This window comes from Battus philenor, unplaced genomic scaffold, assembly GCF_028537555.1.
Source record: "Battus philenor isolate CCGP_79_NKW_IND1 unplaced genomic scaffold, ilBatPhil1.0.hap1 SCAF_16, whole genome shotgun sequence".
Lineage (NCBI taxonomy): Eukaryota > Metazoa > Arthropoda > Insecta > Lepidoptera > Papilionidae > Battus > Battus philenor.
The window spans coordinates 7,539,276-7,600,170 of record NW_027181678.1 but is presented as its reverse complement, the minus strand read 5'-3'; the positions used below and the strand labels follow the sequence as shown (position 1 = coordinate 7,600,170).

At 33.7% G+C, this 60,895-nt stretch overlaps 13 protein-coding genes and 1 pseudogene across 13 annotated transcripts; 9 read left to right on the top strand and 5 right to left on the bottom strand.

Moving 5' to 3' along the window:
- Positions 1-1,742: 1,742 nt before the first annotated feature.
- On the bottom strand, positions 1,743-2,290 carry LOC137919357 (cyclin-dependent kinase inhibitor 1C-like). The gene is made up of 2 exons (XM_068762410.1): positions 2,248-2,290; positions 1,743-2,158 (listed from the first exon to the last, which is right to left on the bottom strand). Exons 1-2 carry the CDS (start codon positions 2,263-2,265, stop codon positions 1,760-1,762), a joined length of 417 nt encoding a protein of 138 aa, XP_068618511.1. The 5' UTR covers positions 2,266-2,290; the 3' UTR covers positions 1,743-1,759.
- A 2,806-nt stretch (positions 2,291-5,096) lies between these two features.
- On the top strand, positions 5,097-5,584 carry LOC137919358 (cuticle protein 16.5-like). Its single transcript, XM_068762411.1, has 2 exons — positions 5,097-5,164; positions 5,266-5,584. Exons 1-2 carry the CDS (start codon positions 5,147-5,149, stop codon positions 5,548-5,550), a joined length of 303 nt encoding a protein of 100 aa, XP_068618512.1. The 5' UTR covers positions 5,097-5,146; the 3' UTR covers positions 5,551-5,584.
- A 5,593-nt stretch (positions 5,585-11,177) lies between these two features.
- LOC137919360 (larval/pupal cuticle protein H1C-like) lies at positions 11,178-15,578 on the top strand. The gene is made up of 3 exons (XM_068762413.1): positions 11,178-11,232; positions 14,900-15,079; positions 15,378-15,578. Exons 1-3 carry the CDS (start codon positions 11,221-11,223, stop codon positions 15,471-15,473), a joined length of 288 nt encoding a protein of 95 aa, XP_068618514.1. The 5' UTR covers positions 11,178-11,220; the 3' UTR covers positions 15,474-15,578.
- A 4,140-nt stretch (positions 15,579-19,718) lies between these two features.
- LOC137919513 (uncharacterized) lies at positions 19,719-21,521 on the top strand. Its single transcript, XM_068762606.1, has 2 exons — positions 19,719-20,985; positions 21,103-21,521. Exons 1-2 carry the CDS (start codon positions 19,734-19,736, stop codon positions 21,513-21,515), a joined length of 1,665 nt encoding a protein of 554 aa, XP_068618707.1. The 5' UTR covers positions 19,719-19,733; the 3' UTR covers positions 21,516-21,521.
- Positions 21,522-22,872: 1,351 nt separating this feature from the next.
- LOC137919351 (larval/pupal cuticle protein H1C-like) lies at positions 22,873-24,067 on the bottom strand. The gene has a single exon (XM_068762402.1). The coding sequence runs from the start codon at positions 24,037-24,039 to the stop codon at positions 22,921-22,923; it is 1,119 nt and encodes a 372-aa protein (XP_068618503.1). The 5' UTR covers positions 24,040-24,067; the 3' UTR covers positions 22,873-22,920.
- A 1,440-nt stretch (positions 24,068-25,507) lies between these two features.
- Positions 25,508-26,167, top strand: LOC137919354 (pupal cuticle protein C1B-like). The gene has a single exon (XM_068762406.1). It carries the CDS (start codon positions 25,561-25,563, stop codon positions 26,092-26,094), a length of 534 nt encoding a protein of 177 aa, XP_068618507.1. The 5' UTR covers positions 25,508-25,560; the 3' UTR covers positions 26,095-26,167.
- A 2,489-nt stretch (positions 26,168-28,656) lies between these two features.
- Positions 28,657-29,298, top strand: LOC137919353 (pupal cuticle protein C1B-like). The gene has a single exon (XM_068762404.1). The coding sequence runs from the start codon at positions 28,692-28,694 to the stop codon at positions 29,223-29,225; it is 534 nt and encodes a 177-aa protein (XP_068618505.1). The 5' UTR covers positions 28,657-28,691; the 3' UTR covers positions 29,226-29,298.
- A 4,208-nt stretch (positions 29,299-33,506) lies between these two features.
- Positions 33,507-34,229, bottom strand: LOC137919363 (pupal cuticle protein G1A-like). The gene has a single exon (XM_068762415.1). The coding sequence runs from the start codon at positions 34,197-34,199 to the stop codon at positions 33,534-33,536; it is 666 nt and encodes a 221-aa protein (XP_068618516.1). The 5' UTR covers positions 34,200-34,229; the 3' UTR covers positions 33,507-33,533.
- A 3,459-nt stretch (positions 34,230-37,688) lies between these two features.
- On the top strand, positions 37,689-38,251 carry LOC137919355 (uncharacterized). The gene has a single exon (XM_068762407.1). It carries the CDS (start codon positions 37,712-37,714, stop codon positions 38,201-38,203), a length of 492 nt encoding a protein of 163 aa, XP_068618508.1. The 5' UTR covers positions 37,689-37,711; the 3' UTR covers positions 38,204-38,251.
- A 3,086-nt stretch (positions 38,252-41,337) lies between these two features.
- LOC137919356 (uncharacterized) lies at positions 41,338-41,837 on the top strand. The gene has a single exon (XM_068762408.1). The coding sequence runs from the start codon at positions 41,352-41,354 to the stop codon at positions 41,790-41,792; it is 441 nt and encodes a 146-aa protein (XP_068618509.1). The 5' UTR covers positions 41,338-41,351; the 3' UTR covers positions 41,793-41,837.
- Positions 41,838-43,872: 2,035 nt separating this feature from the next.
- LOC137919512 (uncharacterized) lies at positions 43,873-44,367 on the top strand. The gene has a single exon (XM_068762605.1). The coding sequence runs from the start codon at positions 43,903-43,905 to the stop codon at positions 44,365-44,367; it is 465 nt and encodes a 154-aa protein (XP_068618706.1). The 5' UTR covers positions 43,873-43,902.
- Positions 44,368-47,020: 2,653 nt separating this feature from the next.
- LOC137919511 (uncharacterized) lies at positions 47,021-47,425 on the top strand. The gene has a single exon (XM_068762604.1). It carries the CDS (start codon positions 47,021-47,023, stop codon positions 47,423-47,425), a length of 405 nt encoding a protein of 134 aa, XP_068618705.1.
- A 2,111-nt stretch (positions 47,426-49,536) lies between these two features.
- Positions 49,537-50,109, bottom strand: LOC137919510 (uncharacterized; annotated as a pseudogene).
- Positions 50,110-53,448: 3,339 nt separating this feature from the next.
- Positions 53,449-54,140, bottom strand: LOC137919458 (uncharacterized). Its single transcript, XM_068762544.1, has one exon. It carries the CDS (start codon positions 54,138-54,140, stop codon positions 53,565-53,567), a length of 576 nt encoding a protein of 191 aa, XP_068618645.1. The 3' UTR covers positions 53,449-53,564.
- Between the last annotated feature and the right edge of the window lie 6,755 nt (positions 54,141-60,895).

The window sequence follows — 60,895 nt, the reverse complement described above, 5'->3', positions numbered from 1 at the left end:
CTGAACTCATAAAAGTAAATCATCAATATTACCATTTTTATGATTTACTTCTTACGAATTTTATGTTTATGTATTGGTATATTATTATCGTCGTTTCAGCTCCTAGTCGCCCACTACCAACAACACTGTTAAGGTACGCAGAGGACGCCGCTGCCTTTACTCTGAAAATTAGTGTGTGATCGCTATGAGTAATTCTATACAATTAATGTACAAAATGTGAACATATAATTTATAAATTGTATTATATTCCGGTAATCGTACCCGCGATCTATCTTCGTATGTCTCAATCCTCTACCGCTGGGCTTTCACTGCTCGCTATTGCTAGATTTAGTACTAAACAAATTTATCAAACAAAAATAGGTAACTGAAACCAGATAACTAGAGTACGTTTGAAAAGTTTTCTTTAAAATTCCTGTAGACCATCATGATTTCTTCTAGGCACTAGTATTTACAATTTGTTTCTTATGACTCTTAAAAAATATCGAACATAGCTATCAAATATTGCTCTGCTAAAATGTTCTGCAGCACTTAGAGATGCTATAATTTATATAATTAAATGTGTACCATACGCGTAGTCAGTGCAGCTAATAAAGGAATTTACGCAATTTTTTTTAACTCCATATCAACTTTAATTAATACTATTCCAAAACAATGAGATTTTTCTTGCAATCGTCTTCTTTTTGTTTAAAGAAATAGTTCATAAACAATATAGATGGAGTAATATCAAAAATTTTATTTGTTTCTTAGATAAATTGCACAGATGGCTTTTTGACAAGTGGCCTATTTTTTAAAGTTTAAACTATTACAACTGGAGAAATAAAATGTATACGCACCTTTATAATACCACACCTAATAATAACCTGATACACATAAAAATAGTTTGAGTTAAGATAATCAATGATAACTTATTTAAGTAATAAAATATTATTCCAAATTCAAATAAAAAAGTGTGTTTATTTATTATAAGATATCATTTATAGTGACGTCAATAAAAAAAGAGTCTACTATCCGTTTGAATGTGAAATGCCACAGACCTGAGAAGATCAAGCAAAATTAACTCAGAATTATTTATATAAAATTATTAGTAGTTTAAGTTTACTTTTGGCTATCCTTTCATTTATATAAAAAAATAGTTATCCGCTAGTTTTGCGAACTTAATGAATGCCCCCTGAATCCGCATGCGGGTGTAATTTCTTAAAATTCTTTTTTCCTTATTAGCTAACTTCCACTTGTCATGAGAAATATTCTTACCATATTTCCAATAAGTCCGAGTTACTTAAGATTTAAAGCTTCGCTGCGAGATCAAATAAATGAGAAAACAAAGAAATGATAAGATCCGCAAACGTAGCTGGAAGAAATTTTTGTCTGAAGTTACAATGGGTGGACCACATCGCTCATGTAACCGGCAGTCATAGGAACCGAAACATTCTCGAGTGGCGGCCACGAGCGTGGTGTGGTTGATTGTGCCCCCCCTCCCCCCATTAGATGGACCGTCGGCTTAGTTAAGGTTGCAGGATGCGGATAGCCCAGGGCCGGTTATCGTGGCGATCTTTGCAAAAGGCACGTAATGATGATAAAGCCTTACGATTCCGGTAACTTCGGGATAAGATATAGATGGAAATTTCTTCTCTATGTATAAATAAATAAACTTATTTTTAACAGTATATATTTTAATAGTTTGTATAAAATGTTTCATAACATACTTAAAATTAATCATTAAGTCTTTTTAAGGAAGGCCAATATTGTGATCGCTTCAATTCTATCGCACGAACGCTGGAGCGACGCCATAGGCTGCGCGGACTAGAGGTGCGGCGGCGGCATATGGGTAGGGAGCGGCATACGCAGCTGGAACTCCATATGGGCTGATGGCTGGGAGGGCGTATGGTGCAGCGTAAGGTGCTGGTACAACTGAAGCGTAGGGTGCAGCCAGAGGTGCAGCGACTGGTGCAGCAAGGGGAGCAGCTAAGGGCGCAGCTAACGGAGCAGCGATGTAGGGGCTGACAGCCCTGTTGACTACGCTTATTTGTGATGCATATGGAGGTATGTTCTGAGGCACTGCAGCTGCGTAGCCTATGTGTGCCGGCGCCACCAATGGAGCGGCTAAAGCCGGTGCGCTTGATTCAACTCCATAGACAAAAGCAGCAGCGATAAGAACGATCTATAACAAAATTAGATTATAAAATTGAATAAGTGAACAATAGGAATAATAGTAAAAATATGGAGTAATAATTTTAAAAGTATCCTTACAGATTTGAAAGCGATCATTTTGCTTGATTTGGAGGTGAACCTTCCTTATTGAAACAAAGAGGTGATGTGTAACTGGTAAGAAAAAGTGCGACTTTATATACAGTGAACATTATGATTCAAATTACGTATACAAAATGCGCATTTGATGAATTGTCGGCTAGTCGATTTGGATTCTCAAAGGCGCGCGCGAAGAAATGGAACCACATTGGAAAAGTTTTTTTTTTTATTGAGCAATGTAACTTGAATCCGATGTGGCCAATAATGCGATCAGTTACTTATTTAAAGATCCGTATTTGAAATTCATAAAAACTCGTAGAAAAAAAAAAGTTTTTTTATTATTGAAAATTCTAATAATAAAAATTTAATACCCTTGTTAATAAAAGAAATGTAAAAATATTGTATAATTAAATTCTCTTCTCTTTTTCCAACCCTTAGTTTTAAATACATAATTATAGCTGATTTAGAAGGAAATTATGTATGTTCCTTTAGATCTGGCCTATTAAACCTCGTTGATTTGTTATTTTTAAATATAATATCTTAATATTCCTATATGTGTTTATAAGTTATTATATAATAAGTACAGTATTTACCATGAATGCCTAGCATCGTTGTCGTTATTTCAGCCCATAGACGCCCACAGCAACGCAAAGGCCCAAAGATATCTACGGGGAATATACCATAATCGCCGCGCTAAGCAGGCGGGTTGGAGATCCCTGTGTGGTATTGTAGTACACATAGGGCGCTGCTGCCCATCCTCTGGAAACTAATGAGTAGAAGCAATCCTGTATAATTATTGCATAAAATGTGAATTATATAAGGTTGCATTCCAATAATAGAACCATTGACTTACGATCGCAAGATCTTAGTCATCTTCAGTCTTTTACCACTGCGCTACAACTGCTCTATTATTAAATGCATCTAATCATTATTATTTGTACACGTTAATTAAACGTACATATTTCATTACAATAAACACTGTTAAATAATAAAGTTTATTATAATTATCTAGCAATTGCTTGTACATTTTTCCCAGTACCTTATTATAACTAAATATCTTTATTTATTATACTCCGACCGAAACCGCAGTGCATGCGCCGCCTTTCTATAGAATGATACAGCGGTTTCGGTCATACTTTTTTATTCTACTGATTATAATAATATGATTGTGTCAGTCATTATCATCGTCATTTCACCCGAAGAAAGGACGCTATGACATTGGCCTTCAATATAGTTTTCAAAGAAGACCGGTTGGAATTTTAAACGAAAAATGTAAATTTGACGAAATTTAAAGAATTATTTCGTTTAACTAAGCTTAACTTTTCTAAAACCCTTGAATATAAATTGATACATAAAAAAAATTATTATGCAATGATAAGTACCGACCGCACATATACAGATATATATATGTATAACATAGTAATAGACTAATCTCCTATAAATCTTTAACCTTTTAAGTAAACAGCAGTATTAAACAACGACCTTGCTGAGGTCGTCGGAAGGCGCTAAATGCAGGTCGCTTTCAATAGCTCCTATGGCAAATCTATGGAGGAGGCCTATTTACAACAGTTGACGTCCTACGGCTAAAACAATGATGATGACTAAGAAGAATTAAGCAATAATTAAAAAAAAACTTGTAACGATACCGTTACCATTTTCATTTATGATTAAATGAGTAATTGTTAACATTCATTATATATTATACGGTAACTGTGTGTATTATTTACACTGATGGATTTTCAGTGCTTATAATATTTTAGACTTTCACAGGTATTTTAGTCTCAATCGCAGAGGTACTATTTTTACATTTGTAATATTCTGGCGAAACAAATTTCGCCTCAGACGGGTTTGATCGTTGTCACATATATATTTTTCAGTTTCTTTGTCAAAAAAAATATGTCACCATTTGTAAAGTGAGGAATTCACAGTTATTATATTGTAAAAGAAGTGTCTTGGTATCTTTAGTTTCTTTAAAATCTTTTGGTAATCATACATTCTTCCGAATTCTGGTTGGAAGCTCCGCGCATGCTATCCGCTTATTATTATTATTCCAGTAATTTTTATATTTGATAGTATATGAACGACGGCGACGGCGATTTTGGATTTTATAAACCGATTCTCAAAGAATCAGTCCCATAATTTTTATATAAATAATGTGGAATAATTGGGGGGAGCCTATGTTGAGTGGTGAACACTTTACCGTTGAAATGGTGATGATAAAATGTGAAATATTCACTAAACGAGAATTTTTTGATATTTTGTGTTAAAATTGTTTTAGATAATAATTTGTTAATGTTGCTGCACCAATTGCATGCCTTCACATTTACGTTGGTTACGAGTTTGCATTTAAAAATCGTTTGAGATTTTGTCTTGCAATTCTTTATATTCAAGTATTTAGAAAACGATCTTGAAATATGCAATTGTGCTAAAACTGGTCGCCTCGTTTCTGTATGGAATCTTAAAACATTTTTGCTGGTTCATCAAATCGAGAAACAACTATTGCCAAGTTGAATAAATCGGATTTCTCTGTACATCCCTGACCTGGTTCAAAGTAAAAGAAATTATAGATAATGTTCGTCGACTATATTATTTTACTATATGTTGATAGAGAACAATAGGTATGAGGAAGTATTTTTGCTTTCGGCGGTTACATAAGGTACGGTGAAATTAACGTGCGTAGAGTCCAAATTAGAATGCATCGCTCGTCGAAGTAGTCTGGGTCAAAAATCGTGAAGCGAGCAGCGGTGTCCTGCGCATTAACGTTCGAGTATATTCAGCGTTCGTGCTGTTGCCCAACGGCATCACGACTTGGTATATAATGTCACGACGTCCTGAAGACGACACAGTCCACCTGATTCTTTAATCTACTCACTTGTGAGCAGTCACACAACACTCAAGCATAATGATCGCCAAATTCGTTGTAAGTTTTTTTTCGTATATAATATTTTAAAATCTCGAAAATAGTAATCTTTATGTTTTTTTATATAATTCGTGTTCTTAATTTTGATATTGCTTTTGTAGGTTATTCTCGCTGTGGCCGTGGCCGTCAACGCTGGAGTATTACCTCTTGCTGCCGCACCCGCTGCGGTGGTCGCTCCCGCCGCTTACGCCGTAGCTCCCTATGCCAGTTCTTACTCCGCACACGCCATCAACCATGCAGTCGCCACTCCAGTGGTCGCCCCAGCCCCAGTAGTCGCAGCAGCTCCATACGTCGCGGCCCCAGCCCGAGTAGTAGCCGCTGCGGCTCCCTACTTCGCTGCTCCTGCCCCTTACGCCAAATACCTCTCCGCTCCTCTTTTGTTATAAACGAATTTGGTGACAACATTGCCTAGTGACTTGCTTAAATATTATGTTTTATGATTAAAGATCTTTATATCCACTTTATTTGTTTTTACACTCCTAATTGTATTAAAGTGGTAATGGCCACCGGAGACTTCACAAGGACAGCCGACCTTGTGAAGACTGTCGAAAGACCCTGGATGCAAGTCGCTTCAAACTGGTCCGATTGAAATTTTTTTTTCAAGAGGTCCATCTAAAATAAATATCTAACAAAAAATTATTTTGATTTCCGTCTTATTATATAATCATATCATAATAAATGTTATTCTAATTAAGATATCCAGAAAATCTCTTATCATTTCCGTTGCCTTTCATTCATGTTGAATAAACTTTCGAATACCTCTTTGAAAGTAACTGTATCTACGGATGAAATAGTCTCTTTATTAAGGGTCTCTATGTAAAGGTTGTTGCCCTTTGATTTGGACATAGAAAATAAATCGTACCTCGTATTAAGTTACAAGACACGTTTTTCAATAAAAGGTTGGATTGTAAGTTAGGTTTGGTACGCTACAAATTTAACATGAAGGTAGATGTTTCTGCTATCGCAGTGTTTCCTTTATAGGTTATTTTTAGCAGGCGGATTCTATTTCCGCAAAAATCTATAATAACTGCAAAGTTTGACAGTGCCAATTTCCACAGAATGTGTGTGAAAATTTCTTCTTAGTGTAGCCTGATATCCATTATGATTTCTAATCAATGTAACCGAAAGATAATTGTGGAAAGTCTTAGTAGAGTTTTTCTTTTACAATATCGTATAAAGAGCTCCATAATCAGCAATTTAAGGTAATTCTATTGATTAAATCTAATTTTGTCACCTCAAAATTAGTACTCTTCAACAGAGGATGTGAACACCGAACACCGAACAACGCTATATTTTAATACTATTACGAAATATTATTATATAGAATTAATAAAGGAAATATTGCTAAGCAGAGGAAACAATAATTATTTTATATATATATATATATATATATATATATATATATATATATATATATATATATAATATGTATATACTACAAGAACTTTATTAAAAACTGTTTTACCATTGAATAGGCAGTTTTTTTTTTCTTTAGTGGTTTGGCAAGTTGAAGTAGTAGTGGGTATGCCATATAACGCAAGGAAGAGATGACCGCTGGGGGCTATAGGTTTTGGAGTCCAGACCACGGAGCAGCGTAGAAAGATGCCCACCTACATGGTGAACAGACGACCTTGTTAAGAGATGATCATGTAGTTGAAGTTGATAATAATATAATTTGCAATTAAATCACCAATTGTATTTCCTTTTTTTTAATTTTATAATGTCGTTTTTATGACCCTTACTGTCTTAATGTACTATAAAAATTTTTAAAACAGTAATAAATAGATAATCAACCATGAAACTATTAATAAATATTAAAATCATTGTATATTTCATATGTGCAAACGCTAAATAAATAGTACATTGCTAATTTTGAAGCAAAATATTTTAGCAATTGACATACAACACAATTAAAATATCGTTATTCACTTTTCAAAAGAGATCTATCCGAAGAAGGTGATTTAAAGGTAAGCTGCTACTATTGCAAAAAAGAATTTCTTCCTTAGGCTTAAAATTAAAAAAATTGAAAAATGATAAGGGCGAAAACAAAAATAAATTTCTTAAAAAATTTATAGACAAAATAGTCGGAACATAGGACACATACATTTTCAATAAATAGTTCATTATTATTATCATAATTATAAAAAGGGGGTAGAGATTTGACATTGCCTAGTATAACCCTAATTGTTGCTTTTATGTCGATATGAAACGATAACGAGTCAGCTGACCGCAAAACAGTGTCATTGGTAACGCCCTGTCCTGCATTACCACGTGTCTAGTTTGTCATAGACAAATACTAAAGTAGACAAGAAAATATATGTGAAAGTTAAAACCTAAATTTAATTATAAATTAATTCTAATAAAATCATTTTAAATGCTTTGTACAGATGGGCTGCTTTGTAATAATAGTATATTTTTTCGATCTCTTTTCAGACGAATGCATTGTCTATCTATACAAGAAAAAAATTTGATAAATCATACTACAACAACATAAAACTGTTAATAGCTGATATGTAATAATATACTACTATTAAAAAAATAGTGATTAACAAGGCGTGTTTACATAATACTTACATTCTATTACCAATGATTATATATAATAACTGCCATTTATAAGACGCATACCATTGGTATAAATGTATTAATAGGTAAATTAAAAGTAAAAACAATTCTATTAATGTCAAAATCTTTTTTTAAAAATACCATTACCAAGCCCTAAGTTTTAAGTTGTATATATATATATATATATATATATATATATATAAATGTGTATGTAGGTTTTGACATACATAAATATGTTTTAATAAATACTATATGAAAACGTAATCCTGAAGAAGATAAATGAAAATCTCAAAAATGATAATATAATAATAAATAAAATAATAAATATATAATTTTTATATTATTTGCCAACTTTATAATTAATTGTATTAAATACGTGTTATATTAACTGGCAGTGTAAGTTAAAACAAGAGACTTGTGAGTCTCTACCAACTAATTGCTCTTGGCTTTACAGAAATCGCTTCGTATGTGGAACATTATAGGCGAACAATTTTCATGTAAGGATAAATAAAATTGAGTTGACATATACAACGAGTAAATGGACTCAGACTAATGAACAGACATGATATTTTATATTTAATATCTATTATTTACCGCATAATGTTGATCTTATAATTTTAATTTTGATTTTATAACCAATTTACCTGTTTATCATAGACCGTATTTCATTTTTATTGAAATACTAATTATGAAATTCGGATATTTGCATTCGTTATGTACCACAGGAAACTAAGATATATTAATTATGAGTAATTTCTGTATCCAAAACCAATATGTCTTCAATACATAATTCTATTGATTTAACTTTCTTTAGAATTGATTCCTTTGATTACTTTGTTCTGTTGGCTCTTCTTTGCCATCAGTATCCTTAAACTTCTTCTATTCTACCATGTCCTGTGATTTTTTATCACATATCGTTACTTTGCTTCATTTATAACTTTTTTCCTTTGAGGAGATTGTAACAATTGGTAACCCACTGTTCACTTAGGTCAGGAGAGTTCTAAGAAGCAAATTATTTTCGACTAATCTCTAATAAGATGAGGGCAGAGCAGTGTAAAAGCATTTTGTTAAGTACAGAAGTACCGAATAGAGAGAGAGAGAGAGAAAGAGAGAGAGGGAGATATATAAATATATATCTCCCTCTTTACAGCACTTAGACGCCCACTGCAAGGTAAAGGCCTTAAGATATAGATATCTTAAGATATAGATATCTTAAGGGAGATATCTGAAGATAGATCTTCAGATATCTCCCATATACCGTACTTGCCAAGCTTGGTAGCCGGGTTGGTGATCAAAATGAATTATTATGGTAAGCAGAAGATGCTGCTGCCCCTCCCCTGAAAACTTGTTTGTAGGCAGCGGCAATCCTAAATATTTTATGAATAAAGAGTTAAATTATATAACATTGTAACCTGGGATTCGAACGACCTTATCGAGTGACCTTACGATCGCAAGTCTCAGATCTATTTTGGGAAAGAACGAATATATATATAAATATATGTTAAGCTACATCAGTGCCTATTAACAACAAGACATTGAACTTATTAGCCCTGAATACTTAGATATTTTTGTACAAATACAAAATAGATTCTATAATTCATTGTGTACTACATAACGTGATTTCGTAAGTAATAGAAAAATAATATTCTTGGTTAATTTTGTATAATCTGTGTCCGATTCAATACCTCGTACTACTTCTATGTAGGTCATCCAAAAATTGTATTCCTTTTTTTTTAACTTATTTTGTCAGCGCTTAAAAATATCAAGTATTGGAAGCGGCGTATAAGAAACAGCGTATAATTCGAATTAAAAATGAGATCAACCAAACCACCAAGTGTGCAGTGTACTGAATGTTGAAAAATACAAGGCATTGTTGTTAAACATTTAACAACACAAATTTTATTAAAACAATTATTTTGAAATACACTATTGGTATTTGACACTGTAACATATAAAGACAATAATTTTTTTTTGCGTTTAAGTGTTACATACAAATCGGTCCTAAGATGTACTTAATTACAATCATTATTAATCTTATTTGTCGCTTTGACGTTATAAAGTGGAAGGTTAGCCAGTAATGTATTGTTAAGAGTAATGTTGTGTTACCTTATTTGGTAATTGAAAAAACCTCAATGAGAGACAAAAAATAATCCTAACGTAAACAATAGACTGTATAAGTATAAACTGGCGATAATTTTGCAATGTTTTATACAGAGTGCGACAGTTTCGAAAGCGGTACGACCACTTATGAAATCCCTAGATTTTGAATGTTCTAATCTATTTGAGCACGTTTCGCAATTGTGCTCCGCCCTTTAATCTAGTTTTGAAGTAACAAGGAAATTTTACAGCACATGTAGCTGATTATATTGAGAAATATCTAACAAAGAAACGCCATTTCAATTACTTTAATTAAAAACAAAATAATTCAACTATCATAACAGCACATAATTTTTAGTAAAAAAATAATAACTAAATTTTTATCTTTTTTAGCCTTTTATTTTCTTTCTTCACTGCAGTTACCGTTTACTAATATAATATGTTTCTAAGCTCTATTCTTAAGCAAAAATTAATTAAAAGGAAGTCGTATAAATGATGACCAAGTGCCTGTGTTGTGCCATTTTATTAAAATCAAACTTAACTAATTAATATAGTTAACTAGTTAATTAATTAGTTTAAAATTTGATCCTGTTTGGATAACTTGTAACCAATCGCTTCAACTACAATAGTTTGAAATAGATTATCAGAGAATGAAATATTATGGAATGTAATATAAACAAACTTCATCTAAGTTCATTTTTTTTATTTATGGTTGTTTTGATAATGTGTGTTTGTGTATACATAAAGATATTTTAGCTCAGAATGGTTTTTACGATATTCCACCGGCAAGTGTTTCAGAGTTGTTAAAAAATGCGTAACTATAGCTTTTATAAAACTATGAGTTTTAACCCAAACTTGTCAAAATATTTTTGGCATTTTACGAATTTACTCAGAATGGATTGGGTGGACCACGCGAAATGAGCGGTAGATAGTTGTTCTATTATATAAAACATAATTGCCGTCAAAAATTCAAAATTTATTTTTTTATATCTGTAATGTAATTTCTGATCTTTGTAGTCTGCGTATGGATTACACCAGCGTATTCTTTTGACTGGAAATGAATAATGCTTATGTGACAGAAATAATGGCAACATTTCCTTGTAAAAAAAATATTTGACAATAAAACCAAATTTTTAAGACCTTTTATGCGTTTTGGCATTTGCGTCTACGTATTGCTTGTGAAAATATCGCAATGATCAAATCGTTTATTTTGCAAACGCTACCTAGCTAATAGCTGTTATAGATGACCTAGGCCCAAGCAAGGGGTAGGGTTAGACTGATTTGGTCGAACCATGTGACCAAGTACTATAAAAGCTTTACTCAGCTGTCCCTTAGAACATTCGCTCCCACATCACCCTTTCACAACTTCAACAATCAAAACCCATCACCCCTTAAAAATGTACAAACTGGTAAGACATTTTCAATTAGCTTTATAACTATTTTTTATTTATTACGTTCACATATATTCTAAAAAAAGTCATATTAATTTTAAGGGTCTTTTTTAATATAAAATAGTTCAAGATTCAGGTGAACCTGTATTGGAATTCGAATTTCAAGTGTAAGAAATTTCAACTTGAAAGTTTAAAATTCTTAAACTTGAAGTGAAATCTGTTCTGATAAAGGTTTAACCATAGCTGTAAAAAACATTCACCGTAATTGTTGTATATATTTTTTTGATAAGAGCGTTTGGATAAAATATTTTATGATTGCATATGTTATTATTAACATGATTCCTAAAATATTTTTAATGATTACAATTTATCGTCTAAATTTCGAACATTTTCTACTTAGAAAAATGTTAGATTCCACGTTAAAGTTTCGTGATGCTTTCAATACTGTGTACATTACTGATTTCGCGTTAAACATTTTATGAAATAAATATATCACACCAATGATATATCGACCAGCAACCTCCGATTGGCAGACCATGTAGTTTTTAAGCTAATAATCTACTCCCAAGATACACTGAGCTTTATAAAACTATAATGTATTTTATTAATAACCACATAGTTCTTTAGTGTATGGGCGTGACTAATAAATTTACTTGCAATCTAATTTTTTGCTATCTAAACAAAAAGTAAATGATAACGACCTAACAAGGTCATTTTGGCGACGAAACTTGGTATGTGATCAGCAATTTTCTAAATTTAAACTTTAAATAATTCAATCCGGCTAGCCTAGTATAAAAAATGTAAAGCGGTTGAGAGCGTAAACTATATCGGTTTTTATACACGATTTTGAGACTACTCCTTTATTTATGCCAGTGTTTCCCAACTTGAAGTACTTGCGTCACAGAGAGGCAATTTTGATTGTTAAGGGGGGCAATAAAAATGGACTCCTCACGAGTTTAACCCTATCGCTTTGATATAAAAATTATAAATGTTTCATAAGGGGACATAAAATTAAAGTAGGGCATAGTACAAAAAATATTGCACTTAGTTGTTATTATCCGTAAAAAAAGGTATAAAATGTGATAAGAGAATGGTTACAAAAACAGAATTATGTGGAGATAGAAAACTTACTACGTTCTCTGGAATAAATTAATAAGCCATAACATCACATAACACGGAATAACATACATGACACTTTTCACTAAGTACTGACAAAAAATGCTACTTAAAATTTATGTTTCCTTATTTCTCTAGATGTATTAACTTATTTTTGTTAATACCAGCTATTTTGACAGTACTATCAAAATCAAATTATTCAAGAGGCGTGGCCTAATGACTTGTAGTACAGATGCAAACCTAGTACAAGCGTCAGCTCCCACAAATTTAGGTTGTAATTGGTACTAAAACTCCTGTAAATTTTAGTATTAAGAATCCTTGTTTGTGGAGAGAAATAAACATTTTATCTTTCTATCTTTTGCTTCAAACTAATTTATTTCAATTAATTTTATGATAACTTTTCATTGAAAGTTTCAAAAATATATTGATGTTAAGATGTATATTTTTTACATGAAATAATTTTACTATGTGCTAATATCACTAGTTTGCCCCCTCTTGATTCGATACTGTATTAAATTAATTCAATTACCATTAATATTTTTTAAAACAAGGCCCAGGGTGACATTATACTTTGTTCCAATACTGTTAACATTTACTTAAATGTTATTTAATAAAGCCATTGTTATTTATTACACTTCCTCGCTTTAACCGGGCTGACATTCAGAATATAATAATTCTTGTAATATATACTCATTTCAAGTTCTCTAGTTTTGAGGTTAAGGTTTAATTATGTTTTATTCACGATAAAATTACATAAGTGATAACCAACTTATTGAAAATCGTTTGATCCAGTTAATACAAAATTGACAATTACTATTTGGCTAAATTTTGTTAACAATAATGTATTTTTTTATTTTTCTAGCTTATAGATATTTATTACAGATAAAATTGATATTTTCAATCCTAAGGTTTTTATATTCTACACACTGCTACAATAAGCTTTATGTGGATTAATGAAATGAAATTAACGGTAACCTATTTTTAACTGAAAAAAAAATGTATACGATTTAAAATTTATTTATATAAGCACTGTTATTATATTACACATTACACGTGCTTGTTTATTATAAAACATGTCACAAAGAAACAGAACATAAGTAAATTAATTCAAACGTAATATTGTAATCAATCAACATAGAAAAATATTTTTGCACTTTTATGTAGCTAATCACCTATTACTACACAACTGACTTCAATACTTCTTATCAACTATGTTCTAATAAGCTCTAAGGTTATATCTAACTTTTGAAAATGAGTTGAAAGAAAAAAAAACCTTATATTATGAAAAGAAGAGCTATATTCGTTTGTCCAGACTATAAATCCTACGTGGCCGATATAATTGTTAAAGACAACTAAGTTAGAAAGGAATTGATGTATGTGAGTCTAGATCAAATGAGTCCCACGCGAAAACTATTTATTATCCTTAAAGGCCATACTGCCGATAGTTTGGAATTTATTTACCCGTAAAACAACCTCTTACTGTAGCTATAAAACTTAAATGCCTTAGCACTTATTGGCGTAGGTTTTATGAAGGTATTTTATAACGCTTGTATTAAGTGTACATGTTTTTTTTTCTTTTCATTATTGCTGATTTAAAAGGAAATTATTTATGTTCCTTTGCATCTGGCCTATTAAACCACGTTAATTTATTTTTAAATGTTGCTTTGTTTTATATGTTATTTTTAAATATAGTATCTGTCTACTTAAATTTATGTTTATAAGTTATTATAAGCACATGATCGTTTTTACCATGAATGTGTAGTATCGTTGAGAACGTTTTAGCCCATGGACACTCACTGCAAGGCATAAGCCTCTCCCAAAGATGTCAATGGGGCAATATAATATAATCGCCACGCTTGGGAGGAGGGTAGGTGAACGCAGCGTCGTACTATGGTACGTACAGGATGCTGCCGCCTATCCTCTGGAAACTTAGTTGTAAGCAGTACCAATCCTGTATGATTAATGCATAAAGTGTGAGTTATATGCAAAATAATGTATCCCGAGAATCGAGCCTGCGACCTACGATCACAAGTCTCAGTTCTCTACTGATGAACTACTAACGCTCACTGTATATTTAGCATATATTCATATCATTCGTTACTTAAATTTTTGTTAATTTCTAATGAGGCACCTGCTACTAATTACCTCTTCGCCACCGTGGGTATTCAACCCAGGTAGAGAACGTCTAAAGGTATTAAGCCCGCAATAACACAAATTGTAAAAAGGATAAATAAAGTACTGTAAAATAATTTACATGTCACATTGTTTCCTTGAAGTCATTGTTTATGTCAATCGGTACTTAAATTGATAAGTGTAACCTATAACTAGTGAGTGGAGTTTATCTCGTCGATTGCTTGCTCTATTTTTATTTATATCGCAAGTTCAGTAAGAAGTTTTATCTCCATTTATAAAAAAAAATCTAAACAGTTTGAAGCTTTTATAAACATTATTTATTTTTTCGAAAATTAAATGAGAATCTTTCCAGATTATATCTGAGATATCCGATTATATAATTATAATTATACGCGCAATTAGTTTTTGAAATAATGAACAAGGTGTATATTTTTAGGTTGTATTCGCTGCCTTCTTGGCCGTCGCCGCTGCCGCCCCTGGTCTCTATGGAGCCCCCATTGCTGCGGCACCAATTGCCTCATCCTGGGGCCATGGCCTTGTAGGTGCTCCTCTGATTAGCACCGGAGTGGTAAAGGCCGCTGTCCCTGTTGCCACATCTTACGCTAACACTGTCAGGGTGAGTATGAGTTAAATTTTTTACACTTTTTTTAAATGCCTTACATTATAACAACCCGCACCGTAGCTTCAGAGAGAACTGGTAGAGGTCTAGACTAAGTGTAAAGGTACCATAGATACGGTGAATCTATAAATGCAAACAGGAAAATTGCATGTCTCTGTCTTATTATAAATAAAATCAAATACCTAAGAAATTTTACACGTATCGTTGTATATTTCGAACTAGCCAATAGTAATAAATTCAAATTTTCTGTGGATTTATGTCATGGAATTATTTTTAAAACAAGATTACATTTTAGATTGCTACACCAGCTGTTGCTGTCGCTGCTCATGCACCAATTGTAGCTGCACATGCTCCCATCATCGCATCGCCCGCCCTTGCGCATGGATGGTAAGCTCCCAGCTCGGTTCCCATAATCAAGAACCAGCCGTTAATAATGCAACAGTCAACATCTACTTGTAAATCTTATTTAATTTATTAGTATTATATTAGTATTGGTATGACAGATTGGAGCGAATTGAGCTCGCATCTGTGTTGGAAAACACACAAGTTCGGTTTCGTAATAAAAAAGCAATAAATACAAATTAGTTTTTTTTTCTTTAATAAAAACCTTATATTATAATAACCAAAAGGTTCCAGCCTTTTTCAACAAGTAGCCGATTCAAATTATTTTTCACTGAGATATTCGTTAAACCGGAAGGTCTGCATATCTAATGTAGCGTTTTAACCTTTGTTGCTAAAACGTACAAGCATTTTGTTTGCCTATGCAACCTTTCCTTAATAGTACTTTAACTTCATTTCACTAATAGAAAGAAAAATAATGACAAAATAATTCTAAACTAAATAGTAAAATTAGGTTTTGATTTATTTTGCAATTTATTATGATTTATTTATTTGAAAAAAAGTAACAAGCTATTATTAACTTGATGCAATTTTTTAAATATAACCATTTTAATATCATCAAAATCCACCATCTACGAATACTACAGTTAAAACGATATTATTTCAACTTTATATGTATTATTTACGAAAATACTTTTTCCACGAAGGTTTTATATGGCAACTATTTAGATGGAATTATTGATATAAGTAAAATATTTGCTTTTGTTGCACTCATAAGAAACAATGAATGAATGGATGAATGTAATGAAATGTAATAAAATGTAACATTTTGTTCGAAAATGAATAATACATGGTGATTGAGAGAATTAATTAGAACGAGCGATTTATGTTTAAGCTGTTCGAAACGTTATAAACAAAATTGCATAATTAATTATTTAGCCTAACCATAAATACAGTTATAATTAAATAACAACAATAGTATTTTGTTGTCTGCCTTGAAATTTTGGACCTGCTCTTTTTATGATGGTTCATTGTGGGTTTTTTGCTAGTATATTGTAATATTTTTTTTATATTAAAATGAAGTGCGGTGATAAAGAGAACCGAATCGCTGTGATTGCTTTAAGTAGGTATGGTGAAAAATCCACTTTTTAAAATTATTCATACGCTTGATATTAGTTAATTGTTTGTGTAACGGGCTTTTGATGGATAAAACGAAACCTCTTCTGTTTGTGACTGAAAAAACTCTGGCCGTCCGTACGTTGTGTTCGCACTAATGAGGCGATCAAAGCAGTAAACGAAAGAGTTTGAAAAAATTCTGTCCGAAAGCAAAAGATTTTATCGCGAGAGATGCTTAAGCGATACTAAAAGGGACGTAATAGAAAAATCTTGTTTACTGATGAGCAAATTTTTACAATTGAGCGATATTTTAACAATGTCGACTGGATTACAATTTATGGTCCGTTTTAATTAGTAACGATTACTTTGAATAACATGATAACTAGGAGTCCCTAAAACAATCCATATAATTGGCAGTGAAGAATTTTACCTAGGAAAGAGTGCCTGCTGCTATTAATAGCTGGCCATAATTGCAGAAGCAATGCAGTCCTCTAAAAGTGTCTTAAAAGTCCTACTCCTTCTTTTTATAATGCAGACCATTTTGAATGAGCTTCATATATGTTTTATAGTTTTCTATTAATGTTTTAAAATAACACACAGTCGCAGTAATAAATGTAACGTACAAAAAAAATGTTATTCTTTGTAACAATATTTATGACAAAACTAAGCTAGCATAAGACTTGATCAACATATATATGTGTTCAAATAATAATTCCGGGTCGAAACAGATCCTATAGAATTATAAAAATAAATTAGTAAAATCGCAGTCTAAATCTATAATTTTATGGGATGAATTAATTTTACTTCGCTAACAAAACGCAAATTTTCTTATCCTATATAAACAAAATTTCACGATGCAACACGCAATACTTAATGAAACACGCAATAGCTTAATGATCGTAATATAATAAATTCAGCAAAATAAATATACACTTTTTATATACTTGAACAAAATTTAAAATAGTTTGCATGATGTACAAATTATATACAGTAAAAATTATGGAGAAAGCAATAATTCTGCGAAATCGTACATTTCATCCTTAATATTTCTTGCCCACATCCTTATTTTTTTTGTCTGTTGTAGTGTGATACGAGGTGTTTATTTTAGTTAATATACAATTCCTTTATTAGAAATTTGATAAAGTGTGAAGCTTAACAACACAAAGGATAAAACTAGACTATTAAAACAAAACAATCTTAATACAGAACACATAAAACCTGTTTAAATCTACCTGGTACAGCAAGAACCAACAATAAATAATGTGCGCGCCTTTATCTGAAATATTCAATTTGTTTTACATGATCAAAAATAATTATAAAAACAAGTCCCGGAATAACTACATAATAATCAAGTACTAGTTCTTAAATTTCATATGCAAGGAACAACTGATATTCCATCAGCTGCATTGTTGCTGCCTTGATGGATTACAATGCCTGTTTATCGGAATATAACCATTTGCAGTCCTTGATAATTTATCACGGAATTATCGACTATCTCTTATTTCATTATCTGTCAGTAATATAATGAGGCGGTAAACAAACTAGTATTGTATATAAAGCAAGAGTCCATAAAAGGACAGACTTATTCCGCATACTTCATGCTACTTATTAATGTCGCCGTTACATATATGTACAGAGCTGGAGTTTTGTGACTATGATGATTACAAACGAAATTACGTATGAAAAGTTTTCATAAACAAAATATTAAATAAATCTTCATAAGTATTTTAGCTACAAGACGTCTAATACTGGATATGGGTCCCCTTCTTGAGACTTTTAAATAGTTGAAGGTATAATTAATCCAATTTAATTACAATGTTAAATAAAATAAAAAAATATATATAGTTAATTTATTTGAAATATTATACGATTGTGTGATTGAATATATTTAAGAAGTTTTCTTATTCTGTAACAGATTAAAAAATCTTTCTTATATTGGATTGATGAGAGCAGATCCTTAATTATTGGACTTGATTTTAAAATTATTATTAAAAGTACTGTGTATCAACAACTCTATATAGATCAATCAATACCTACACCGCCCATATGTCCAGGAGCGTTGTAAGAAAGCGGCATCAAGGCCGCTCTGTTTAAACTTTAACATTTTGTTTAATAGAGCACTTACAAAAAATTGTATGCTAAATTGTTGACCACGCTGCTATGTTTACTTGCTCTAAAAACTCGAATAAATAATGCCCTTTTATTTTACCATTGTTTAAACAAATTATATAAACGAACTAAATACAAATAATAACACATATAATATATAAATTACATAAAAAACTAGTGCTAAAAATCTATCGTACAATAACAAACAATTTTTTTAACATTTCCTTCACATGCTTCCTTTGTAAATAATGTAAAGTTTTATATTATTTGTAATGTATAAATTAATATAAATAAGACTTAAATAAAAAAATTAAGCATTAAAAACTGTGATTGATATCTTAAAGCTACAAGCAAGTAAACAATTTTGTTTATAATATATTTCTGTATTAATATATAATATCATATTAATATTTGGTTAAAATTCAGTTCATAGTAGAAACGCGCCGAAGAGGTAAAGTTTAAGTTCTGCCTGGTTTAGTAAGTGTTTTTACCAAATTGTATATCTTTATAATAAATTTTTCTGTCATTTATTAACTTAAAAAACAAAAATCGTTTCATTTAGTTAAGTCAAGGAATACGGGAGGCAACTTTTCAAAAGTACGATTAGGAGTTAGGGCACAATTTAGCTTGAAGAACAGATTGAGTTTGTTTTCATTTCTATTACGCATAAAAAACTCAATGATATTCATCATTACCTAAAATTTGTATTACACAGGTGTAAACCTATGTCGATATTAGGATATTACTTAGCCATTACTCGTTAAATATTAAAAAACAGAAAACAACTTTGTTTAAGAATAGAAAAACATTATTTAAAAAAACGTTTTACTTCTTACATTACTTACTACTTACTTACATTTTTTTCATATTCATGGATTCTCTTATAAAAAATTAAAGTAAATACTAGTTACAAAATCACTAAACTTTAAGAAAATTATTTTATTTTTACAAATGTCCGATAAACACGTTGTACTTGACTTTTAATACAGTTGATTGAAGTTTAGTATAAAACTCATTGGTAAACGAGATAGTTGCATCAGTTAATTTTTTCGCATCGTTGGTCGCATCTGAATTAACACAGACCACGATGAATTTGTTGGTGGTATTGTTTTCGCTAGTAGCGCTAGCGGCAAGCAAGCCCTCGGGACTTCATACTCCAGGAGTATTAACATTGGCTGCGCCATCTTCATCTGGATACATATCGCAATCTCGAATTGATGTCCAATCGTCACCATTATTAGCCACAGCTGAATATACTCCAGTTTCTCGAACACTCCTCACTGGACCATCGTTCGTGGCAGGTCCGGCCGCAGTGGCTGCATCTAGTGGCTACACACAAGAATCCAGAGTAGATATTAAAACATCGCCGGCAATAGTAAAGACAGTTGCTTCTTCGCCAGTTTTTACTGCAGCACCTGTAGCCTACGGCGCTTCAATTGCCGCTCCAGCAGCTGTTGCTGCCCCGTCGGCGTACCAAGCAAGAATTGACATCAAATCTGCCCCTGCACTCGTAAGCCGAATTGATACTGCTCCAGTTGCTTACAGAGCATCATTCGCAGGCCCAGCTGCTATTGCTGTACCTTCTGCTATTTCAGCACCTGCAGCGACTTCATACCAATCACGTGTGGATATTAAATCAGCTCCTGCTGTCGTAAGTCGAATTGAATCTGCTCCATTAGCCTACAGGGGTACATATGCTGCACCAGCTGCAATTGCTGCACCAGCTGCTATTGCGACACCAGTTGCATCTTCATATCAGTCCCGCGTTGACATAAAATCATCACCCGCTGTTGTAAAAAGTTATGGAGCCAGTCCTTTAGCCTATAACGCTGCAGGTTTAATTGCGCCATCTGCACCTGTTGCAACAAGAATCGCCACTCCCGCGGCTCTGTCAGTACCTGCAACGTCATATCAATCGAGAGTTGAGGTAAAATCATCTCCAGCTGTCGTAAGCAAAGTAGAAACTTATAGTGCCCCTATCGCCAGCCAGGCTGCTATCGCTGTACCTGCTGCAATTGCAGAGCAAGCGAAATCTTATCAAACCCGTGTAGAATACAGATCTTCCCCAGCTCTTGTCAGTTCTGTCGTATCATCACCCATTGCGTATAAAACAGCAATTGCCGCTCCAGCTGCGATTGCTGCTCCAGTTGCTATTGCAACACCTGCTGCCATCGCATCACCAGCTTCATCTTACCAAACTCGCGTAGAATATAAATCTTCTCCAGCTATAGTCAGTTCCATCGCTGCAGCTCCTGTTGCTTACAAGGCAGCACTCGCTGCTCCCGCTGCGATTGCAACGCCTGCTGCTGTAGTGGCTCCTGCAGCATCGTATGAATCTCGCGTAGAATACAAATCATCACCTGCACTCGTTAATGGTTTTTCATCAGTTCCTATTACGTCTAATGCTGCTATAGCTACTCCTGCTGTAGTAGCTGCTCCGGCGTCTATTTCACGAGAATCCCGTGTGGACATCAAGTCATCTCCGGCAGTTATTAATACAGTAGCAGCTGCGCCAATTGCATATGGTGCTCGACTAGACGGTTTAACATCCGGAATAATTGCACAACAGGTAGTTAGCAATGAGAACATTGTACCCAGTGCAGTTGTAAGACAAGCTTATGCTCCTGCTATAGACACGTCATGTCTTGAGACATCTGAAGCAGCAGTTGCTAGAGCAGCACACTTCCAAGCACTTGCTGAAGGACATCTTATAAAGAAACGTTCCGCTCCAATTTTAGCAACTTCGCCCATCATATCTACCTATTTAGCCTCACCCTTCGTCTCCAGTTATTCTGCAGCTCCACTAACGTCTGTTGTAACACCATATGCTGCACCTTTTTTAACCAACATACCTTCTTGGCTCAAGTGAGTTGAGATTTACCAATGCGACATACGACAATGTAAACATCTGTTAAAACCTAAAAATTTAATTAAATACATTACATGAATATAAGTTTTGTTTTTCACTTCCCTTAAACCTTACACTAAGAGTGATATAGTCATAACAACAAGAGCTAACTAAGAAATGTCATTTAGGTTATTACTCTGTCAGTTATAGTTTTTAAAATAAAGTGACTTAAAGCAGCAGCTTGTTTAGAAAGAATACTACTGTTTAATACCGTTTATAGTATTTCTTTAAGTTTAGTTAAACTAATCGTACATAAACGATTTTCACAGAATTGCGTATATATTGTGATGCGCTTTAGAACATACGCAAAACTAGGATGCTGTTAAGCTCTAGTGATGCTCTTTTATGTAATACCGAGTCCCTGAATCGCAAGTTTTCGATGCTTGTATTCAAAAGTTATAAGCAACGTTTGTTAATAACAGTAATTAATTTTGGGATATATCTCTACCACACAAGTACATTCTTTTTGCAAGTATTAATGTGTGTTAGATTCTCGAAACAGACAATTTGAATAATAAAAAAGACTTAGTATATATAAAAAAAGCAAGCAGTGGTCGCGAGTTCGATTCCTGAAATACAATCTTATATAGTTCACACTTTGAGCATTAAATAACAATAGAATAGGAAGCAGCGTTCTCTGTGCATCATAATATAACACTGCGATCGCCAACCTGCTTGCCAAACGTAGCAATTATGGTATATACCCCACAGATATATTTTAGGGATGCCTTTGCCTTGCAATAAACATCTATGGGCTGAAACGATTACTATAGAGCAAGAACTACTTATTTTAAGAGAGCTTTGTCGTGAGACTTATGTCGTGTAAGTCGTATTTAACGCGAAATAAGCATGTCACACTAATAAGCGAACTCTTGTTAAAAAAAAGAATTTACACGCAATAAGCGCGATGGGGCTTGTAAAGTCATCCATTGCGACTAAATTTTAATTTTTTTATCTTATTTTATATTATTTATTAATAATTTTATATTAAGACCCTCCCCCGCGTCCTGTGTATTTTGCGTTTGCTCATGGTCCAAGATTTTAATGTTGATGAATTCTTCAACAAAACATTAACATACATTTGGTACTTATGTTGTATGGTTTGTTGTCGGGTTATTTAACATTAAAATATTTACGGATATAAGAGAAATACCCGTAACCCCGTACTCATTATTGTTTCATCTAATTCAAATTGTAAGTAACTTGATTCTTTGAAAGTATAATTAGTCGTTATTTTTATAAAAAGCAAGTTGCGAAAATAAAAAAATATAAAGTTTGTTTTATTAATTTATTTAATTCATTACATTATTTTCAGTCATTCGTCGTATCTGAACCGAGGACGTTGTCCTCGTCTTCTTGATGAAGCTCACCATGGGTGTACACCGTAGGCACTTGAGATGACAGGAGCCGAGTATGTTGCAATGCGGGCTACCGGTGCAGTGTAAGCAATTGGAGCTGCAGCATATGTAGATACCACTGGCGCGGCGGCGTAGGTGCTGACGATTGCTGGAGAAGACTTGATGTCGACGCGAGATTGGTAAGATGAAGCTGCTGGTGCTACAGGAAGAGCTGCTACAAAAGGCGCTGACCGTTTCTTAATGAGGTGGGCTGCAGGAGCATGTAAACTGGACTTAACAATTGTTGACGAAACAACAGCAGGTCCGTAGCCAACGGAAATCGGGGCTCTATACGCTGCTGCAGCAATCGGAGCACCATAAACAGAAGTTGCAATTGGAGCAGTAAAAGCGACCGGAGCTGCGGCAACAGTACTGACCAAAGCCGGACTAGATTTGACATCAATACGAGACTGGTAGGATCTTGCTGCTGGGGCTGCAATAACGGCAGGAGCTGCGATCGCCGCAGGGCGGGAAATAACAGCGGAACTAACGACTGGAGCTGCAGAGTATGTGCTCACTAACGCGGGAGATGCTGCAGATGTGACTACTGCAGTGGGGGCGGCGTAGGCAGCTGGCGCGGCGATTGCAGCTGGAGCGGCGATGGGTGTGGCAGCAAAGGAACTGACAACAGCGGGTGATGATTTAATGTCAACACGAGATTGGTAAGACGATGCCGCAGGGGCCGAAAGGACAGATGGTGCGGAAACAATAGCAGGTGCAGAGATTGCTGCAGCGACCGGCGTGGCAACAGCAGCGGGGACGGCGGCAGCATAAGTGCTAACAACGGCAGGTGAAGACTTGATGTCTACACGAGATTGTTGCGAGTATGCAGCCGGTGCTGAGTATGCTGCAGGTACTGCATATGCAGCAGGCGCAACGTAGGAAGCAGGAGCGGCGACCAATGCTGGAGACGCATATGCGCGGGCGACTGGAGCTATCGCAGCCGATGTCAAAATTGATGGTGATGACTGGATATCAATGCGCGATTCCGACGTAATTGCCGATGATGGAGCTGAATATGCCAACAGCCCCGAAGGCTTGGCCATAGCCAACGCCATCAAAGAAAACAACACCACCAGCGAATTCATCGTGGTCTGTGTTAGTTCAGATGTGAACGACGGAATGTAAAAAGATTAACTGATGCTTTCTTTTGAGCAGCTTAAGCTTTTTATACTACTCACAGTACAGCTGAAATAAAAGTCAAGTTGAACAAGTTCTGTTACTCATCGAATCGCGAAAGTAAAACATTGGATTTGGCAGCCGGTTGACGTAAAACAAAAATAAACAAGTTTCTTGCTCAATTTATGTAACAATCAAATTTTCATTGATAATATTTATAATTAAACGTTCCTTACTGTCATGATATTTTATCATAACTCTGTAAATAAAAAATGTTTTGTGTCCTTTAAATTAAAAAGTAAAAATTTTCTTTTAAATTATGTTAAAAATATATATGCTTATATTAATATACCTATTTTGTAACTCAATAATCTTATTAAAATTTGTGAGTCACTCAGATTAAATAAATATGAGTTCGTCAATTAAAGTATAATAAGTATATTTTCTTAAAAATAGAAACTTCAATATAGTAATATTAGAAAATTCCTTGAACTATAGCCGATCATTTATTTCTAAACTGCTAAATCTTTAACTTTTCTAGACCAGAATGTTGTAATTAATTTGTCTAAGCATTACACAAGTCATATAAAATAAATTTAGTATATTATTAACATCATATTCTTCCAAATACTGTTTTTATATATGTAGCTATAGCTCAGATGATAATGGTTACTCAGAAGTAATTTTTTTTAAATATTGAACAAAACAGATCTTTAGCAACAATAGGAAACACCTTACAAAAGCATTGTAATAAATGCCCGTTAATATAAATTGAAGCTGTAGTTGGAAAAAAATAGGAATGAACGAAAGTATTAGAAAAAACAAAAACATATATTTTATAAAAGTATTATTACCATTATTTAAACTACTTGAAATAACATGTACAAAAATAATATTAAGAAGTTTTACTATAAATAATCATTCATGGTCGTTTGCAAACTTGTCTATACAATTCCTACTCGACATTCACATAAAAATGTATATGGCATATAATATTTTTAGTAATAATGATTTCACGTTTAACTGTACCGTTTAACACATATAATCTTTTAAGTGTGTCTTTATTTTTATTCTTAGGGTTTACTGACTTTATCAGTTTGTGCTTTTTACTTCTTCTTTCATGTTTCACTTTTTCTTTCACTCTTTTTCATTCTTACACAGATTATCTTAGTCGTTTATACAATATACTCGTAATGTTAAGGTTAACATCCGTTACAAAAGAATAACTGTCCGCTTCATACAACATTAGGAAAAACAATCACGTACTTTGACATTCTACAAGCAGCAATTTTGAAAATTTAACTATACCGACCAGTAATTCAGATTATTGTCATACTTATATATTCTGTAGCACGAAATATTTGAAGGTGAATAAGTTTAATTTTTTGTCAATCGCTAGCCTAGAAGACAGGTATATATAACATCCCACGACGTATGTTAGACATCAGTCGATCTAATTCGATCAAACGGCCAACACAACACAGACCAAAATGTTTAAGCTGGTGGTGTTGTTCTCTGTGCTGGCTCTGACAGCGGCCAAGCCCGGCTTCGTGTCACCGTTGGTGTACAGCGCGGTGCCTGCCGTCAGCTCGCTGTCCCAGTACAGCACCAGCGTCGTTCACGGATCGCCGTTGGTCACCGGGGCAGCCCTCTACAGTGCTCCATACGTCGCCCCCGCCGTGGTGCCCGCCGTCGCTGCCTTGTCTCAAGCTCCCAACTCTCCCGCCGTGGTGCTCGATGCTGTTAACGGAGTCCCCTTGGATACTCCTGAGGTTGTCTCTGCTCGTCTAGCTCACTACCAAGCCAAAGCCTTATCAGGAGTTCACCACCTCCGCAAGCGGTCTCTCGCTCCTCTGTCGTACAGCGCGGTGGTTTCTCCGGTATCGCACAGCGCCGTGGTCTCTCCCTTGTCCTACTCCGCTCCCTATGTTTCCACCTACTCTACTCCCGCTTTAGTTCCATCTCCCCTCGCCTATTCCGCCGTACTGCCAAATGCTTACGGAGTCCACTCCTGGTTAAAATAAACAGAAAAAATGTACCGAACCTGACCGATTGTGCATAAAAATTTCAGTATAAATAAAGATTTTTCATCATAAACATCGTTTAATTTGCATTGTTGTTGCATGCTACACCATGAAATTTGTTTTAAGCAGCTTTTTGAATAATCATTCTTCTACTTCGAAATTGATAATTTTAAAAAGATCATTACACATTTTATTAATATTTTAAAGAATATTTTTGCAAGGTATATAAATAAAATAATATAAGCCATACAAATGTTTAAATATTCTGTTGTTAGGAAATTCTATTTTTGGAGGCATTGTATGCTTGTAGGTAAAAAGGGTTAACACTTTGTAGTTTTTTCATCTTTCGTGCATTTATTACAAAACTTTAAAATTTGGCACCGTTTCAACCACAAAACTAAAAATCGCTCTTTAATAAAATTACTATGATTAAGTTAGATTTTGATGTACAAAAAATTTAAAAATATCCAACCGTAAGCGTAAATAAATTTGACGTATATGAATCCATTATGTTCCAGCGACTTAGTTATTTCGACAAAACGTCCCTTATTAAAGGTGAATTTTATAAAACGAAAATATAGTGAGAAAAATAAAAAAATCGTGATATTCTGTTTTTGATAAATACATAGCAAAACACGTAAATTGTCGACGTTCCTAATATTTTAAAGTAATAAAACTTTGCTAGAAATAAATATCGCTAATTTGCGATTTTAATTTGTAAAACATATTTGTCACAATAGTCCACAATGTAATGTTGCTTTAATTTTTATGTGTCATTAAAATGAAAAAATTAGAAACCGTGGAAAAGCGAAATTCGTATCATTTATCTCTATCTAAAGGTAGCTCTCTATTTTGAGTCTTATAGGTTTATTACAAAAAGTATATTAATTTACATAATTTATACTTAAGGAAATATTACGCATTGACATAATTGCAGTTTGGGAAATGTAGATAAGATAAAATGTAAAATTAAATATTTTGCTAATACAGTTTCGCTTAATTTATATTTTCTTCTGCTTCCATAGTTAAATATTAAAATGTAAATCAAGCTTAAAAAATACAAAAAGAAGTATTTTAAATACTTTAACATTGCACTAAGACAAAATGTTTATCAATCAAGTCTTATCCCTTAATGTAATCAAATTATTCATCGCGATATAATTTTTTTTTTTAATTATGTGTACTTGTTTGAAATAAGTCAAAATATAGATGGGAGGATAGACTTTTAAATGTTTTGGCAACCAAAATCAATTCGGCCTCAAATTTTAATGTTTTTAGCAGACTTCAAAATAGACTACATTATTATTTATTCTACATTATCTGTTCAACTAACCTTTCATTCCTCACTTCGAGTCTCGTTAGTAATCTCACAGTCGCTCGACGAACCATGGGGAGGGATTTCAGTACGAGATTAAACCAAAAATGAAGATATCCTTAGGCAAATAAATGTAACCGACGACCTAGTGGAATGGCAAGTTAAAACGACAGGGGATAGACCACATAGCGAGCAGAACATATGACCATTGGGACTTTAAAGTTCTGAAATGGAGACTACAGAACTCCGAGCGCAGCGTAAGACGTCCAGCTATAAAGTGGACAGACGGCCTTGTTAAAGTCGCAGGAAGACGCTGGATGCAAGCCGCATCCTACCAGCCCTATTGGAATCTTTTAGAGTAGGTCTATGTCTAGCAGTCGACGTCCTATGGCTGAAATAATGATTATTCTGACTTTGTCCAGTTAATAAGGTGTATGCATATGACGAGAAATGTTTATAAAAATGCGGTAACACACGACTTATTTTAAATTATTGTTAATAGCACACATTTCATCTAACATATCCATTCCTCCTAAATTTTAGTACAATAATTTACAGAAACCGGTATTCTAAATAAACGTAAGATTTATATAAAGAACTTGGTAGTATGGGGGGGGACTATATTTCCCGTTTATTATTTTTTCTTTTGCCTTCCAAATCCCGAAATACTAAATTTCACTTTGTTTAAACTCTTTTAGCTTATGCTAGAAAAAAAAAATTTCTAGACGGAGGATTAATTAAAACTTTTTGAAGTAATTTTTTTATTTAATTTGATTAATTAAAGATTTATTAAAACTGAATTTATTGCATTTAAGAAGTTTTTCAACTTATTTACTATCTACAAAGTATCAAGAGGTTTATATGCAATTGTAGTTTTTATATAAAATTATTTAATTTATTATTGGGCTCTGTACATAAAATTATATGTATTTTAAAAATAATTGTTATCACTACTACTTACATAATACTTGACAGTGAATTTAAAACAATGATATAATTAATGATTTAATACACAAAATAGGAAAGAATAATATACCACAAAAAAAAGTAGTACCAACATCCGCGTAACTTGACATTTCAATTGGGCCACAACTATTTCATAACCTTAACAATGTCGTATGTCAACGTTTTAGAACTAGCCATGTGAAGTTTTGAAGGTGAAAATGTTTCGTTTTTTGTTGATTGTTTGCCGTTAAGACAGGTATATATATAACATCCCACGACGTATGTTAGACATCAGTCGATCTAATTCGATCAAACAGCCAACACAACACAGACCAAAATGTTTAAGCTGGTGGTGTTGTTCTCTGTGCTGGCTTTGACGGCGGCCAAGCCCGGCTTCGTGTCACCGTTGGTATACAGCGCGGTGCCTGCCGTCAGCTCGCTGTCCCAGTACAGCACCAGCGTCGTTCACGGATCGCCGTTGGTCACCGGGGCAGCCCTCTACAGTGCTCCATACGTCGCCCCCGCCGTGGTGCCCGCCGTCGCTGCTTTGTCTCAAGCTCCCAACTCTCCCGCCGTGGTGCTCGATGCTGTTAACGGAGTCCCCTTGGATACTCCTGAGGTTGTCTCTGCTCGTCTAGCTCACTACCAAGCCAAAGCCTTATCAGGAGTTCACCACCTCCGCAAGCGGTCTCTCGCTCCTCTGTCGTACAGCGCGGTGGTTTCCCCGGTATCGCACAGCGCCGTGGTCTCTCCCTTGTCCTACTCCGCTCCCTATGTCTCCGCCTACTCTACTCCCGCTTTAGTTCCATCTCCCCTCGCCTACTCCGCCGTACTGCCAAATGCTTACGGAGTCCACTCCTGGTTAAAATAAACAGAAAAAATGTACTGAACCTAACCGATTGTGTATAAAAATAACAGTATAAATAAAGATTTTTCATCATAAACATATTTTTATTTAAAAAATATATATTGTTATACTTACTTCATACTCATAATACAAAGAGGTCTGTTTTAAGATAGCGTTAAAAAATCGTTTGCCTCGACGCTTGCAATAACATAGATATACAATTTTTATCAATTCGATCAAACATAAAAAGAGTTTTCGAAAATTTGCCAAATATTAATGATCCATAAATATTGATTCATTTTACATCTAAAAAGATTTTGTTATTTAGATATGAGGTAGCCACAGATTAATTAAGTAATCGTTTTTGCTTTATCATTTTTATGGTACTTGTTTTAAATTACTTCTCTCTCATACGGTTGTAAAAAAATTATAACTTCGTGTTCTATATACTATTTATGGCGTTGTACTGTATTCTAATATAATAATCGTTAAGAAGAAAGATTTCATATCGCTTGTTACACTTCTTCGCTTGTTAGCATTTAATTTTAATTATTAAACTCTATTTCCTCTATTAATATTTACCCGAGAACAATAACGCATTTACAATTTACCGCTGCAGTTACAAGACCTAAACTAGTTGTAATATTCGACGTCTATGTAATACTTGTTCTATGTACTTTGTTTAGTAGTCTCGAAATACGATTAAATCAAGATTATTTTTATTATTATTGTTACTTTATATTACCGTATTACTTATTTTTGAGTTACCTAGAATAGCATGGAACAATTTCTTTGCACATTACTAAAATATAAACGTAAATAAAAAAAATTAGTATATACTTCAATATATACTTTGCAGCCGCACATTATAGCTTATAAAGACCCGGATTAGATAATCTATTCCAGACTATCTTAAAGAATCTTAAAAAATATTTGTCTATCTTAAATCTTTTAAACGGACATAGATCTCAAATTGAAGCTCGTGAGCATATTTTCATTATATGTATGTATGTATATATATATATATATAATAACAAAAAACAGTTCTCAACATACACTTTGAATACGCTTAAATTTGTTAACAAGTTTTTCAGTCAAAAGACGGTTTTAATCCGGCTATAATCGGATATACAAATGATTTTCTTTTTACCTATAGAAAGAAGTAAAATCTGGGCCAAAGTTTAATTCAAGAGATATAATATTTGCTAAATTTATAATGTTCCGTGAGTTAAGTAATAGGAAAGACGTGGTTAGGAAGTCCACTGTGAATAAGAAAAACTGACAAAGTGCATTTGGTAAGTTTATCTGAATTATTGGTGAAATTTATTTCACTTAAACTATACTTATCCTGTGGTATATGTTATTTTTAATCATCATTATCATTTTAGCCTAGGAAGTCCATTGCTGGACAAAGGCCTCTCCATAAATTTCCATAGATCTTTTGATTCCTAATTCATGCGATCAGAGAAATCTTTTGCCTATGGCTCATTAAGAGTCTGCCAGTCTGTCTGAAATTGACATCATTATTCTTAAACACCATGAAAATTGTATTTATATTAAATCTCTGGTTGATAAGCTTGATCAGTAACAAAAAGGAGACTATTATATTAAATAAAATGGATTACGCAAATAACTAAGCAAATTTATCAAGAACTATGCATAAAGAATATTTTTATTCCATACATTGAGCCAAATGTATATTACAATATAAGTAAAAATAAAACATTAAAGATGGTTGGTACAAAATTTTATTCAAAACAATCGCTGTTGAATGTCTGCGACTCAATAATACGTAAACGTGGTTCAGTAATGATGCAGATAAGGGTGTACTGATCCGTAGTGCTCATCACCATAATGACCAGGGAAGAACTTGTGTAAAACAGGTCCAGCGGGAATGAATGACGTCAGCACTGATTTTAAAACTGGTACGATGGGTGCCGCCACAAACGCTGGAGACGACCTAATGTCTACTCTTTCTTGGTGTGAAACTGCAACTGGAGCCACGTGAGCTACGTGAGCGACGGAAGTCACGTGCGCAGTCGGCTCCACAATATGCGGTGAACGTTTGTATAAATGATGTCCTAGTGGTCCTACTGTTCCATGACTTAGAAAACCGTGGTTACCATATCCGTAGTATAATGAATATGGAGCAATAACGGGAGCAGCATGTACGGTATGTGTAGCTGGCACCGGTAGAGCCGCAGGTAACACCGCGTGTCCCTGGCACAAAGCGAAACAGAAGAGAATAATCACAAACTTTAACATTTTACTGGTAAAATATATCACTGGTTTGCGTGCAGTTCCAAAGTAAACTGTCGTTCTCCTAATAGGAAATCTCCTACTTATACTAAGAAAACGGAAATCTGTGAATCAAAGTGACAGAGACTCGAGTGATAATAATAGATTCGGCACGCTATTGACCACCGTCGATTTAACAAAAAGTCGGAATTCATGTCCTTCAAATCAATAATGGACATTTGGAGGCGTTTGAACCTTAATACCTTACTATCGTTTCTACATAAAAAACGTTAGTTAAACAATTTTATTTCAGCCAAAGTCACAAAAAGTTTTGATTTGATATTTCATTAATTACACATAAAATATTAATTAGTTAATCATGTGTATCTAACGACTTCACTTTGTTATGTTTTAAAGAATACTGGATACCTTATTCGAATATAACAATGTGATGAAATATTATATAATCTCTTTCAAGCCACTACAAAAAACCATGCAATTGTAAGACAATTATTACTCAACACGATGCAAGTGCACGAACTTTAATACTTCCAGTGTCACGACTTTATAACACACGCATCTCAATCCGGGCAGTGCCCTCTTCGACATGCGCGATGATGTAACAACGGACCCGATATCATCGGCCGAGAACTTGAAATGCATACGTCTACGCAACCGCATAAATTACCGTTATGCGCCTATAAAACTACATATTCCCTAAGTGAAATTGTTACTAACTAAACAGTCATCGAAATGATTGCTATACTGTTTATCTCAGTATTACATTACGTTTCAACCGCCAATTTAATACCTCTAATATATGCTGCTCCGAGTGCAGTATCTCATCAATCTAGAATAGATATAAAACATGCACCGGATTATTTTCCGGCGCCATTAGTATACAGTCCAGGAACAGCTGTCTTTGCTAATATTCCTTCTAAGTTTGATACAGTATTATCACCATCATTAAACTCAGATACCGTTTTAACACCCGTAGCATTAACTTTTTTCCATAATTTACCTCTTTCAAGAGCTCTTGGCAAGCCAATATCGATCGACAAATTTCAAGAATCAACTAAAGACATGATAGCTGTCGTCATGGAAAACGAAGAAATGGACGATCAACCGGAGACTGTTTCTACCGAAGATTTAAAAAAGTTGAGTAAAAATAAGACCTAAATAAAATTAATAATTTATTTCGAATGTTGTTCTAAACTAATGTTAACTTAATATTTCTTAACACTAAACAAGTTTTTATATTAATATTTGTGTTAAATAGAAATTTTAAAATTTTATTACTATGTAATAAAGTGTTTTTCCTGAAATTGTTTATTTTTTGACACATGTGACTTACTACCAGCATCTTTTGGCGTACCATAATATTATACATGTTTTATATGAAATACAAATTGCATTCCATATAAAAAAAAATAGTACATCACGGCTTTCTTGTGGTCTTTGTTACATAATAATATTTAGGCATACAGTAATATGCAATATGCTTTATCGCAATCAAGTTGGCGTAATCGTTCTATCGGTTTAAATCAGTGTTACAGAAGGCAATTTTACTCAGCTTATCACGTATTTGGGCTTATAAAAATGTGAGGATAAAAGAGTAGATTAGCATTTGTTTGTTTGAAACCTCTTATATTATCAGAGACATATAAAATAAAACTAATTGTGGTTTAATTCTTGAGGGTGTGCTTTCTTATATTTTTAATCTTTTATTTGAAGCGATATTCACTTCAAAAAAATTAAGATTGCTTTAATTATTCCATTTCAATGAAAAATGTCATCATATTCTTGTTTGCATCTAAATGTCAAATATTTTGTTTAAAATTATAATAAGTAAAAAAATTTTGATGAAAAATAAATCCAATATTATATAATTTGGTTTGGTGATTTTTTATGAAACAAATTAATGATGAATAAAACTTCATTTAATATAATACATAAATGTTTATTAGCCTGAATTTTTGCGATGAATTTTTAGTAACAAATTCAATATATTTTCTATCTGGTACAAAATATAGGTTTTTCAATTTACAGATTTACAAAAGCGGCATGATGAATCAAAGGTAACATGTGTTTAAATTATTTTTTAAGGAAATAAGAGTTGTACGCAAATGGGGACGTTGAAAAGTACGGAGTCGAAATAATGGGTGCGGCTGGGGCATAGGTTGTTGGATACCAGGGAGCAGAGTACACGCTAGGAGTTACGTAGGAGGTAATCAGAGGCGCAGAGCGCTTTTTAATAAAATGAGCAGGTGCTAAGTAAGAGTACGGGGTCGATAAAAGGGGGGCACTATTGATGTAAGAAGTAGTATACGTTGTTGCGATAGGTTGAGGAGCAATGTATGTGGTGGGTGTGACAATTGGGGCAGCAATCAAAGATGCGGATCTCTTCTTAATCAAGTGAGTGGTGGCGATAAGTGGAGAAGCGGGCAGGATCGACGAGTGAACCAATGGAGTGCTGTATGAGTACGTCGTCGCTAATGGAGCGTTAGCGATGTAGGAGTATGTTGATGGTGCAATGTAGCTTGCCACAGCCAGTCCTGGTGATCGCTTCTTGATGAAATGGGCGAAGGGGAACGCTGCGGAATAGACAACTGGTGATGGATGAATGACACTGCTGGCCTGTTCAGAGATCGTTGTCTTGGCTGGTTGTACGATTGTCGTTGAGTATGCAGCCGGTATAAGCAAGTCAGGCTTAGCTGCTGCGGCAGCCAGAAAGGCGCACAATACTACAAGTTTGAACATTATGTTTTGTGTTGTTCAATGTAGTGACAACTGATAACAGGACTCGACGACGTGTCGTATTTATACAAAGAAAGTATTCATAAAAGATATGTGCGATCTGGTTCGAAAACCGGTACGAAGACATCGTCCAGGAAGTTGATATTTAAACCGTGCAAGGGCATCAACAACGCGACAATCGAGTGCATCAATCTCGGGCCATTCCATATAAATTTGAAATTTTGAGCGTGAGGGTAATTCATTGGAAATGTCATATATAGATGCGCAAATGCATTACACAAAGTTTCCCCATGAAAATTTATTACTTTGTACCGCACCTAGAGTTTATTTCTACGAATTGTCTTAAACAATTTAATCAATTTAAATCATGTGCCATTCTAGTAACTATTGTATTTATTTAAATAGTATAACTATGTTTATAATTAATAGAACTTAATAAAAATTCGCTCACAGTAGCGTTAACTGGCCATTTTTACTTGATGTTTTGGTATTAACCTCACTTATTTGTATACAGGATAATTGATGATAGCTATAATAACTTAAAAGGGATAGATGTTAAGCTCATTTGTCAGCACAAAGCTTTAAAGCTTTTACACCTATTTCCAATCTGACTTTTTACAGTAATTACTATAAATATGTTACATTAATCTATTTTTTCTAGTTTTATGCAACAGGTCAATAACATCAGGCACTACAAAGTCTAAAGGGACAGCCTTTGTACATCTGCAGGGAGAGATAGTAAACAAAAATAACTTTAATATGCAGTAATCCGAATTTTGGTAACGCTTTTTCTAAGAATTTTTCTTAAAAAAATGATTATTTCTGAAAACATTGACGTTTGAATAGTGTATACCGAACGATAATTGACAGGAAATGAGCTATACATTCATCCCTCTAAAGCTTTTACACCTGTAACTATTTATGCTGTATACAAATCTTCTTGCAAATACGTAATAATGCAAAGAGCAAAGGTTCAGTTCTCTTAAAACCTCCTGCCGTGTAGTAATAGAATATTTATCATACAATAAATATAATATATAATATATTAATATCTATCCTACAATAAATAGAAATGCATTTTAAAGAAATGACGGAGAAAAGTATGCACGCTTACATTTTTACACGTGTACACATTGTCTTTGTCTAGCACACACGTGTCGAGACAGAATACAGAAGAATGGACACGTGTTGTCCTATTTCCAGGTCACTTAAGATGCCGTCAATATAACGTAATGTTCTATAATTTATAAAATTTAAAATAGGTTTTCGCGGTTTACAACAAATTTGTACTTATTATTGAGGAAAAGCATTTACATATTGTGAAAAGTTGAGGATAGGATGTGAACGTATGGACCTATTTTGTATGACAAAAATAATTATATAAAAATTTTGTTTATTACTTATTATATTAAATGATAATAAATTAATATAAAGAAACTGAATAATTGAAATAATTTATTGCTCTTTTTATTTCATTGAGTATTATATACCATGACAAACTTCGTACTGGCAAATATTCATTGGTTAAACGCAATAAAAAAAAACTAGTCGATGTTCTAAATGACTACTCTAGCTACTGATCTAACGTCTAATTAAAAAAAAGTATGCAAAAAGATTTCTATTACTTACACTGCAAAAGTTTAATAAGAAATCGATTAAGTAAAGATAAACCTAACACGCCTTTTTATGTTATAATTGTGGTCAAGTATTTCATGACTTGAGGCAGTGATTTTTTTTTTTTTTTCAGAGTAAATAAAAACGTTTTTTAACTTTTTTCCAAGTAACTTTCGCAATTTTTCTCCTCATCGGAATATTTCTCGTGCTTTAAACAAAATAATGAAAAAAACAGTCATAGAGAGAACCGTATCGAAGTTAGGCGCTTAGCAAACAATTTGATGGTTAATATTTATTTAATTCTAGTTGTAAAGGCTATAAATGAGTCAATCTATAGCTCAATTTTTCAAAAATTTCTTAAAAATTTTGAAACATATTTCCAATCAAAAAATGGTTACTCTAAAAAATGTTACATTCATTTATTTTTCTATTAGAAAGCGACTAACCCTAATAACTTCTGACTGTACAAAGTCTTACATTAATTAATAAACAATAAGTAAACAATAACTAATTTTATTATGTAGTAATTGGAAGTTTTAAATCCCATTTCTTACATTAACATAACGTTATTTATTATTTTTGCAACCATTGATTTTGAATAAAGATAAGTTGTACCATTCATCAATTGACAGCAAATAAGCTAGCTATACAAATTTTGTCCCTTTTAAATGTTTTACACCTATAACCAATTAACTTGGAGAGGGGAATATTTTTACTACGTAGAAGATTATCTAATTTTTCCATCATTAGAAGATATTAAAAGTATAAAGGAAAACCAGAAATAATTATAATAAATTGTTATTACTTTATTCTCGTTTTAAGTAAAAATTAAATATATTTTATTTATGCTAGAGTGCACCTGAATGCCTTGTTAACTCCAGTAGGATAGGAACCAAAGTTTATGGTATACAAACTCGCTAACTTGCAATAAAGGACTGTATGTTTCTTCAGTATTTAGTAATTACATATATTCCAGTATTTGCATTACTTGTATAAGCTTAACAGACATCTTGCTATTGCAAGTAAGACCTACTAGTAGAGGCTGATTATTTTGTCTTTTGCTACAAAACTATCGAACGAACTCGAGATAGATTCTCTTAGCAAAAAAATAATCGATTAAACTGGCCAGACAAAGTTAGTAAAGTTTTAAAAGTGTTGTATCTAATTTTCGAGTATTGATAATATACTTGCAAGGCCCTCAAAATCACATGCAATGGTCAAAGTATTATAAGTATATGTTAAGCCATGTTATGATATATAGGTAATAGCATTGTGGTTGCTTATTTCCCCGTGCCGAATGGTAATAAGCCAGTAAACAATCTTATGTTAAATACTCTAAATAAAAAACGTTTAACTTTACTTTAATTATTTTGATTACTTGCATTCCTATTAGTGATGAATGTTAACTAAACTATCGAAGTTAACTTGCTTTGTTACTTAAACCATAAATTAATAATTATAAAACATTTGTGATTTTGAAATATATCTCTCGGGAATAAACGAAAAGAATTTTAAAACGTTAAAATTTTTTTACAACATAATTTTTTGTTTTCCTTTTTATAAGTCGTTGACTTATAAGTTGACCTTAATAACTTTGTCAATTATTAAATAAATATAAATTTAATTAGAAAATGTTATACACGTTGTAACAAAGGATAAAAACACGGCTGCTATTAAACCTTCCAGTTCGTATTTTAAAAGTCAAACTTAATTAAACGCATGAATATCAAAGGAACAAAGTTGTCGCTGAAAATAAACAACAAATTGATTTTCAAAAGTAGTTATTTCAAGGCTAGTAATGAATTCCGGCTTCGCCCTGCACTCTTACATGAGTATAAAAGGGACGACATCCGACATCAATATCACTAGTTTCTACACTCAGAAATCAGCCTCTTTACAAAATGATGAAATTTGTGGTTCTTTCTTGCCTGGTGGCTACCGCTTTAGCCAGTGCTTATGCACCAGGTTTAGCATACAGTGCATTGCCGTATGCGTATGGCTCTCCGTACGCATATAACGCTGGATTTGGTTACGCATCTCCGCTCGCATACAGCGCGTACTTACAACCCAACAATTATCGTGGACCTCTTTCCCTTGCTCCCGGTCAACCAGCTGAAGTTCTCGGAGCAGACGGCAGGCCTCTCGACACCCTGGAAGTGAACTTAGACCGTTCCGCTCATTTGACCGCCAAAGCCCTCGACAGCGGCATTCACCTCTTGAAGAAACGCTCCGTCGTTGCACCAGTGGTTGCACCAGTGGTTCCACCAGTGGTTGCACCAATTGCTCCTATTGCCACTCCTCTGATCACTCCTGCCACTCCAATCACCTATGCCGCCCCGATCGCCCCTGGTGCCATCACATACGGCCCCACCTTTTCCCGCTACTTGGTGTAATATTCTCTGAAATCACGATATAACACGACAATAAACCTTTGAATACTATCATTGTTATTAATTATTTACTACTTGTTTCCTAGTATCCTTTTTCCATTATTATCCTAATAAATTCGATGCTATATTAAAGTATTGTTATACTACATATTAAATAATGAATATATATATAGCTGACATAGCCCAGCGTATTGACAAGTTGAAATAGCAGCGGGCACGCTGTATGTATAGAGCGCAGAGCAGTTAGCCGCTGTGGTATTAAGGTTCTCGAGTGGAGACCATACACCGGCAACAGCAGCGTAAGGCGTTGACGTAAGAGGATAGGCGACTTTGTCAAAGTCACTGGCAAACGCTGGACACAGGCCGATTTCAAGAAGCCCTATTGGAATTTTGTAAGGGTGGTCTACTTCCAGTAGTGAACTGCCGACGAAATGATCATCTGAAATAACGAAAATATACTCTCTTTTAAAACTTATAAGAAAATTAAACATTGTTATGAAGTTTATTAAGTCCGCATCCAAAAATGGTTTACACATTGGGGCTATCACTAAACAAATTTGTAACTAAAAGAGATCACTTTATAGAGAGAACATTTGCAGCTAACTTTCGAAACTGTGGACAGTCGATAGTACCTAGCACCGTAATTTTTTTATAGTGTTAATAAATAAGGTACTTAATTACTCTGGTACTTTTGTAATTATATAAGCCTAACATATCTTTGCATAGGTGCAGATTAGTTATACACTGGCAGTCTGGCAACAGCAAAACCCATTCCTTCCATCGACACGATACCTTAAAACAATTATTTCAATTGACTCAAATAAATGCTTAAAATCGGCGACAGGCTTTGACAATAAAATATTGTAATGGAAAAAAAAGTGTTATTTTTATTATGCTTTTTATTTACTCGTACTATGTCGTAGAAGATTTGATTGTGAACTATACAGGGTGTTTGGTTATTGTATAAAAGCTTCCAAGTTGAACAAAGTTCGGACTACTTATTAACATTAATTATGGTATACTACCTGTCCCGACCTACAGTTTTGTACTGCCAGAACTTATTAGCATGTCTCATTCCAGAAGAAAAAAGTTTCTGAATGTAGCATATTTCAGAATGATCACCTTATGGAGAGTGATTGGAAATAGCACACCAATTTCAAAGCTTTAAAGCAATTTGCTGAGTAATGAACATTCACATTTTCCGTTTTTACACCTATAATCAATCAATCTGTAGAAAAACATATATATTTCCCGACGGTCCTTTAAATGATACATCTAATCGGCGGAGTCACGCAAATTAGTAACCGTCATACAATGTTTTCGTAAAGCGGCGCAAATTTGCAGGCTTTAGAGCATTTGTTTACCTTGGTAATATGTTCGGTGCAATACCTGAAAGCAACATACATACGAACGAAAGATTACTTTAAATCTCAACGGATTAAAACAATTTTTTTTATTTTCACCCACACAAATAATATGCAAGTCGTAAAGTCCAAATAATTAATCGACCATGATATTTCCAAACGTACATGAACTCGGTGTTTGTGTTGTATTGATATAAAGCCTAACGTGGCCTAGGGGTACGATTGTATTATATGAACAAATATGTACAATATTATGTATACCTTATATTTGTTTGATTATGTACAGATGATTTAGTTTTCGCCAGGGTAATTCTTAAGTTTATAACAATTTGCTTATAAAAGTACAAAATAAGATATTATTTAATAATAATAAGCAGAAAAAAATTATACAAGCAGCAGATTAAAGCCATTATTTTTAATTCACGTTATTCAAATCTGCACAATTTACTAGGTGAATTCATTTACGATACCATTGCCAAATATTAGTCAAAAATTTTATGTATCTGTATCTTGAAATGTAATTACGGAGTGTAAAGCAGTACAAATTTTAGTGCCTATTAGAAATCTGCATAGAAAGCCAGCCAGTCCAGTGATTTTGAATAGAAAAAATTAATAGTGAGTTACACTTCCTGTTATTAAATGGTTACTGGGATTTATAAACAGACCTTAATGTTAATCTTAACAAATGCAATATATATAAACAACCAAACAATAAACTGCACGTCAGAACATCAACAATTTTATAAAGCAATAAAATGTCAGTTCTTTAATAATAGTTTCATGTGTCGTTCACAGGGTGATTAGATATTAACAGTTAAAGCTTTATAGGTGAAAGTATAGCTTATTTGCAATCAATTAATCTCTGGTATGCCTTATCCAAAAATTAGCGGTATTACAAATAAACGTTATAATAATATACTAAGAAAAAAGTTTAAAAAACTCGGATTATTACATATTAAAATTATTTATTGTTTACTGCCTGTACCGGCAGACTAAGTACTGCTAGATGTTACTGGCCTGTCGAATTCCAAGAGAAAAAGTTAATTAATGTAACATATTTAAGAGCAGTCGCTTTATGCGAGGTTACTAATAACAGGTGAAACAACTTCAAAGTTTTTTACTTAAAAATAGTAACATTCACACTTTTAAAGGTTTTGCATCTATAATCAATCAGTCTGTATACATACTATGTATTATCCAGATGAATGTATGTCGGTTTTGTAAAACATAACTTTTTAATATCTCAATTGTGGCACCCTTTAAACTAGAACATAATATCTCACGACGTTACATCCTTTGAAACAATTTCTGAAATTGTGTTGCGTCAGTAAACAATAACAAAACTACCTATTTAAAGACCTTCTAATGTTATTATTCAAAATTTTTAGCGACTCTTTAACGGATCAGAAATTGATGTTTTGACAGTCTCAACCTTGCTAGCGAAACAAATCAATCAGCTGTAATTTATGGATTTCACTACCAAGTGTTTTATATAACAATATGAAATATGTATTTTGTGACCTTAAGGCGAAGAAATGATAAAAAGTTTTTTTATCATTTCTTCGTCATTTTAATAACATTTCCTATTACCTGACATTCAAAATAAACCATCCAGTTACTGAACTTTTATATCATTTTGCATTTCAATCCTTTTATTTAAAGCCGTTACCTCACGGTCAACATCTTCAGATACTTTCGCAGCTTAAATTCACTGGAGATATAAAAGCAGGCTGAAACTGACGAATTGTATCAGTGTTTACGAGTTAACAACACAGACCACTTACAAAATGATGAAGCTGGTGGTGTTGTCTTGCGTTTTGGCGGCGGCTTCAGCGGGCCTCATTGCGCCTCTCGCCTATTCGGGACAGTACAGTTACGCGGCGCCTATTGCCTACAGTGCTCCACTTTTAGCGCCTTACAACTACCGCGGTCCATTGTCCCTGGCTCCAGGTCAACCCGCTAACATTCTTGCTGCAGACGGCAGGCCTTTGGATACTTTGGAAGTCAATCTGGATCGCTCGGCTCACTACAATGCCAAAGCCTTGAACAACGGTTTCCACCTTCTGAAGAAACGTTCCGTCGTCGCCCCCATCATCGCTGCCCCAATCGCTCGCATTGCTACTCCACTGATCACTCCCGCCGTGCGTCTTGCATACTCAGCACCCATTGCCACTTCTTACATAGCACCACTGGCATACAGTCGTACGGCTATCACCCACGTTTTGTAACTTTAACAACGACGTTTTTATAAAATAAACGATTAAAATTCTGAATGTTTTATTTTATTTTACTATAATTATATTCTTAGTGAAGTTTAACCAAAAAAAAGATAACATTAATAGTTAACTTCAAAAGAACTTTTCTAGCGTTATGTTTATTTTATACTAATGCAGTTTAAAGTCCGTTAAGTCAGAAAGACACCGATATATACATTGTTAAAAAAATATACTTTGTTCAAAAAGTTCACAATATGCTCTAAAATGTCTATAAATCAAAAAACCGACTCGATCTGACTTCCGCTATTATGTCTCAGTGTGTAATATCTTTCCGGATCGTCTCCATATTGTGACCCTTCTATTATCTCACTAAATAAAATCTCAACTCAACAGTAAGAAAATGTATCTTAGTATCATTCTAATGTCAAAGTGAACTAGCAAAGACAAAGCCATATGCAAATGGCCACAGGCGGGCAATTGCGCTTTGTTTCTCAGCCGCTTTAAGTATTTTTCTTTCACTTGTATACAGATATGATACGAGTTCGGTTTTGTGTATAAATTTACTGACGACAAGTGTTAACTGCATGTACATAGGCCCAAATTATTTTGGAAAGTAAATGAGCGGATCAAAAAAACAGGCTTTGTAAATTCTTTAAAAAGAATGATTTCTTATCAAAGATGAATAAATTACACTTATATGTACTTGTCTATACATGTATTCTCATCTAAATATTATCCAATAAGAGCTTTTTATTGTTCTTTTTAAATCATAAAGTTACTACTATATAATTGAATTGGTATATAACCCATTAAAAACATTGATGTTCAGAAATGTTTATTTAAAAGAGGCGCAGCGTTCCCTCTGTACATTTGTTTACTCGTTGTTATAAATCGGAACCACAATATTATCGTATTTATGCTTAGCTCTAAAAAATAAACGCCGCTAAAGAATCTTGTCGCAAATAAATTAAACTAATAAATAAGGTTCCATATCAAACTGTTTATCATCCTCATTTCGGCTATAAGACATCTATTGCTGGACATACGCCTCCCACCGATCCTATTGGAAACTCCAATGGAGTAAACACGTTAAAAACAACCTGCCTTCATCTTCCGATGAACTTAACAAGGCCGTCTAAGTCTTATGGGTGGACATCATACGCAGCGCCTGTCTACCGTTGTGGCTACTCCAGGACCTCAAGGACCCAGCGGCAATCCTTTCTGCAAGTTATGTGGCCTGCCCACTGCTACTTTCACACGCTTTTAAAAAACTCCTTTGAAATATAGAATTAAACGATCACGTATAATGTTTTTACACTGCATTTGCAACTTATAAACACGATTTACGGCTTCATCATTCTGATATTAGCTAATAGCAAAATCTGCAACGGTTAAATATTAATTAATACTATTAGTTGCCCTATTCGTATAAATGCAACAGTGATTGGCATATTAATATTTCAAGCCTATGGTTTATAATCGTAGATTGATTTGATTCCTGTAAAGCGGTAATACTACATGAATAATAAAACGTCACCCACCATCATCATTTAAACCGCAGGACATCCACTGCTTATCTTTTCCCTCCTAACCTTTCTTTCAGACTTTGAATAAGACCGATCTAGGTCCGGTCTAGATCTAGAAATGGCCTTCCCGCAGCGTCTACGTCGGTAGACGGCCGTCGGGTCGTAACAAAAACGTTTGTTTCCCTACGCTATTTTTGCCGGTTCTCACTATCATCACCAACCAACGTCAGACAGTCAGCACTGGATCTTTTGGGTAAGTTGTAGCTCCCACACTCTAGTAAAAAAAAAACTGTATCCAAACGATAGAAATTTTTCAAGATTATTTAATTAAATTCTTGATTAAAACTTATCTAGCTTTGTTTTTTAAGTTATTTATCTATGAAATGTCTTTACATACTCAGAAAAGTACATCTTACTACCCTATTAAATATTGAACTTTAGTTCTCCCGCAAAAGTTGTCTCTTCACGGTCAACGATGCATTCCGGTAACGCCTATCAACTTAACTCGGAATGCAAGTGACTATATAAGCAAATCAGTAATAATTCCACACCATCAGTGTCTTGTCGTCAATCGAACAACACAGACCACTTTGAAAATGATGAAGCTGGTGGTGTTGTCCTGTCTGTTGGCTGCGGCGTGTGCGGGCGTCATCTCGCCGCTGGCATACCCTGTGCCATTAGCCTACAGCGCTGCGCTGCTGGCACCCGCCAACTACCGCGGCCCGCTGTCGCTGGCACCGGGCCAGCCGGCCAACATCCTTGCAGCAGACGGCAGGCCTCTTGACACTTTGGACGTTAACTTGGACCGCGCGGCTCATTACACCACAAAAGCTTTGAGCGGCATCCATGTCCTGAAGAAGCGCTCACTCATCGCTCCAGTCGTTGCCGCTCCCGTCGCCCGCTTCGCTGCTCCACTGATCACTCACACTGTGCCCCTTGCCTACAGTGCACCCCTTGTCGCTGCTGGCCACCTAGCGCCTCTTGCGGTTGGACACACCGCAAGAGGCATCATATTCTTGACACATATTTCATACAATAAAAAATTTCATGATATAAATTAACAACTTTATTGCGTACCTCTTTGACATTAAGGAATATATTAGCACAAAATTAATACAAATAAATAATACTATATTTATTTATAAACATTGAGTTACAGTTTATACACCTAACTTAGCATTTGGAATGTTACATGGGAATCTTACATAAACAAGTTTATTGAACATATAAAACTATTTATATACTTTTCTAAAACACAATATTGAGGGATTTAAGTTATTTAATGTGTTTATGAAATTATTTGTTAAAAATAATGAAAAAATGAAGTTTAAGAAGAGATTCTTTAAATAAAGTATTAGCATTTAAAAAGATTAAAATTTTCAGGTCTTAAAACTCGATGAATCATTTTATTGTCTCGAAAAAGAAAACTGTATGTACAGTATGAATAGTAATATAAATTCTTGTTTTAACGATAAATATACAACCAACACTACTGCTTATGTCATTCAATGTGGCCGCAATGCAAATAAATAGATATTTTCAGATTTGTAAATCACAATTCTTGTACAGTAAAGGGACATCAATAAATACAATACAATAAGTTCCATATCATCACCGCAAGATTTCAACGCTATATTTATATTCCGGTGTTCATCAGTTGGACGAGGATGAACTTATTAGTCTTGCGGTTCATAATATGCGCAACATTTCCATACAACGTCACTTTTCAAAAGCCTTAACCTTTTTCCGATCCAGGAATTGATTAGGGCATACGATATTATTACGAATTAATTAGGGCACGGTACGTTATTGCTTTCTTCCTAAGAAAAAATAACTATTCATCTATCGACGAGTACCTGTGTCATTTATATCCGTAAATAGTAAAATTTTAATAGAATAGATCTACTTAATTGTTCATTACTATATTAAAAGTTTATCTTTAACAAAAACCTTTAAAAAATCGTAATATGTTAATGTAAGTCTTTTTATCGAAAAATTCCCGAATATAATATCATCGTTTAAATAAAACTATCGCCAGCTTTATTTCCAAATATAAGATAGCAAATATTTTCATAAAATTGTGTATCAAATTTAGAAATAAATAAAGATTCCTGATTAATAATCATACGAAAACATCGCTTATTTAAAATGGCAAATCGCAAAATACTTAGCTTTCTAAGAAGCAAATATTGACTGCTGTTTCTTTAAATATTTCATATTAATTAATTAAATTTGCTTTTGAAATTAATCGGGGCCTTCGGAAAATGTTAGATTCAAGCCGTTTCTTATCGGTTTTTTTTGAAAATATATTGGGAGGCCTATATATTTATATCCAGCTGTGGACGTCCTACGGTCAAATTTCTGATTTGATTATTAATAGTTTTAACTTTAATTATTAGTTTTTATCGTCGTCGTCGTTTCAGCCCATAAATGGCCACTGTAGGGCATAGGCCTCCGTCTAAGATATCAATGGGGGGTTATACCATAATCGTCACACTTGGTAAGCGGGGAGGCGATCGCGGTGTGGTATTATGAAACGCAAAGAATGCTACTGCCCAACATCTGGAAACTTATTTATGATTAATGGCAATCCTATGTAATTAATGCACAAAGTGTACATTATATAAGATTGTACCCCCGGAATCGAACCCACAACCTTCGAGCGCAAGTTTCAGTCTTCTACCTCTGGGCTAACACTACTCATTAATTTTCTTATGTGAACTAATTAGAAATACGATTAAACCTAAAAATCATTATAAACCATAGGTTCTATCTTAAGTCAAACGTCAGAAGTAATATAATAAAGTACTTTTCATGTATTAATTATCACTTGCAGCCGTACAGTAAAAACTCATAGGATTATATTTATACGAATAACGAATACAGTGTATTTAGATCTTTCGATATACAGACCTAAATACATCGTTTAGTAATACATCACCTGTTTCCTGGCCTTCTACAACACGGCGATCCGTGATTCTCCGGCGCCATTCTGCTACAGAAATTATTTATGGTTATGGTTTAAAATCATATACAATTACAATTATTTACAAAGTACTTGTATACCGCAACGCCAATACGCCTTTTTTGTTTAGATACCATATTTGACATAGATCAAGCATCACTATTTTACATTATTTGTTTGAAAAGTAAGCATTTATTACATTTTACAATTATATATAATTTATGAAAATAAAAGGTATATTACAAATTTTCACACATAAAAATGAAAAAGCCGCAGTGATAAATTCAATGCTAAAGTAGTAAAATCAATAAAATTGTACAAAAATTGAATGAAATGAGACATTCATTTATAATTTTTTAACGTGAAAAAGTGACTGGACAAACGAAACGTAGCATGAAGAATCCTTCGGTGATAAGCACAGATGTGATGTTTCGAGTGTAGAAATAAATATACGGCGACATCAATCCTGATGGCAATCAGTCAAAGAAGCTTCCTGAACTCGTCATTGACTACTATAAAACACGGCAAACCAAGCAGAGACCAAGTATGATAACATTTATTAAGGTTTTTCAACAAAACTCCATATTTCTACTAGCCGTGTCAAGTAAATGTAGTCGTTTCAGGGTCAACGATGCATTGTATTAATTATTGTCAACTTGATGGAATGTCCGTAACTATAAAAGCAGATCGGTGCGATGTCATACTATCAGTGTATTCTCATCCAACGAACAACACAGACCACTTTAAAAATGATTAAGCTGGTGGTGTTGTCCTGTCTGTTAGCCGCGGCGTCTGCGGGCATTATCGCGCCTCTCGCGTACCCTGCGCTGCTGGCACCTGCTAACTATCGCGGCCCGCTCTCTCTTGCTCCTGGCCAACCCGCCAACATCCTGGCAGTAGACGGCAGGCCTCTTGACACCCTGGACGTCAACTTGGACCGCGCTGCTCACTACACCGCAAAAGCTTTGAACGGCATCCACGTTCTGAAGAAGCGCTCTCTCATCGCTCCGGTCGTCGCCGCGCCCGTCGCCCGCTTCGCTGCTCCATTGATCACACACGCTGTGCCCCTTGCCTACAGTGCACCCATCGTCGCTGCTGCTCACTTAGCGCCTTTGGCCGTTGGCCATACCGCCATTACACATCATGTTTTATAATCTAACCATGAACAAGTTTGTACTATGTAATAAAGAAATTAAGAAAATCTATGCAAAATATTTTTATTTAGCGAAGTATGAATATCACGATAATCATTATCATGTCAGCCGATAGACGATAGGCCTCCTCCAAAGAGCGCCACGATAGTTGGTATAAAGCTGCTTGCACCCAGCGAATTTCCGGGTTCTATGTCGTCTGCTGTTTGCTGTCATTTCCGTCAAGGCGTTTCAAAACTTACAAGATTTAACGAAGAAATGACTAAGTAGAGTGTAAATTAAAAATAGTTCTTCAGACATACTGCATAAGCAAAGATATATAAGTAGTTAAAAGATATTTAAGTAGTTAAAAAGTAGTTAAAAATTTGTTTATCGGTATTGGTTAAGAAATACCACCTAATAGAATCTTAAAACTGCAGCACCTTCCAAATCAAACAAAAAAAGAGATCTTTATTTATATCGACAACAGCATACAGCAAAAACCTTAATTTTTCCATAGAAGAACAAGAGTATTGTAACGTGCTTAAATAATTGAAATGATGCAGGAATTACTATTGTAAGGAGAAATTTATGATGTGGAATCGAAACAACCGCAAAAATTAGTAGAAGCTTTATTCGCTAAGTAACTTGTGATTTTATTCAATATAACCATTTATTTTCTTTAACAGATCGATGTGAATGAATAGTCAGAAAAGTAAAGATAAAGGAGTGAGGAATTATATTTATATTACACAGTATTTTCACATAAAAAACGGCAAGCGACGTTAAATAACATAGCATCCATTTTAGTAAATTTATTTAAAATTAAAAATTTATAAATCGTAGTTACTTAAAGTACCATCCCTATATAATCCAGAAAGCTTCTCCATGAAAAAATTCAATAGTTACTAAGAATATCCAAAGTGAAAAAAAATACCATAATACTCTAACAATTTTTGATGTTTTTTTTACACCGACAAACAATAAAAAAACACAACCGCTTGTTAACATCTGTACCCAAGTTACAAATGCTTGCTTTAATATGTTAGTTATTTTTAAATAAATAGTTTAGAGTGCATGACTTGTTTTTTCTATGATGTTTACGCAAATAGAGGAAAAATAATTACTGCGGGGTTAAAACATGGTTTATGAACTCATCACTTAAATACACCTCAAATACTTAAGTGATAAGTTCATAAACTATATTTTGTCGTGACAGGAACAGGCCTTCACTTACAACGAATTTGTTGTTTGGAGTCGCAATTTTGTAGCGAACAATATTGTCTCGTAGGTCCAGTAAATTACTAGACACAGCACTAAGCAAACTATAAAAGTATAAGCACTTTTGTTATATTATATATTATATTCGCACTATTCTTTGGCTTGGATGTAGTAGTAACCGTTTAAATTTCTAATTGAACCCGCCTACCAGAAACCAAAAAGCGGTAAATTTGGAGAAAAAAATTCTATTTGTTATTAACAGATCGTTGACCATTTATTTCGGGTATGGACCACTAAATATTTTCTTTAAACATAGAAACATTTACTACTAAAATATTTTTTGTTTGGATTTGTTGACTTAGGAAAAACATGAAAGTTTATTAAAATATTGGTATTGGTTACGTTAATATTTTAATAAACTCTAACTGTTTTATTATATATATAAATATCTTATGTATATATATATATATATATATATATATATATAAGTCATAATAAACTATCGATACATTTATTTCTGTGCCTATACAGAAGAGTGCAAACATTATCTTATTTCGAATTATAAAACGAATCATTAATATCCTCGAATAACATTTTTATGACTATAACGGATCATTTATCATTAGATTATATCCGGATTTATCAAGACATCAAATTTGTCGTCATCAAAAAATTGTGCCTTATTTGCACGCTAAACAGTTTTTAAAGTCTATACAAAATATTTTTTAAAGAAAAAAAAAATAAGACTATTTTCTTCAAGTCTATTATCTTTGAAACACAAAACATGATTTAAAACATTAAATTATATTCTGTTCCCAATATTTTATTTAGGAATTAAATGTTAAATAAAATAACTTTTAGGTAACTCTCTTTTTATTAGGCTTAAAACTATGGCATAATTGTAAAATTAATTTTTACCAGTGCCCTAAGTGAAGTCCGTGACCCAAAGCTCCCAAACCAAGGGGAGAAATATGTGCGGCTATACCTATACGTGCAGCAGCTGGAATTGCAAGCGGTGCAGGAGCTATTAAAGAAGCTGCAGGAACAATTCGTGCAGAATGAGCCCACGCTGCTGCCAATGGAGCTGCCGCCAGCAAGGGAGCTGATCGTTTCTTCAAAAGATGAGCACCAGCGTAGTCCACGGCCTTTGCAGTCAAATGTGCAGCTCGGTCCAAATTAACGCTGAGAGTATCTAGTGGTCTGCCATCAGTGGCCAAGATGCTAGCAGGCTGGCCTGGAGCTAGCGATATGGGTCCACGATAGTTGTATGGGCGGAGTCCGGCCGGCGCAAGAGCAACGGTAGCAGCAACGGGAGCAGCGAGAGCTCCGTGTGCGCCTAATATTGGAGCAGCCAATCCCAAACCAGCAAGTCCCCAAGGAGCAATACCACTTGGGCTAGCGGCAGCCAACGCTACTACAAAGGACAACACCACCAGCTTGAACATTGTGGTCTGTGCTGTTATCTGTTCAATGATCTACTGTGGCATACACCCTACAATTCCTAGTTTATATACCGGTCAGTTTAGTAGGCGTTGTTTTAGATAACTTTGTGACGTCAAAAATACTGCAGGGCGTTAGCTGACCTCAACTCTAGGAAAATATACCCTTGTGAAGCCCTGCTTCGCTCATCGATTAACATAACTACTTTTAACTTTAAGCGTGCACTAAAAATTACTACTCAATTTGTGTAAACATTGTTAAGTTAGATATTGATAATGAGCCGTTCACTTCAACGATTGCACGATGACCTAGCACCACAGCAACATAGTTGTTTGAACATACACTTATTATAATAATTTAATCCTTTTTGTTTTAGTACACAGTAAAGTCAAGTCAATCACAAAATATTCTTGGTGAAAAAAACTTTTTTAATAAATAATACTAACGGATTTATTCCGTGCTAGTTGTCCACCACAGTAACTGCGTAACGCCCCCTCAACCCCTTGCAGAAGAGAATTTCATAAAATTTCTGTACTCGGCTAACCAGAGATATCGCGGCTAGTCAATGGGTAGGAGGAAATCTTTTATATATATATCCTTTTATCTTTTTTTAGGTTGATTGGTTATATTTGTGAGAGCTTAGCTTTTGAGGGGTGCATGTTTAGATAATATTATTATTGCATTAAAATTTCTCAGGGACAAATAGTAAACAATAATAAAAAATATTTCTTCAAATAAATATTAGTTCCTTCAGTGTACGAAGGAGATGCTATCTTATTCATTAATCGTAGTACTTGGTAAAGTAAAAGGTTTTGGGCCTTTTAAAGTGAGTTTACTAAGCTAACCCTCGTAACAAATGCATTGTATCTTGCCACTCTAAATGTTACGTTTACTGAATACAGCTGTGCGATAGTGTTCTAATTGGGGGTAAAAAATGGATGAAAAATGGATATATTCTTTAGTACCATTATGACCAAGATATAGAGCGAAACAAATAACTAGTGTCTATGGATCTGATAAGGTCACAAATGCATCTGCAAATGATGGGGCCAAATTTTTATAAAAAAGGCGTCGATGATTATGGCTAATCTTCAAAAATATTGATAATCATTGAAATCGTCAATTCGCCTTTCGGCATTGTCCTGGAAGATTATATAAAGCTGTTTGGATTAATTTGCTTTAGGCTCATTTCAAAAAGAAACTTTAAATGATCTTTTCAAGCAAACTGGTGCGTTCGACTCTTTGCTAAAGTAGTACGAATTTTTAAAACAAAAGGAAAGACGAATGAAAGTATTATCCAACTGCGATATTTCGGCCTAAATAACCAATTCTGTATAAACTAAATATGTACTGGATATATAGTACATTTCCTGAGATTTTAAAACTGCGTTTGCATGGGCTATTCCTATCAGATATTGACTTATGCAGACGGAACACCTACTTCAGTCAGGTCATACGACTGACCTAACCGCAGCAGATAATCGAAAAAAGACAGCATCAGGCAGCACAAACATTAGTATAATCTTTAACAAATTTTCATATGCGAATTTATTAAATTGCCTTTATAAAACACAAAATGTGTAAAACTTATCTACGCAAATTTTACCTAAATCCAAAAAATATATATTAATTTCATAGATAAAGTAAAGAAAAAAATTGCCTGGAACCTTTTACATTATATATGCTACATAATTTTTAATAACCTTTAATTTAAAAAATACATCAATAGATTTAAGATTTTTTCACGTAGTAGCTCATTTATCACAGAAACATAATATACCTTATGAGCTCCTGTAAAAATTGATTAACAATATTTTTAAGAAAATTATAAATAAATTAACTAAATTTTGTATACTTTACTTCTTTTATTTCATACTTTATATGTATTAATTTATCTTCATATAAAATTTCACAGCACATTTAAAAAAATTCACGACAGATGATATTCTTTTACAAACTCTAACTATCATTTACTGTATGTACAATTCATTATTCTAAATAAAAAAAAATCTCGTGCTCTTCAAACTCCTATACCTATACAATTAAAGAGCCTTTATTCTAATGTCGATTATGTGTTTATGAAATGTTGTGTTTACGAGTATTAAATACAATTATTTTCATGTTTAAACCTTTTTAATAGTTTCTTTTAAAATACCACTGCAATATATGTTTAGTGCCCCGTTATCTAGTTATCGATAATGTAATTTACTATTTGTGTTTATTGTAACATCGTCGTTTCAGCCCATAGACGCCCACTGGCAGAGACCCTCCCAAAGATATCTATGAGCGGATATATCAAAATCGCCACGCTTGGCAAGTGGGTTGGCGATTGCAATGTGGTATTGTGGTACGCAGAGGACGCTGCTACACATCTTTTGAAAACTTATATATAAGCAGTTGCAATACTATACAATGAATGCACAAAATGTGAATTATATGAGAGAGTATCCTGAGAATGAACCCGCGACCTACAATCGCAAGTCGATCCTCTACTGCTGGGCTACAAATGTTTTAATTATAACATTAGTACTACTAATAATTATTACAAACCAACGTTGTCAAGATACACGTGACATTTGATAGAAAATTCGAAAACAAAACTGGCATTATCCATTACTTCGCTAAATAAGCAATGGATTATTCCAAAAGTTATATATTAAAAATATGTTAATGAAATTGTATGTTTGGTCTATAGTATTCCTTATATGAAGGGTGTAGAAGCCTGCTACGTCTACAATCAATATGTAGCACTGAGAAATGAACGCGCGCACACAGAATGCCGTCATAAAGTAAGAGAACGTCACAACTTAGTGGTGATTATTAATAGATTCAGTATTATATAACTGAAGAACACCAAAACAATCGTCTACGTTTGCAACGCTTTCATGTAAGATGTGCATATATTTAAACCCACAGACCGGGGTGACGACTCTATATCATTTAATACGTTCATAAATTATGATTCAATCACTCTAAACATAAATATCAAATAATATATAAGCGTCATTTTCAGTCTTAATTCAATTATCTCCAAATACTTATCACACAATAAATGAAAAATAAAAAATGTAAATATTGTAAGTCATTACTTACGAAAAGTACAATGCTTTAATCTGAGAATACAAATTGATAAACAAATCATCATTGAGTAATAATCCAAATAATGAAAACTTCTTTGAGGTCTGCATATTAATAAAAAAGTCTTCGATAATGACAATTCTTAGCTTATTTGCTAATGGCGTCTTACAACGTATCGGTTTTAACCAGGTGATAATAACATAAAAACAATGTATTTTTGTTAATTTTTATTTTAATTCTAAAAGAACCAATAGTACAACATATTTTGTATAAAGGTCATGGCAAGCTTTACTATCACTAATCAGAAAAAGACAAACAAACGTAAAGGAAGACTTCTTTAGAATTTCATTCCCCCTGAAAAGAAACATGAGAAGAAAAAAGATGTTAAAAGGAAGGGGAGTGACTCTCTCTTATATACATAGATTTACCAGTGGGCTAAAGGAAGTCCATGGCCCAAACCACGCAAGCCCCATGGTGCAAGAGGTGCCCCTAAGCCAAGGTGTGCAGCAGCAGGGATAGCGAGAGGCGCAGGCGCTAACAAACGAGCAGCAGGAATATCAAGTCGAGCAGAGTGGGACCACGCCGCGGCTACGGGAGCAGCAGCCAGCAGAGGAACTGAACGTTTCTTCAAGAGATGACCACCGGCATAGTCCACAGCCCTTGCAGTCAAATGTGCAGCTCGATCCAAGTTGACACTAAGGGTATCCAACGGCCTGCCGTCAGTAGCTAAGATGTTGGCAGGCTGGCCTGGAGCAAGCGATAAAGGTCCACGATAGTTGTATGGTCTGAGCGCAGCTGGCGCAATTGCAACAGGAGCGGCGGCCGGCGCAACAAGAGCACCGTGCGCTGCAAGGAGCGGTGCTGCTAATCCAAGACCAGCGAGCCCTAATGGAGCAATCCCACTCGGACTACCGACCCCCAGGGCCAGAATAGAAGACAATACAATCAGCTTGAACATTGTTGACTCCCTAGTTATCAGTGCAGCAAACAACTGTAACATTCATTGCACTAATCATAACTTATATACTCGGCCCTGCAGTAGGCGTTATCTTAGGTTCATTTGTGACGTCAGAAATTGTTTAGGGCGTTGGCTGGCAATCAATCTCAGAAAAGAAAACCCTGCAACAGCGACAACACTAGAAGCGAAACAACAATTTTAACTCTTAAGTCTATTGGGTTTAATACTATTATTAATTCTATGGTACTATTGTTTCCGTGTTCACCTTGGATATCTAAATAATGTCATTCACTTCAGTGATTACATAGTACAGGTTTTTGTCTAAATATTTAACTACGGGTCATTTTCATATTATATCCAAATAATTTCTACAGTTAAATTTGTCATGTACATTAGGAAACTTAATATATCCAGGCAAAAAGATAAAACAAGTGTAAAAAAGAAACATCTTTTTGTGAGTATAATTTACTTCTGGCTTTCACATAAGAAAACTTACAAATTAAAAATGTAGATGTCAAAATGCACACATTAATAGTTGTGAAAAATAATTATGAACTAGAATGTGACACTGGCATATATCACCTACAGAAGCGAATGTTTTGATACATATTTGAATTAATAATAGATAAAGGAACTCAACTTTTTATTTCCTTAAGCATTATAAACTTCCAACCAGTTGTATTTACACAATAGCAGTGTATATGAAGGCATAAAAGTGATTAAATTTAGTTAATAATAATAGCAAAAGATTTGTCGTAAATCCTTTATTATAGTATAGTTTAAAATAAACTAACTACTCCCTTTCGTATGATTTTCTTGCTGATAATCGTGATTTTCTTACGTTGCTGGTGGTCGTGATCCCTTGGACACGGAGTAATCTTAGAGAGCGCTGTATTCATGTGGTATTAAAAGAAAGCTTACAGCGTAATAGACTAAATATAAAATTGAATCAGCCCACTAATTACAAGCTTTCATCGATAGGTTAAAGACGAAAATACGGGATAAAATTATTTACTACATGCTTAATCTGTTGATACTGTCAATACATGTAAGGCCTATATAAAATACATATTAAAATTTTAATTTATAATTTAGTTTTTATGTTGATTGCTAAGATCGAACCCTGCGTCATTAAAGTTATCTAATATAGTAATTAGGAAATTGAAAAAGAAAAGAAACTGTAAATAGGCTAGTCGAACGTCTTTGCCGCATTGGGCTAGAGGTGTATGGTCACTAATAATAAAAAAAACCTTACGTCGTTTACAAATAACTATACCCATATTTTCTTGATCAATATAAAAGATCTTTTATTTAATGTCGAGAAAAAAATCTACATCCTCAGACCATGCCTTTCATCGACATAAATTAAATTAGGTAAGACAAGGTTAAAATATTTAAGGACTAGCCATGTCACTAGCGTTAAGTTTGTCATAAGTTTTAGATTATGTAATGTAAAATAGATTCATTCGGCACCCAAGACAGAACAATGCAATGTCTCACGAAGGTCTTTGACCAATATTTTGCCAGTAATGACATATGGATCTGAGACGTGGTCATTTCCCTGCGAGATAAAATCAGAAATGATGAAATCCGCATAAGAACCTAGATCACCGACGTAGCTCGAAGAGACTCGACGTAGGTCATCTGAAGTGGCAATGGGCAGGAAATATCGCTCTCTTACGCAATAACCTTTGGGCCGGAAGGTCTTCGAGTGGCGACCACAAGCGGGCAGACGCAGCATGGGAAAGCCCCTCACTAGGTTGACTTATGACGTCGTTAAGGTCGCGAAAAGTCACTGGATGCTAGCAGCGCAATACCGGTCATCATAGTGATATTTGGAGGAGGCCTATACCTTGAAGTGGACGTCTATCTTCTGAAAAGAAGATTTGCTGTTAAAGTTTATGTAGTATGTAATAAACATATGAAAAAAGTATTACAAGGATTATAGATCCTTACCGTGTGATCGCAGGGATTTTCAGGTGTGGCTATAAATTATAGTTGTCCAAAGCAGATGGAACTTAATGTTAATTTACTTAATTTAAAGGCGACAATAATAACGGACGTTGAAGATTCTAGTTATTACTACCCAATGCCTTATTAACTTCTTACTTGATTAAAAATATTTGTCGCTTTTCATCTAATTAAAAATCAAGCTTCCTGTGTTATACCTGTATAAAACATTAAAATGAGAAGAGTTTCAACGTGATTATAAAGAAAGCTCTTGGAACAATGCTGTCTATATTTAAAACGCGGTCAAGTTTCAATGTAACCTTGTACTATATTTTTACTGCGAAATTACAACAAAAAGATCTAACGAAAAACTTATTTAAACAACAACCGACAACGAATAAACAAACAAAACGAAGATCATCGTTTTAACACATAGACGCTCACTGCAAAGCATAGACCTCTCTCAAAGATATCTATGGAGGAATATACCTTAATCGCCACGCTAGGCAGACGGGTTGGCAAATATTACGCAGAGGACGCTGATGATCATTCTCTGGAAAATTCATTGTGAGCCACGGCAATCCTATATAATTAATGCACAAAGTATCAATTATATAAGATTTTATCCCGGGAATCGAACCCGCAACCTACGGTCACAAGTCTCAGTCCTGTATCGCTAGGCTACTGCTCTACTACGAAGATAATATTTTTAATTAAACATCTTCATCACATTTGAATGGATATTAAAAACGTCTATTCTAGTTGAATAATATTATAACAAAAAATTAACACATGAATAATGTCACATCCTATACAATTCTAACAGTTTGGTTTGTAGGAATATACCTTTTCTCTACCAGTAAGCTCTGCGGGAAAGAAAAAGTGATAAGTGATCTTTATTGTACACTTATCACTTTGAACTAACTAAAAAACTACAGTTACTATTAACTGCGTTTTTTATATTGCAAAGAAAAGTAACACCGGAGATACCTTTATCTCAAACCTTTCGGATCAATTTAAGAAAACTACAACTCACAAAATATGAAATACTAGACTTTATGAATCATAATAGAAACAAAAATTTAGATTATTTAATTCAATTGCGTACCCAAATAGAATTACGGATTTCTCGAATTTAGGGGTCCTTTCGGACATCCATAGGGCAAGCATATGTCTAATAGTGAATGTCCTGGATAAAATTATGTAATGACAGCTAAATAAAATGTTGTCTATTTATTCACTGTTAAACCTGCGTTATACATTAAAAGGCTAACATTTTGAGACCCATAACAATTTATTTGTTTATTTCGTCCTTTGATACGCCTATAATTTTTCATTAATTTAATTTCTTCTTATACTAACGTCCTCAAGCAACGACGTACGTTTAATGTAATTCTATTTATCTCGTTAAGAACTATGTACATGTAGCAAAATATTTAAAGCTTCCAAAACTATTTAAAAATTCCATAATTTTACTACAACCGAAACCGTTTTCGAACGGAATATTATCTTTTCACGTAAATTAAATAATTTTGTCTTTTGTGTTATTTTCATAAATTGGTGCATTATAAATATTACGTTTTATCGTCATTTTGAATTTAATGCATTAATATTTTCGATGAGTGATGATTTTTACAGTTTTCATTATAGTCTCAAACAACAAGAAGTTACAAGTCTGACATTTGGTTAGCTTTTGATGATAAATCTCTATCTCGTGCTATTTATAGCTGATTTAACGAATTGAAACGTGGTAGTACTAATCACCGAGATAATCCACAGGGGGGAAGTTTTTTCACAGCCGCTACTAGTAGCATCAAAATTATGCGGAACTTGGCGGAGTTACATACCAGTAAATACGAGCAAGTCTCGGGATTGGATGAATTAAATTTATAATAATAAGCAAGATCCTTCAGGCGTTAGGAAGCTTTGTGCCAAATAGATAGCCCGTAATTAAGCCGTTACTCAAAATCGCTGTCCTATTGATGAGTACAGCGGTTTCTGTCGTAGTAAACACTTTCAGTGTCATGTAGACATGACCTTAAATAACACATAGCTTTTAAAAAGATACTTAGAATTACATAGAGCGTGCACGGTTGCTCATAATAAGAAACTGTTACGGATTTTACAATGTTAGCTTATGTCTATAATGCCGTAAAATTATATCAAAATTAACGAAACGAAGAAACGTTAAGAAAAAGACCATCGCCTCGTTTTCTGGTCGGACAGACACTACATTTGTTCTCAGAAACAAGTTAATAGTAAGAGCAGAGAAATGCACTAAATACGAGTATGTATGTCTCTTGTTTTGGAAAACGTTCGAGAATAACGTCCTAGCAACAGAGCTTTCCATATTCAAGACAACACGTAAACGTACTCGGCCAAATAAACGACCGAGTATTTGACTGTGGCAGGCGTGAAATGGTTCGGCCCTCATAGTCCTGAGCTTGTATTATACAAAATCCATTTATTCCCAAAAATAAAAAAGGAATTTAGAAAAATTCGTTTTCACAATACTCAAGTGTTTTTCAAATTTTACGGCGTCTTCGAACGCAATCACCACGTGACTGAAAAGGACCTCTCAAGAGGAGTGGGAACATTGCTTCTGTCAGTAGTTTTATAGAATCCTTCGACATATACACAGGTTGTTAGGAGGACTATTTTTAAAATCAATTATTAAATAAATGGAAACAATTTTTTAACAATGTTTAGTACCATGATTAACCAGAAAACGTCATCACGTGTACAATTCTTAAATCAGATTAAACTTACGAGTCCTGGAAATAAAATTTAAAAATTGTTTTTTCCCAAAAAAAAATTCTTTATTATTATAGAACAGTTTACCCTTGTAATATTTCAATAAAACCTGGCATCTGGCTTTTATTCCCCGGATTTGCCAGAATTAACGTGAACAAGTAATAAGAAGATCTTAAACAGGTACGGTCAATGAACTCTTTTATAAGTCTGTTAAACGAACTCGAGCAAGCCCTTCGTTTTCATTAATTATCTAATCATTAGATAATATACTTTGGCTTATAAATTTCTACCTTAACTATCTGATATAAACAAGTTGTTTTAGGCAAGTGTTCATCATTAATAACCATCGTTCATCATCAAACACTTCTACGACAAATGAGACATGATAGTTATCTTTACAATGAAAGCAGTTTGCTGTCGCTTCCCACGAACTGTTCCGCATGTAATAAGCATATCTGTGCTCGGTCATGCTTAACTCTGAAGGTGAACCATCATATATATTTATATTACCAATATTATTCTTAGAACAGCCTATACATGTCAAAAATTATTATATGAAATAAAATGTTTTTAAGTAATGATTTATATTTTTTGTTCTGGAAGTGTCGAATGATTTGCAACAACTACGTAGATAGATACGAATGAGACATTGGACATCCGTACTTCGGGACATCAAAATAAACATACAGTGGCATATTATCCGTCAAAAAAAAGTTTTATTTTATAAATCGAAAAATAACTCGTTTTTTTGATACTTCTTAAAAATAACTTTGTATTAACTTCTATACTATTTATATTACCTAATGTATAACTTAATTATAAATTGTAATAATGTACTCACATTTCTACAGCTTATTTTTAATCAATATCGGATATTGTATCAAGTGTAGACTGTATTATCAGGTATGAGAAGCAGGAGTTATGTGTTGAATTATCTAACTAAATCGTTATTTTTTATTTATTTACTTTTCATTGCCCACCAGTAAATGGCTTCGCACATGTATTATTCCAAAAAAATTAAGTACTATCATTATTGTCACTATTAAATGTTCGCTTTAAAAGAACAAAGCCTTCGGAGTAACTTACATACACCTGAGAAAAAAATTAGGCGTTACATCATTTTACTGTAAGTCCAACCACCAATTACGTTTATAATCTTCCAGTTAAAATTATACAAAGGAAAAGAACGACAACAGTTTACAAATTTTCTGACACGGACACCTTCAACCGGCTCTACTGAACACCTACAGGGAAGGTCTATATCCAACAATAGACAAACGGCTGTAATGGTGATTTTCGTGATAAATATTATACCTATTATGTAGTTTATTAATAAAAAACATTAATTTCACAATTTTTTTCTTGACCGAATATACTTTTTTTTTTCAAAATGAACAGTAGTAAAATAAAAGAATATTTTTTAATGCTACTTTTTTAAATAAATTTAACCACAATTATATTGAAAGAGTAATATCTCACACTTATTATCAGGTTTATTGGTCAAACTATTTTATGTTTACAACTTAAATCATGTCATTAATATTTGCTAATTATCTTAACTTTTATTTTATATTAACTATCGGATAGGTTGACCCTACCTCTATACTACTCTACCTCCATCTGTATACATAACATCGCATTACCTTTCCATAACTTTACTTGTCCAGTATTAAAATCAAATAAAGGGTTTAAAAATATGATTTAAAAAGTATTCCTTACTAACAACGCCAAATGTATATTTAAGCCTAAATATCGAGATCGATTCGACCAATTTGCTTGTCATAATTACCCATTTTTTTCTTCAATTTTCAGTGAGTGACGATAAAAGTAGCTATTCAGATAAAAATTGATGGGACAACATTATAGCAATACTTTACCCCTATTAAACCAACCATTCCTGACAATGAAACATGACACATCAAACAAAACCAAAAAAATGTTGTTAATTATTGGTTAATTGCATTATTTCTCAATTACGTGTCCTATTTTGTAAATAAAACAATAACTCTCGTTTTACCTAAAACATAAAATTTAAAAAAAATTATATGCCTATTTCTCGTACATTTACTCTATAATATCATTGAAAAAAGTGT

Coding starts and splice junctions, on each gene's coding strand:
- LOC137919356 (XM_068762408.1), top strand. CDS start 41,352: ATGATGAAGCTGGTGGTGTTGTCTTGCGTTTTGGCGGCGGCTTCAGCG.
- LOC137919363 (XM_068762415.1), bottom strand. CDS start 34,199: ATGTTCAAACTTGTAGTATTGTGCGCCTTTCTGGCTGCCGCAGCAGCT.
- LOC137919513 (XM_068762606.1), top strand. CDS start 19,734: ATGAATTTGTTGGTGGTATTGTTTTCGCTAGTAGCGCTAGCGGCAAGC. Junction 20,986..21,102: donor TGCAGCATCGTATGAATCTC/GCGTAGAATACA, acceptor CTATTTCACGAG/AATCCCGTGTGGACATCAAG.
- LOC137919351 (XM_068762402.1), bottom strand. CDS start 24,039: ATGAATTCGCTGGTGGTGTTGTTTTCTTTGATGGCGTTGGCTATGGCC.
- LOC137919512 (XM_068762605.1), top strand. CDS start 43,903: ATGATGAAGCTGGTGGTGTTGTCCTGTCTGTTGGCTGCGGCGTGTGCG.
- LOC137919360 (XM_068762413.1), top strand. Junction 15,080..15,377: donor CTTACGCTAACACTGTCAGG/GTGAGTATGAGT, acceptor ATTACATTTTAG/ATTGCTACACCAGCTGTTGC.
- LOC137919353 (XM_068762404.1), top strand. CDS start 28,692: ATGTTTAAGCTGGTGGTGTTGTTCTCTGTGCTGGCTTTGACGGCGGCC.
- LOC137919511 (XM_068762604.1), top strand. CDS start 47,021: ATGATTAAGCTGGTGGTGTTGTCCTGTCTGTTAGCCGCGGCGTCTGCG.
- LOC137919354 (XM_068762406.1), top strand. CDS start 25,561: ATGTTTAAGCTGGTGGTGTTGTTCTCTGTGCTGGCTCTGACAGCGGCC.
- LOC137919458 (XM_068762544.1), bottom strand. CDS start 54,140: ATGTTACAGTTGTTTGCTGCACTGATAACTAGGGAGTCAACAATGTTC.
- LOC137919355 (XM_068762407.1), top strand. CDS start 37,712: ATGATGAAATTTGTGGTTCTTTCTTGCCTGGTGGCTACCGCTTTAGCC.